The sequence below is a fragment of the Glycine max genome, chromosome 11 (genome assembly GCF_000004515.6).
Source record: "Glycine max cultivar Williams 82 chromosome 11, Glycine_max_v4.0, whole genome shotgun sequence".
NCBI lineage: Eukaryota > Viridiplantae > Streptophyta > Magnoliopsida > Fabales > Fabaceae > Glycine > Glycine max.
The window spans coordinates 10,605,826-10,677,279 of NC_038247.2; the positions used below are offsets into that span (position 1 = coordinate 10,605,826).

The 71,454-nt window shown below is 31.4% G+C and overlaps 6 protein-coding genes and 2 long non-coding RNA genes across 11 annotated transcripts; 4 read left to right on the plus strand and 4 right to left on the minus strand.

Annotated features, from left to right (window-relative positions):
- The first annotated feature begins 3,765 nt into the window (after nt 1-3,765).
- LOC100811093 (epsin-3) lies at nt 3,766-5,558 on the plus strand. Its single transcript, XM_003537946.5, has 4 exons — nt 3,766-4,079; nt 4,246-4,368; nt 4,489-4,650; nt 4,746-5,558. The coding sequence occupies exons 1-4, from the start codon at nt 3,937-3,939 to the stop codon at nt 5,326-5,328; spliced, it is 1,011 nt and encodes a 336-aa protein (XP_003537994.1). The 5' UTR covers nt 3,766-3,936; the 3' UTR covers nt 5,329-5,558.
- A 303-nt stretch (nt 5,559-5,861) lies between these two features.
- Nucleotides 5,862-11,686, minus strand: LOC100799032 (U-box domain-containing protein 33). The gene is made up of 7 exons (XM_006590923.4): nt 11,291-11,686; nt 10,957-11,075; nt 10,239-10,348; nt 9,395-9,905; nt 8,382-8,933; nt 6,541-7,263; nt 5,862-6,261 (listed from the first exon to the last, which is right to left on the minus strand). Exons 1-7 carry the CDS (start codon nt 11,451-11,453, stop codon nt 6,079-6,081), a joined length of 2,361 nt encoding a protein of 786 aa, XP_006590986.1. The 5' UTR covers nt 11,454-11,686; the 3' UTR covers nt 5,862-6,078.
- Nucleotides 11,687-14,166: 2,480 nt separating this feature from the next.
- On the minus strand, nt 14,167-17,926 carry LOC100811630 (actin). Of its 2 annotated transcripts, none has more exons than XM_003537947.5 (5): nt 17,580-17,926; nt 16,116-16,191; nt 15,608-16,001; nt 14,765-15,378; nt 14,167-14,436 (listed from the first exon to the last, which is right to left on the minus strand). In XM_003537947.5, the coding sequence occupies exons 2-5, from the start codon at nt 16,173-16,175 to the stop codon at nt 14,371-14,373; spliced, it is 1,134 nt and encodes a 377-aa protein (XP_003537995.1). In that variant the 5' UTR covers nt 16,176-16,191; nt 17,580-17,926; the 3' UTR covers nt 14,167-14,370. The 2 variants fall into 2 exon arrangements, with proteins under 2 accessions (XP_003537995.1, XP_006590987.1); XM_006590924.4 differs by lacking the exon at nt 17,580-17,926 and adding an exon at nt 16,333-16,821.
- A 2,248-nt stretch (nt 17,927-20,174) lies between these two features.
- Nucleotides 20,175-22,053, plus strand: LOC100799547 (uncharacterized). Of its 3 annotated transcripts, XR_003263396.2 has the most exons (3): nt 20,175-20,329; nt 20,594-20,744; nt 21,398-22,053. It is a non-coding gene; the product is annotated as an uncharacterized lncRNA (long non-coding RNA). The 3 variants fall into 3 exon arrangements; XR_416725.4 differs by lacking the exon at nt 20,175-20,329 and having other exon boundaries at nt 20,341-20,744; XR_005887141.1 differs by lacking the exon at nt 20,175-20,329 and having other exon boundaries at nt 20,341-20,744; nt 21,460-22,053.
- Nucleotides 22,054-30,028: 7,975 nt separating this feature from the next.
- Nucleotides 30,029-33,728, minus strand: LOC100800611 (putative E3 ubiquitin-protein ligase XBAT31). The gene is made up of 8 exons (XM_003539039.5): nt 33,109-33,728; nt 32,893-32,952; nt 32,700-32,771; nt 32,464-32,585; nt 32,205-32,345; nt 31,843-31,950; nt 31,159-31,414; nt 30,029-30,888 (listed from the first exon to the last, which is right to left on the minus strand). Exons 1-8 carry the CDS (start codon nt 33,286-33,288, stop codon nt 30,484-30,486), a joined length of 1,344 nt encoding a protein of 447 aa, XP_003539087.1. The 5' UTR covers nt 33,289-33,728; the 3' UTR covers nt 30,029-30,483.
- Nucleotides 33,729-44,961: 11,233 nt separating this feature from the next.
- Nucleotides 44,962-49,584, plus strand: LOC100812160 (U-box domain-containing protein 13). Its single transcript, XM_003537948.5, has 4 exons — nt 44,962-45,388; nt 46,796-46,912; nt 47,112-47,567; nt 48,159-49,584. Exons 1-4 carry the CDS (start codon nt 45,125-45,127, stop codon nt 49,305-49,307), a joined length of 1,986 nt encoding a protein of 661 aa, XP_003537996.1. The 5' UTR covers nt 44,962-45,124; the 3' UTR covers nt 49,308-49,584.
- Nucleotides 49,585-54,509: 4,925 nt separating this feature from the next.
- Nucleotides 54,510-56,355, minus strand: LOC100801154 (dof zinc finger protein DOF3.6). The gene is made up of 2 exons (XM_006590925.4): nt 55,957-56,355; nt 54,510-55,743 (listed from the first exon to the last, which is right to left on the minus strand). The coding sequence occupies exons 1-2, from the start codon at nt 56,005-56,007 to the stop codon at nt 54,850-54,852; spliced, it is 945 nt and encodes a 314-aa protein (XP_006590988.3). The 5' UTR covers nt 56,008-56,355; the 3' UTR covers nt 54,510-54,849.
- Nucleotides 56,356-63,030: 6,675 nt separating this feature from the next.
- On the plus strand, nt 63,031-65,777 carry LOC102661896 (uncharacterized). Its single transcript, XR_416729.4, has 4 exons — nt 63,031-63,230; nt 64,403-64,728; nt 65,083-65,176; nt 65,263-65,777. It is a non-coding gene; the product is annotated as an uncharacterized lncRNA (long non-coding RNA).
- Nucleotides 65,778-71,454: the final 5,677 nt, after the last annotated feature.

Here is a 71,454-nt window from a genome sequence, read left to right on the forward strand (position 1 = left end):
AAACTTTTATAAGTTATAATACTCCATCTAGGTTCAAATATAATATAAGTAAAAAATTATTTTATACAATGGACATAAATATAAATAAATTTAATTAATTTTATCTTATTCATTTAATCATAATTCTATTTTTAATTTTTTTATTCATAATATCAAATTCCATTAATGTTGATATTTTAGAAATTTTACTAAAATTAAATTATGAATTTATATATATATATATATATATATATATATAAAAGTTAATTTTAAATATATATGAGTTTACATGGTCTACTTTTTTAGTAGACCGGATTTTATAATTGAATATCATATCTCTATATTTTATTTTATTTTATTTTATTTTTAAATATTACTTAAATTTAAAAATATCAGTGCAATGCACAGAAAAGTTATTAATATATTCACCAATTCCAATAATTAAGTTATGACCTAGGATTATATAAAAAAAAAGTTATGCCCTTGGGATTGGAATTAAATTGCGGGTTGCTCCTAGTCAAAAAGCAATTGAAGTGATAATAAAACTTTTGTAATTTTGTCTCGTGGTTAAGGAATTTAAGGCCACGTCGAGTGGAGAGGGTCGAGGGGTAAGTAAGTATTTTGCATTTTTAAAGTGATTTAACCTTATAAATTATGACTAAAACATATTGAAAATATAATAATCCTCTTAGGATTTTTTTGTCATTTATTTTTTCTGATAGTACTAGTAAACGTTCGACTGTGTTTTATTAAATATAAATATTATCTATTTATATTCTTACTAAATAGATTCGTAAATTAAAATACAATCCATAAATACTAACTTCCTTTTTATATATAAACTAAAATAAAATAACTTTAGGGACACATTCAGCAAAAAGAAAAATTACTTTAGGGACAAAAGTAGTACTACTCTAAACTTAAATATAAGCAAAAGAAGAAAAAATCTTAGAGTATTTTCAATTTAACTGTGTTTATATAAACAATTTAATTTTTGTCAACTTTAACTTAATTAATTTTTTCTTCAATAAATATTTTTATTAAAAAATTGTTTAACTTATAAATATTTCATTTCTCTCTCTTATATTTAATATAGAATTAAGTAATTCACAATAATAATTGTTCATATAATCAATTCTTTCAAATTTTAACTAATTGAAAATCACATATGACATATTAAAATAATATTTTTTATTAAACAAATTTGATTGCATATGCTCTCAGCATCAAAAAAATATAAATTAGCATAAAAAGTTGCAGATGCTCTTATATGCATTAAGCTTAAGTATAACTAAGAAATGAGATGAATGAATTTATCTCATTTTTCTTCCATCAATCTAAACAAACAAGTGAGAAGAAAAGTTTATTTTTTTATTTTCTTTTATTTAACTTTAAAAAAAATAAAAATTTACTAATGTTCTGTTGTTTTTTTTTCCTCTTTTCATTTTCTTCCTACTCATTTTCTTTCCCATCCACACAAACTTAAACCAAATTTGTAACTACTAACAACCATTTAACTTAGAATAAAATGCACAGCAACAGGCATAGAGGGGCATCCATCAGATGCATCAAATGAATATCTGTCACTTTATAAGTATCATCAAATTCGAAGTCAGTAGTGATTCATATTCAGTCATGCTCTCCTCTTAGTGCTCTTTTGATTAATAACCAATCACAACTAATTCCTGCACAGATGGAGGAAGCAATCCATCTACATTAAATGTAGCAGTTGCTCATTCTCTCTTCCCAAGCGTAGAAGAAAGTCATTAATTCAATAAAGCTCTTTTCCCATTTGTTTTTTATCCAATAAAGTGCCACATGTAACCAAAAAGAGAAAATACTATAATCAAATTAGGGACTTAGGGTACTATAAAGTTCCACGTCATGTAGGTTTTGCGAGGCCGAGTAGAGACCATTATTCTCCAGCCCAAAACATTCACACCCGTAAAGTAGTTTGGGCTGATATTTTAATTCATCAACCTTAGGGCTATGTCTGGCTTACTTTCTCCTTCTCAATAATAGTATATGTCTATTCAAGTGTTTTAATTTATTTTAAAATATTTATCACTTAAAAAAAAATTAAAAATCATTAATCATATTTTTCTTATAATGTTTGGATTTATTGACATTTCACCTAAATACTTAGATGAATTCACAATTAAATTATAATTCTTTTTACAAAGTTTTTTTTTGAAAAAAAGTCATTTTGACAGCAATTTAGGCAATTATTTTTATTTCCAAAAAAAGTACATTACGTTTAATAATAGATAATATAAGACGGATGGAATACAATAACCAATTGCATAGTATTATAATGTAATTACGTAAGGCTCCACCAATTGGCGCTTAGTGCAAAGTGCAGATTATCTATCTCCTGACATTTGCTTAACTATATTTGTTTTTTTTTTTTTTGTGGATTCACAAGAAATTTCTCTATTTTGTTCCAAAACTAAAGATAATTTATAATGCTAGTCAATTCAACAACCTAAAAAATTCGTAGAAGATAGTCTTTGGGCTATAAAGTTAAGAGGAACGTGTCATACAATGCTGCTGCCACTAAGGAAATCATTGCTCAATCAATTTCGACGAAATTTCCAATGGCCTGATGGAAGCTCATAAAATACATTTGATTGACTGTGACTTCCACACTTCAACTGCTATGTCCAAAATACTCAATTCTCATCAAGTATGGTTGGACATAACTTTGGTTCAATCCCTTTACACAATAAAGTATGCTACAATATTGATGGAGGGTGTATTTGATAGATTGGGATGAAAAGGAAAGAAAGTGTGAAAAATGAAAATGAATGAAAAGAGAAAAAAAGATAAAGTATAAAAAAAAGAAAACGAAAGAGAGTGTAAAATAAAGTAATTTGATAGATATGAAACAAAGTATAAATGGGATAAAAAAATTTGAGTTAAAATAACTTGGTAAGTGAACAAAAAAAAAAGTTGAATAAGAAAGGATAATCAATTATGCATAATCAAGTAGGCATGTGTTGAAGTTGTGAGAAACTCACTTCCCTATCTCCCTTCTCCTCTTTTCTTTCTCCTTTGCCACTCTTCTCTCTCTTCTACAACAATTCATAAGGTCTCTTCTCTTTCTACTTTCACCTCATTTTATCTCATTTTTTGGTGAAAGTTTTACCCTCCAGATCCTTTTTTTTTTCTTTCAAAAATTGTCGTTCCAATTAACCCCTAACAAACACCCATATTGCAACATTCATTCTTAAATCACATCAATTCAATTGCATCAAACATTCACCCCTTTAAACCAAACACTCCCATTGACTGTTTGATAAAGTAGAATGAAAGTTTTGAATTAAAATGCAAGCATGAATTACAATTATAATTTTTTCATATTATAGAATGTGGACATGGTAATATGGTATTGGTGGTCCCTAATGTCATGCATGATTTTGACATACCAGTTTGGCTAACCTTCACCCACGTACTTACTGTCTCATGCCTAACCCTTCTGGAAGGAGGGAAAACTTGAACTCTGACTTATTCACAATAATCAAATTTAAAATTCAAACACCACCACCCGTCCCAAGTGATGACCCTCAAGATCTTGACTTATTCGCATACGCGTCTGCAATTTCAAATACTGGGGAAAAAAATAAAAATAAAACTAAACTAATTGCAACTTGACTATGCGTCATGTGCAAATCAAAATTCTCTATGCCAAAGTCCAAGCGTAAAAGTCACTCACTTTGCTTTCATAAATCACCGTACGGTTTAAATTGTATAGTATTTTTTCCCCACTCACAGACTATCAATGTTGCCACAGTGTCACGTCATTTGGTAATTAATGTGTTGATTTTTGTTACTATTTTAAAGGATTAGTTGTAACTTGTGACCTCAGCTTGCTTTACTTATTATCACAATCCAAACCAAAACCACTCTCTTCTCATTTTTTTTCTCTGTTGCATCCCAAATGGAATAAGTTCAGACATGTCCATAGCGTTGAACAAAACTAACAGCAGCAAAATGAGCACACCCTTGTTCCATGAATTCAAAAAGCAAGCTTCTTTCTTCTTCAAGGAGAAAATTAAGACTGCTAGATTAGCTCTAACAGATGTCACCCCTGCAGAACTGTAAGTCTAACTCTTTTATGGCATCATCATGAGATTTTGATTTGTTATTTTGTTGATCAGTGATCACCCTTCAATTTTGTTTCATAACCAAAACTAGTTCTTGGATTTCTAATATATATTTTATATTTTATTTTCCCTATGTATGGATGTGTTTTTCTATTTACAGGATGACAGAAGAGGCAACAAGTGGAAATCCATGGGCCCCAGATGCCAGAACTCTCAGATCAATTTCAAGGGATGCTTTTGAGCTAGACGATTATTGGAGGATTGTGGAGATTCTGCATAAAAGGTATTTCCAGGTCCCTTTGTTTTCCTTACCACGTTTCCCACTTTTGTGTCAATCAATCAATCATGTGTAGAATATAGATCAACCAATCAGGGATGAATGACATGTACAATTCTAAAACAGGTTTCTTAAATTTGAAAAGAAGAATTGGAGGATCTCTTACAATTCCCTGATCGTGCTTGAGCACTTGTTGACTCATGGACCAGAGAGTGTTGCGGAGGAATTTAAGAGTGACAAAGATGTCATTAGCCAAATGAAAGGTTTTCAGTATATTGATGACACTGGGTATGTTCTTATTTTTGCATCTCCTGCCTAAAAATCTATGGTTATTAATTTTCTCCTTCTTGACAAGACAATGGGTGCATTTTGAGTGTTTGCAGGTTTAATTGGGGCCTAACTGTGAGAAAGAAATCTGAGAGGATAATGAAACTGCTGGAAAAAGGGACTCTTCTCAAGGAAGAGAGAAAAAATGCTAGAAGGTTATCTAGAGGGATTGAAGGTTTCGGAAGTTTCTCTCATCGGTCAACTCCGGCACAAGGTGTTCTACGTGAGAAATCATTGCCAACCACACTTAAGAGATATGACTCAGACTTAAACAACCATGAAGATCAGGAAAACCATTCCTCTTGTTCAAACAATGTTGTGAATGTGGACACAGTGGCTGTCAAATCTCCTAGCCATCAAGGTGAAACTTTTAAGTCATTGGGTAGTGTGGAAGCCAAGGAATACCAGGATGATGATCTTGGCAACAATCAAATGCTTCCGAAATCTGAAACAAGTTCTAAAGAAAACATGGAGCCTAGCAAGGAGGAGTTCCATCTATGGAACTTGAATGGGGAGTCCAAAGCACTTTTGGATTGTGGTGAAGAGGATTCCAAGCTTGGAATCATCAGAACAGAAGATGATCACCCCTTCAGTTCAGCAGAAATGCATGCCACTGCCTCTTTGCTTTCGGCTTGCTAGAGACGGAAATACTAGTATACTACAAGGGTGTTGAAGCAATTTGAAGATTTAAATGAACCCACCAAGTTCAAGTTGTTAGCAAATATTGCATTTTCAATTCAGAAGAGCATAGTCTAAAGAACGTCTTATGGTACATGTATTCATATTTGATGGATATGGGCAACCATTATGTTACTGCTAGAATTTCCCCTCTATCACGGTTTGTTACTCAACAAAGAGAAATTTTGTCATTTTGGATTGTATTTCTGTATATTTAATCTGCGTAGAGATTCAACCTTCCGTGGCCACTTTAACGGCAATCACATGACCTGTTTTTAAGGCGCTCCAAGAAGTGTCTTAAAACGGGGGGGTTTAGACAATCATTGATTACTTTGGGAAAATGGCATCTTGTTTATTATGTGCTAAAAGGTTTGTTTAAGTAAGTTGTTCTAGACAATAAATAGATTAAAGCAATTTCCTAAGATTTTTCTATATCAGCAAATCATTCACTACAAGATTCAAAGTATTACAACTCATCTCCGTATAAAATTCTATTAGTTCTCAAGTTGTAATTTTGAATGTACAATAGGTCAGTCAGAACGTACAAGACTCATTCAGGATAGCATAAACAATAGAAATCAACTAATCCTCTATCATCAAACACTATGGTGATTGATTTGAGCTAGAAAGCAACAAAGAAAGGCAATGTAATCAAGCAAAAAAAATAGATATGTAGATATTTACAACATTCATAAATGAATTAATAAAACTTCAAGATTTGCAAAGCCAGCCTTGGATAGCAAGTCGAAGTGCATGATTGGGAGTGAGATTCAGGTGAGTCAATTTTAAATTAGTCATAGGAGAAGTTTCATGTCCATTTTCCAGCCATTCACTTATGGCCTTCCCTTCATAAGTAAATCCGTCTGCTGCAACTTGAGGATCATGCATTATTTCCTGAAGAATGAACCAAATAAACATGAGCCACATACATACAGTAACTGAGAAGAAAATTGGTTTCTCTTCAACTCATGCCCGTGCCCAAGTTTTTATAGCCCTCCCAAGAAATTAAGAATGCTTAGAGACAATCACTGTAGAGTTAAGCAAGTCTAGTAGCCCTGGTTAACATCATGGAACTGGTTGGTTCATCAACTATAGTATGCATTTCATTAAGTTATTGCATTAGTATTACTACTAAACCTAGTTATATAAATAACAACAAAAAGGGACAGTTACCTGAAAGATTGGACACAAGAAAAAAGATGGTACAGGTCGCTCTTCTAAAACAAGCAACTGCTTCAATTCTCTCACTAGAGAAGGTGTTAACTCTGGTCTGACTCTACTGTTCAGTTGGCAGCATTGCAATCCTAGTTCAGCCAATCGTGTTGCCATGGTGGAATTCCATTCTCCAGCTGAAGAATCCAAAATTGGATACAATTTTCCACAAGAAACTGCTCTCCGTACTTCACCCACTAATCCAACTGGAGTCCTACCAGTGAGGAGTTGCAAAATGATGATTCCAAAAGAGTATATGTCAGACTTAGGTGTCAGTACTCCAGTTCTCTGAAATTCAGGATCTGTATATGTAAAAGAACCCTTTGGCTCAGTGCTGAAGTGGAAGTTAGGAAGATAAACTGACTCCTCTTTCACCAGCCTGCTGAACCCAAATTCACATATCTTGCAACTAAGTGCAGAGTCCAGAAGGACAGTTTCAAGAGTCAGACCACCGTGGATAATAGTTTCAGGTTTTGAAGAATGCAAGAAGCAGAGAGCTGTAGCAATTTCGGCAATCCATTGTGCTCGGATGTTCCTAGTCAATGGCAGAAAACTGCTTTTTCGGAATAGATAATCTTGGAGACTTCCACTGGGCAAGTACTCATATACAAATGACCAGGCTTCAGGGCAAACACCAAGCAAAGTAACCAGATGAGGGTGTTGGAGACTACCAAGAATTTGAGCCTGATCACACAACACAAGCATAAACATTAGTTGGATCAAACAAACACACTATATGCTGGACAATCAAGTCAATAAAGAAAACAATAAAATATTTATAAAAAAAATAAGAGAAAAATTAATGGGGATGTCGCACACAAGATGCAAGCAAAATGGTTAAAATGGAAAAAGGCATCATGAGTTATTTGTGATCACAAATTATCTGCTAAGTTCAAAGGAAAGTCTTATTGTAATAATATACATCCAACTATACTTTATGGTAGTGCATGTTAGACTTTATAAGGACAACAAGAGAAAAAATGGGAATAACATAAATGAGAATGTTAAGATGGATGTGTGATCACACAATAAAGGACGAAATAAAAAAAATTATTTTGTACGAGCAGATATTGGTGAGGCATCAATTAAGAAAAAATTATAGAAAATTGGTAAAGGTGATTTGAACACGTGCAGAGAAGGTTATTTGAAGCATTGGCGGAGGAGAGCATATAGCACGATTTTTAGTCTTATAAAAAGGGGGAAAGAGAGACCCATGCAGACATTAGAGAAAAGTGTTAGGAGGGATCTCATGTTGAATAATCTCTGAGAATTTGGTTTTTAATCGAGTCCAATGATGTGTGATCCATATAGTTAACCTTGCGTTGCATAGTGGGATAAGTCTTTTGTTGTTGTTGCATGACCCAATTATTAGAAAAGCCTGATCTTCTTCATAAAGGTATTTAACATGGTAATAAGAGAAAATTACTGAGAAAAAAGTATAAATAGATCTTGAAGAAAATTTATGGTTATGTAAATTGCTTCAAGAGAAATCAAGAGAATCCACCTGACTAGATGGTATTTAATCTAGAAAAATCAAGAGAATCCAAAGTTATGTCAAGGATATACATTTCATAGAATTAGACTTGGATTTTCTAAAGTGTTTATATGACAAGCTAACATGGGACCTAACTTGATTACCTTCAAAGGATTGTTTAGGAGATTAAATGTGGTTGTCCCGGCTGTGAAATCAATTAAAAATTCAAAAGCCTCTAAATTATGTTTCTGCCACTGGTCCTCTCAAGCTCTAAAGAATTTAAGATAAACTATTTCAAAAGCAGAAAGGCTGTTATGGGAGAACTGACCTCTTGATGAAACTCTGATGATCCTTGCATGTTGTGTGGATGGAGCTTCCTTATAGCAACTGTTCTACCCAACATTTCCCCCTTATAAATAGAACCATATCCACCCTCCATAACTTTGAAACTCTCAGAAAAATTGCATGTGGCATTTTGAAGATCTGATAATGAAAATTCGGCAAGCTCAGGGAATTCTTCAGCAAACCCAATGACTCCATTGCAGTGATCTGCTCCAACTTGTCCGCAACTTTTCCACCGCTCAAGCCAGTGTAGGGCTTCCATTTTCTGCTGCCTGATTTGCTGCTTTTCATGCCACAGGTTTGAGATGGATGCTTGAATTAGTGATAGTTCATTTTCAGCTTCATCTCGCTTATGGTTGGTTTCATGTGCACAATTGCCTAGAAGGGAAATACTTCTCACAGTCCTTTCCAACTCCCTAGCAATTTCTTCTTTCTCATCCAAGAACATCTGTTGCTCCTGTATTGTAGCTCTTAGTGCATCCTCAGCCTCTTTTCTGAGCTTTACTTCATGTGCATGGGCAGACTCAAAAAAGTTGACCTGAAGAAAGTACATGTTACTTGTGTTGGAACAGAAGTCTTGAGAAAAAACAGCAAAAGACTACATTAAATATAATCACTAGTCATTAATTTTGAGATATGCTGTGAAATCACATAGCTTTGTGTCCATGAAATTTCTTAACAATAAATTTGGATACTTTAATTTATAGTAATTTGGGAAATTCAGTTCGTGTTGTTGCTTCCCAGTCTGTTCTAAGATTTTGACAAGAAAACATTTAAGTTTCAGAAAAATTATTTACAGAATCCAACTATTTTGCAGATGGCTTCTCTCTTGAATCTTCATGGAATACTTTATCGATGTTTCTTAGATATGTTAGAAAAGAAAGTATACTTGACCCCTCATGGCAAGCAAGAATTTCTTTGGCTTCTTTCCTTACAATAAGAACAAGGTGAATAAGCTTCTGTGCTATCAAAAGTCCAATTACATTAGGTTATGCATACCTTACTAATGGCTTCAATGGCTTTGACTTCCAACCTTTTGCTCTTCAACAGCTCTGCTAGGGCCTTGTCTGTTGCAGCCTTAGCTTCTCTCTTGGTTTCAATAAGTTGACTATCAATTGTTTCTTCCTCAAACTCTGAATGAGTATCTAAATACCAACCGGCCGAATGTTGGGGAGAACAATGACTATTACAACTGGATGATTTGGATGAAAAAGTAGCTTCTGCTTCAATGATTTCACTCTGAACCATACTTCTTGTAGTCTTTGTAGAATTTAATTGAAGACATTCTGAATGTAACAATTCTTTCGTACCATCATGAAAAGATCTGCAACTCAAACTCTCTGCAGTTGTAGTCTCAGGTTGGGCACGTGAAGACAAAGAACGAGGTGTTTCGGAAGCTTCTCTTGTCCAAATGTGCTTACCATTATAGACAAACCATATTTCACAGAATGGGGGAGCATTTTTGGCAGCATAATTTGCTTTGCTGGAATTCCTTTTGATTTTCATGCAACTGCATTTTTTCCATTGTTTTTATAAAGGGAAACATTTATTCATCCCTTTTATGAAAGAAAAGGTACAATAAAGGAAATGATTGAAGTAGATAGTATGGTTCAAAGTTATAAGAGCAGAGGAAGGCATAGATGTGTAAGTTTCTATAGAAATGACAGACATAGAGATAAGAGAAAAACATCAAATTTTCCAATCATAGGAACCTATCAACTAGAATGGAATAAACAAGTGAATAAGCCAAGTTCAATGCATACAAACTAGACAATTCTATATTGGCATAAACAAACATTCCCTCTGACTAACAGAATTTGTTGGCAGTCAATGCATTACTTACTTTTCTGGTATTGCTCCAATAACAAGCTTCCTGACATTATGCACAGTAACCAAGTCAACAATCCCTTTCTGGACTTGATCAGCTTCACCAATGACACTGCTTGCCTTAACCTGAAAAGAAATTGCTTTAACAAAGACCACAAATAATTGTCGTCTTCAAACAAATTGCATTGTAAAGAGTAGAAAATGAGATAGTTTCAACAAAAACAAATTTCAGTTATAATTCTTCACAAAGTTCACATATTCAGAAGGAAGAAAACATGAAAACAGAATGGTAACTAACGGGATTTTAAAAAATGTGGCTAAAAGCAGTATCATGTCACCCGCAAATCATATTTGCCTCCCCGGAGCAACACTCGGCAGGGTGGGAAAATATGGCCCCTGGAACGACATTTGTGGTTCCCACACACACATTTTCTAAAGCTTTACCAGAAAACATTTCCAAAGGCCGTAAATTTTTATTTTTTTTATAAAAAAAGTAACTTCTTTTCATAAATGAAATTAAGAAAAAAATAACAGATGAGCAAGCAGAAATCAGCATTAAAATTATAACCTACAATTTCCTATTCGTTGGGAAGGTGGGGGGGGGGGGGGGGTTTAAGGATTGAAGGGAGAAAGGGAGAGAGATTGTGGATTTTGAATCTCCCCACTAACATTCTAACAAAAACTAACATTTTGACGAATAAAACACACACACACGCAAAGACATGCATGCATACCTTAGCAGCACGGCAAAGGCTCAAGTACTTCTCCAAAAGCCTCTTGGTGTCTTCTTTTTCTTCTATTCTATAAGCAGACACCACTTCAGGACTAGCTTGGGATGCTGGCAATTTCCCCACTGCACAAGATTTCAACTTTAAATGAATCAACTCACGGGATAGGATGAAAATATCCCAATAAGCATATACTATATTTCAATTTTCAACCTTATGCTTGCCAAAATAGAAAAAAAAAAGAAGCTAAGTTGGCACAGCAAAAACTCAAAGGGAACCAAAAAACCAATCCAAATTCAAAAGAAGTGCACACACATGAACATAAAAGACCAGGACTTACACAGTGTGGGGATCATAGTAGAAGGTTGGTGAACATGAAGTAAGAAAATCTGTGGTTTGCTGAAATGGGTAAAACACCATTGAAGCAAAGTGGCGGCTTTCTTGAGGGACTTGCCAACTGCCACGTGGACCATCTCATGACATTCATACTCATCCATGGCCATGAGGTAGAAGATTGTTAGTTAGAGTTAGAGGGCATGATGGCGAGCAAGATGATGAGAGAGGTCCATTGTTGAAGGAAAAGTAATGGGAAAGGGAATTTTGAGGATTGAGTTAAGATGGATTTTTTTTCAGTGATATTTTTTCTCTTGAAACTCAAAAGTGAAAGGCTTGACTTTGACACTGACTCAGATGCCGTGTGGTGTCTCACTTCTGTCTTTACTGTGTGTTGTGTGGTCTGCAGGAAACAAAATTTAGTAGCTTTTGGTAGATCCATGTTGTAAGACTCGTAAAAAGTAACATTACAACAAAAGCTTTTGGTGTTGGACGTAAGAAAACATTTTAAGAAATGTTAATTTAAATGAATAGACAGTATTAATTTTTTAATTAGTATATTGAAGATAGTAATTAGAATTTGTGAAAAAACTTTTTATTTTTTACTTTCAATTAATGCTTTCGGTGAAAGCTATTACTTACTAGCATTATCTTCAAAGTTTTGAGTTCAAAATATCAAATGAATCTCTTTTGAAAAAAAAATATCAACTGAATGTTTAGATATGAATCAAAAATATTTAGTGAATGTTTGCATATGCTAAATTTTTTTGCAGGGTCGAGGATGAGGAAAAACTTTTTCTTCTAGTGTGCTTGATAAAATTATTAAAGTGGTGAAGAAATTAACGGAAAAAATGGCTTTCTAATTATAAGTTAAAATTTGAAATTTATATGATTAATTTTTAATAGATTTTTTTTTCATTTGATGTTATTCATTACCCCGACGGGGCATTCCATAGGGTGGATATTCTTATCTTCTTAGCAATTTAAAGTTGGAAATATTTGGTATGCTATTTAAAATAATAACTTTAGTTTGATTATGAAGGAGATGGAATATACTGATACCTAACCGGCAGAAATCTCCAAACGGTAGGTGATCGAAGAGACAGTGACCCCTGTTTGGTTCCGGTGAAATTAGAATGGGAGGGTGGATGGAAATAGGTTAAATTATTATTTTTAATTTAATTATAAATTTGTAAGAAAACATATATAAAAATAATCAACATCTAACTTGTAAACCTGACTCTTTATTTTTAAATTAACATATTTCTGTTTAATTAAATATTTTATTTTAATTTTAAATTATGTTGAACTTTAATGGTCTAAGAGCTTCTTTTGTCAATTAAGTGACTCAAATTTTAAAATTAAATAATTTTAGCTTCATTATAATTTTCTTTTACTTAAAATTCTCAAATTCTCATCTTTTACTAAAAATATCTGAAAATTTGAATCGATTAATTTGTTTTAATTTTTCTTATTCAAAACATAAAAACCAATATATTAAATTTTTTCAAAAAAAATCAATTTTTTTCTTCTTGTTCTAACTTTACACTTTATAATCCTTCATATTTATTAAATTTATATTAATTTTATGAGTTTTAAACTTTTAAAATTATTTTATATTCTAAATTCATAATAAAACCTCTAAATATTTATATAGAAAATAAAAAATAATGGTGAATTGAAAATAATAATTTAAGAATTTCGAATACAAAAACTTGATAGAGATTAAATTTGCTTAACTGTTAAATTCAAATTACTTGATTCTCTTCAATGCAAAAACATGTGGGAGACAAATGTAGCTAAAAAAGCTCAAAGACTAACATAAAGCTGAAAAAACAATCGGTAACTAAAAATAGTTAGCTAAAATTGTTAAGTTATAAAAAAAAAATGATACATTTTTAGTTTTTGGTAACATTATTTATTAAAGCAACTAATAAATATGAAATTATATAAATAAACATACCTACATAGTGTTTTCATATAAAATTAAATTTATTTTAAGCATAAAATATATTTTTTGTAACTATATTTTAGTTTTTAGTTAATTTTGAACTCTCATAATTTATTATTTAAAGATAAATGATTTTGGTTACATTTTGTTTAGATTTAATTAATATATTCTTTTCTTATTATAAATTCTATAATTTAAATATTTTAAAAATTTTAAAATAAATATGCAATTAAGTGGACAAAAAAAGGAGGAAGGAGAGAAGATAAAAAAAAAAAGAATAATGCAACTCTATCCTATGTTAAAAGGGTACAAAGTAAATTTTATAAATATTATAAGAATCAAAAGGAAATAAAATATAAAATATAAAAAAGAACTAGAAACAATACCCTAAAACACTATAAATTACTAAAATATGCTTGTTTTTTTTAGTAAATAAAATAAAATGAGGAATATAATCAAATACGTTTTTCATTTAGCTAAAAAAACTATAAAAAAAATACTTGTCATTTGTCAAACATACACACACACAAAAGAAAACATAGTCAAAGCAAAATAGGCCAAAATTGTGGTTAGATCAAATACTTTTAGAAGTGATTTTTAAGGTAAACTGCTTATATAAATGAGGAATTATAACAACACTCTTTTTAAGTTTTAATTTTACTATAAACTATTCACTGCAATTTAATGAAAATTAAAAGAATTTATAGTTCATACACTCGTACTTCTTATCTAATAAGTTTTACTCGTAAATTTATTTAGTTTTATATTAAAGAAATGTTACTGACCCTTCTCTTATATAAACACACCTTTAACAAGACATTGTTCGGCGAGTAAGCTTGGCCTATAACCACATTTGTATTTTTTAGTATATTGGCAAGGAACTACTCGTGGAATTCACTATTCAGGGACCAGATGAAGATGTGGGGACGAACTTTTAAGTTGAAAGGCGTTGATTTATAGTGATAACTAAAGATTAATCGTTAAACAATTACCAATAATAAAACAAAAACAAGTGAAAGAATTTACTCTGCCATCAACTCAGTTATCTGATTTAACAACACATTTTTTCATCATATAAAACGAGAACGCCGTATTTTAATTTCTTTCACCAAGCTACCCTGTAGGCTGTGCAGCATTTAGAAGCATTTCCTGTGTACAATTGAAGGACCAGCCTCATCGTACTCAGCCTTTGCAATCCACATCTGCATTTCAAACATGATGTCCTAATATTAGTATCCCAACACCACATGATGCAACTGGCAATATAGGGATAATTGATCTGGGAATCGAAACTAGAACTAAAAGAAAGAAAGGCACATGCATAATCTCTCGGTCATACAATTATCATCAGGTTTAAGTGTACAGTGAGAAAGTAAGGATATATATCTACGGTTGGTTTCAATTAAAATGTCTCGTAATCTTCAATAACTTTTGACTTGATGGCAGATAAACCTTTACATTCTTACTTTACACATTTGCTCAATTTAAAGAAATTAAATCCATGAATTAGAATCATAGCAAAACGTTTACCTGTTGGAAAGTGCTGAGAGAAGCCAAGATAGAGCCACCAATCCAGACACTGTACTTTCTCTCAGGTGGAGCAACCACCTTAATCTTCATGCTGCTTGGGGCCAAAGCTGAGATTTCCTTGCTCATTCTGTCAGCAATACCTGGGAACATGGTAGAACCACCACTGAGAACGATGTTTCCATACAAGTCCTTCCTAATATCGACATCACATTTCATGATTGAATTGTAAGTGGTTTCATGAATGCCAGCGGCTTCCATTCCGATCATGGATGGCTGGAAGAGAACTTCAGGACATCTGAAACGCTCAGCACCAATGGTGATGACCTGTCCATCCGGCAACTCATAGCTCTTCTCAACAGCAGAGCTGGTTTTTGATGTTTCAAGCTCTTGCTCATAATCAAGGGCAATATAAGCCAGCTTTTCCTTTACGTCCCTTACAATTTCACGCTCAGCTGTGGTAGTGAAGGAATAACCACGTTCTGTAAGGATTTTCATCAAGGCATCAGTGAGATCACGTCCTGCTAAGTCAAGACGGAGGATGGCATGAGGGAGAGCGTAGCCCTCGTAAATGGGGACGGTATGGCTCACACCATCTCCAGAGTCTAGAACGATACCTGTACAAATTAATTCAACAAGCATGAAAGAAACAGAGAAATCAGTTCTAAAACTTCTAGTTAGATTAGGAAGATATAGAGTTTTCAACCACAACTTAAGTATGATATTGTCACGGGAAAAACAATAAGAGCCTCCACAGAGCATTGAAAGTTTAAAATTAACCAGCTTAATAATTTTAGAGTGTAGCTTATAGATGGAACAGAATAATTTCTTGAAGTAATGACTAACCAGTTGTACGGCCACTGGCATACAAGGATAGAACAGCCTGGATGGCAACATACATGGCAGGGGTATTGAAGGTCTCAAACATAATTTGGGTCATTTTCTCCCGATTAGCCTTTGGGTTGAGAGGTGCTTCGGTGAGCAGAACTGGGTGCTCCTCAGGAGCGACACGGAGTTCATTGTAGAAGGTGTGATGCCAGATCTTCTCCATGTCATCCCAGTTACTCACAATACCATGCTCAATGGGATATTTGAGAGTTAATATACCTCTCTTGGACTGAGCTTCATCCCCGACATATGCATCTTTTTGGCCCATGCCAACCATCACTCCCGTGTGACGGGGACGACCAACAATGCTGGGAAACACAGCCCTTGGAGCATCATCCCCAGCAAATCCAGCCTAAACATTACAATACAGTAGACTCACGGTAAATCAATAGAAATTGAAAAGTACTAGCTAATCACTGTAGGAACAAAAATATTGGAAATAAAACCGTCCAGATATCTATCTTACTTTAACCATTCCTGTCCCATTATCACAGACGAGTGGTTGAATATCCTCACCGTCTGCCATTTTTTATTTTCAACAGCTGAAAAAATAAAAAATAAAATAAAAGAATCGCTCAGCACATTGAAAACAAAGACATTTCACATGCAGAGCCTAAACAAATGCAACATCTACTAAAGTGATCCTGGCTACAACAAAAGGTTTACAGAATTTAGGATATAACCTAAGGGTCTAAATCACCGGTATCATTCTCTTCCTTGATATCTTCACTTCGCCGGGTCATGTGAAAATAATTTATATTTATCTCTCTAGAATCTAGACACACCTTACATAGATCAGGAATTCGATCCCCTTGAGTTGATAATTGAACTTCATGAGGTGCAGTTCTAAATCTGACTGATAGGTTTAAAAATAACTTTCATACTTCAATTTGATACAAAAACAAATCTTTTGAAAGATTAGGATTTGTCTGGTTGAAAATGAAAGTGCAGAAGATCTCAATATGAGAGAACATTAAAAATTTGGAAAAATCTATTAAAAGGCAAATAAACTCTAAATTCTCACGTCATGCAAAATTTCAATATGAAAAGCTATAAACCAATTGTTGTTCATATCAGACCAGACTGCAAGTTTAACAATGAATTTAACACTAACGGTTATGATTAAGCATTGTATTTTAAATCGCTTTACACTCACTCAAAACTAAAACCAATTGTTTATTACTATACTTTTAATAAAATTTAATTTCTTTTCATATTCAATTTAACTAGAATTCGATAATACTGTAAAAGTTTATGATAAACACGTTAAACTTCATACATAACCTATTAACACAGAAGAAATTTTCATTTTATTCGATTAAAAGTGTAGTTATAATTCTTATATCGTTAGCACATTCAAGATTTAAAAAAAAAAAACGACGAGCATTCTTGACTGCGACCGCAACGCAACCGCGATTGCAGCTGGAATTTGTTCACGATTTTCTGCAATATCAAGAATCATCGCAATTTAAAAGCCTTGTTGACATTGATTCAGTTGAATTGAACAAGAAGCTTCAGCAGCTCATTTTTTCGATCTGATTATTAACGAGATTTTGTCTAGAGCGACAATCGTTTTCGACACTTTCAGATTTCAGCAGCTCATTTTTTCGATCTGATTATTAACGAGATTTTGTCTAGAGCGACAATCGTTTTCGACACTTTCAGATTTCAATATTTTTCAAACAGGTAATGATGTATGTTACGCGGCATAACAATAAATAACGCAACAAAATCCAATGATTCCATAATCAGAATTCCGATTGCATAAATTCGACGAAAAACTCGTGTCATTAAGAACATAAAACCATAATTCAACAATAAGTATCATCAGAACCAGTGAAGCAGACAACAAACAGCATAATGCGAGATAAACGGCAATGTCGCAATCGAAACGACGAACGAAAAAATAAGAAGAGAGAGAGAAAGCGACCTGAAGAAGGAGAAGGAGAAGGAGAAGGAGATGGCGGTTTGAAAGAAAGAGAGAAGAGAAGAGAAGCTTCTCCGCTTTTTGGGTTCAAAACTGAACAGAAGTAACGCCCTCCGTCGTGGACTTGCGTTTTTTAAATTCCGTTTTTGACCCTAATAACGCATCAACACCGTTCCTTCGATCTTGTGGCTATACCTGTTTGTTTTATTAAAATCAAACGTGCGGTGAAACTTCAAATATAGCCCACTTCCACGGCTTTTCATACCTTGCCCCAAATTTGGCGCTCCCATTATTTCCACCTCCTAATTCTATTCATCACACACTTTATTATGGGCCTAAATTTTCGTTTCCGAATTTGGTTGGAGTTGGACCCAATGGACTATATGTAGCCGATAAAATAGAATCGCAAAATTGTGCTCAGCACTCACCAGTGTTGTCCGCATAATAGCCTCTCTTTTTTGTTATTTATTGAGGAACACACGATAGCCTTAGTTGTGAAGAAGACGAAGAAAAACAAATATAAAAGGATACACAAAATATTGAAACTATAATTATGTTAGATAAATTACAGAGTTTTTTCATTTAATTTAAGTCAATTTTAGTTTATACTTTTGCATATTTAATTTGAGTATCTAATTTATTGTTATTGTCTTCAAATTGAATAAAGAGATGTGCAAGGGACATAAGCAAAAGCATATTTGGATTATTTTATTTTTTTTTCTATTACTAGCAGAATGTTCAAGATTTTTTTTTATGGACAGACATTTTTTAAACTGCGAAATGATAAATAAAAAAATACTCGTGGTCACACCTTGTCCATTAAAAACGGGAGAAAAAAAATGATATTGTGATTTTTCATTTTGTTACTTTAAGTTTTTTCTCTTAAAAATATGTGTATATCCAGTGCTTGGTTTTGTAGTTTTTTTATTAACCTTTAATTTGGACAAAGAATGAATTTTGTATATATCAATTTCTACACTATTATTTAATCATAAATTATAATGGATAATATAGTTGCTGATTTTTATAGTTACATTACAATCTAATCATATTAAAAGGTACTTTTCAGAAATAAAATAAATTTATTTTGAAATTATTAATAAGTTTACTAACTACAATTATAAAATTGTATATACTATATAGCATATGCACCTAAAAAGTGTAGCATAAAAAGCCCAAACTTATTTGGGCCAAACTCTTTGGGTTCAGTCTTAGGGTCACAGCAACCTAGCCAACCTTGCCCAGTCTTAACCACGTTAAATTAATTTACATAATAATAGTAAGATGGAATTGGAACTGAAAGAAAGAACCAACCACAAATGACAAAACAGAAAAGTAGCGAAACCTCGAAAGTTGACAGTCTTATCTCGTGCTGCATTTTATAAGAATTTTGATATTTATATTATGAGAACAATATAAATTATACAAAAAAAATATTAGTTATGAGAGGCACAAATTCACGTTGCAAATATTTATTGGAAACAAACAGTTTAGATTTTAACCCCACCATATATGGTCATTCTGTGGTACGTAACTAACTGATAGAATGCAGTAAAAAAAACAACTAACTGATGGAAAAGGAATTTATAGATTTATCGTACTAAGAATTTGATGCCAAATAATTTTTTGTTACAATATCAACTATAAAAAATGTAAAAATAAATAAATTTCTCAGTGATATTTTTTTGTATAAATTTGATAGTATTTAATTTTAATATCGACAAAGCACAATTTATTGTATTCAATATTCTATTATATTTAACATGAGTATATTATTTGATGTTACATGCAATCTATTAGCTGGTCTAACGCTAGTCCAATAAGCATACTAAATATAATAATAAGATGATAATCGTGATAACAGTAAAAAGAGAAGGAGTGAAAGTACAGAGAAGAGTTGAAGATTTGAAATATTTGTAAGGAGATATGGTTCATGATTGATAGGGATGATGGGTACATGATTTAAGATGGAATGCAAATAGCACCTATGAAAACACGATGAGAATAGATAAATCAGATCTGAGATGTAAAAACTTTTTACTAAAAAGTATCAGTATGTTTGGAAATATGTTGAGAACAAGCAATATATAACTATTAACTTCTAAAAATTACATTTAAAACAATAACAGTTAAATATGAAATTAAAATGTGATAAATGTTTGGATGGACATCCGCATTAAATTGCATTAATAAAATTGATTATAAATGAAAATAATTTTGTAAAATTAATTTTAAAATAACATAATTTATGTTTAAATATTTTTATTATAAAATCAAATTAAGAATAAAATTTAATATAAATATTTTATCCTACTTAAAACTATTCAAAGTAACATTAACATTGATTCAGGTTTTTTTTCACTAAATCACTTCAATCGGAAAGTATCAAATATATGGGTCAAAGTCATAATTAAATTTGATTAGTTCTAGACTCAAACTATAGAATCAAACAAGTTCGATGTGTATGTTTGGATTGACTCCTATACTATGCGTTTGAACAAATTTTCAAAGCATTAAAAGTTACCCTTTTCACGTATCTGATAATCAAACTTTCTTTCACGTTAAGATGTATTAAAAGTCACCCTTTTCACGTATCTGATAATCAAACTTTCTTTGTTTCGTCGGTCCGCAGCACAAAACGAAGAGAAAATGACGATTCCTACGTTGGAATCTGACATCTAAGGTGGCATCCTTACTGAAATATTAAAAAGCTACAGTACATGACAACAACTGAGCAAAACATGGCTCAACAGGTACCCTTTTATCTGCATGCCTTCACTTTTGGATTTTTCATCTCAAGTCATCACTCACCTATGCGTTCACTTTAGTGGTGGGTCTATTTTTCTCTCATAATTGCAAAGCTTGTGGGTCTGGTCTGCGTTTAATCTCTATAATCTATATCATGTTTCTTATTAATAGAATTCATTATTATTTATTTCATCTCGTGTCCGATACGAGGTTGGAGCTTTCTCCAACCCTTTTCTCATTTTCTTCCATCAATTTGATTGATTTTATAGCTAGGTTGAAGGATATGGCCACTGAATGTGAGGATTTGAATCATGGCCAGAAAATGCAACAGTTTGGGGTCAACGTCACTCATCAACCACGTTACTTTCTGGTTCCCGACCAACATGTTCCAGTGATTCTTCATCAAATTTAGACACACAGGTCGGTGAAAAGAAACGCAACTTTTTATTTATTTATTTTATTGTTTTCTTTTGAGGCTCTGATCGATATATACCTGCGCCCGCAGAACACCAATACCAATGATCCTGTTTTATGTCTCCGTACGTATCGATTACTGAGAGATGTCATGTGATGCACTGACATGACTAGAATAGAATATGCTTTCATTTTTCGTCTTTTTTAATTTGTCTATTGCTGCAAATGCATGCTTCTGTTATTCATATGCCTCTGTTAATCAGGTCGCTAATTTGGACTTTGCAATGTCCTTTGAGTTTCAGATTAATGATTTTCTGAATGAATAGTTTTTCAAGGATGTAACTACGATCACTAAACCTCTAATGCATGTTTGGCATTAATATAATTACGTACTTTTCAATAGAAGAATTATATAAACTTAAATAGATGTTCTTTTCTATAAATTAAAAAATACTTTTAGTCTTCAAAATTAAAAGTAACATTTTGTGATATTTATAAAAATTAATTGGATAGAAATTAAGTTTTAACATGACAATGTTAGAGAAAAATCCACTCCATCGATTCCCAAATTTTAATTGACAAAATTCAAATATGTTATCATATACGTGATCATATGATTAATTACTTGGGTGCTAATATATCCTGCTATTGTAATTCAGTCCATAGGTTCTTAATTCTTTTTACCAAGACAATAATAGTACCACGTTTGGGAGCCTTATAGGTGTTTCCAACATTTTAGAGCTATCTAGAAGATCGCTAAGAAGAGCAAAAATAAAAGGATTGAAGAGAAAGAGGTGCAAGAAGTCAAAGTCCAGGTCATGGACTCATGGTTATTATGTCTGTGCTGAAGTAGCTAGTAGTACTAGTAGTAACCCTGATGCTGAGAACAATCCTCCATCTCTTGGTCAATTTCTTGCACTAGAAAGAAGAAGCTGTTAATGAAAATAGAAAGAAGCAAATCCCTCTTAATGAGTGTTGCATTGACTCAAACTCAAACCATTGAAACACATTCATTAATTATTTGTGAATGGCACTATTGATCCATCTCAGTCCATCAGTGTTCAAGGCAGAGTCCTCCACAGAGAGAACGCATGCAGGGCATCAGGATACGACAACACGCATGGTTTGACTCACTTGCAGAAATATGTTTGTAATTGTATTATTATTTTTATGCACAAGATTCTCGTGGTTAACTAAAGACTTGCTGCGGATATATGTTTGTGTGGACAAGCTTCTAAGGGCATGCTTGATTTTGAGATGGGAGATTTGAGCTTTTAATGTTTGCTTTTCAATTTCAATGTTCTCATATCCTTCAGAATCTCAGCCAATGTACCCTCTTTCCTCCCCCTTCTCTTCACATAGTAGTTCCTAACCTGGTTTTCTTACCTTTTATCATTAAGGAAAATGAGTGAAAAAAATTCTATAAAAAATAGCTTTTACTTTTTACAGACATTTAAACTTATACATGCATGGCTAGTGGGTCTCCTTATTTAAAAAGATTAATATAAACAACAGATATGTAAATATTCAATCTGATGATACCCACATGCTGTCCTTAACATCATGTAATTTTTTTCTTCTGATGCATAAATTTAATTTTGGCATCACTAAACATAGCATATTTTTATTTAACTTCTCCAAAATCTAAAAGTTAAAAAGTTGATTTTAGCTTAAGAAAATAATTTTTTATATTTTATTTTGTTATTTTCTTTGCATATAAGTGTTTACTTGTTTATAGATAAATTTATAAAAAAAACTTATATTCCCCTAAACCGGTAGATGTGATATTTTTTTTATCAGTTGATAGATATGATATTTGAATAATAATATGTAGCCCCCGCCTCCCCAAAAACAAAAACTCAATATATGGTTTGGACATCAAAATTATGTTATTGATAGAAGTGTTCATGGGATGGGTTAACATGCGTCTATATCTCATGATTTTGATAAGATCAATTTAGTGAACCTCGAATCCAACCAAATCTTCTTTAAGCATAACTGATTTTTTTTTTCTCGAACGATAAGACGCACTAGTTAAGGAAATCTCTTCTCAAACGTCTTCAAGATTTCAACCTCAAATATTCCCAGTAAGGTTTGTATGAGTAATCATTTATTATCAAGATGATAAATGGTAAAATAGTTTTTTTAATGAATAAATTATATTTTCAAGAAAATTTTCTTAATATTAAAAAAATGAATTGTGTAAAAAAGAATATTAGAAATTGCGTCACTAAACTTTCTTAATACACTTTTATTATTGCCAACAAAGAGTCAAAGACTTCAAACCAAACTACTTCGATATCCTTAAGCAACAGTACCATATTTAGAACACAATTTATGCTCTTTTTCTAGCATTTGAACAGAAAAATGATGTAATTCAAACAAAACTCCTATAGTGGTAATTAAATTTCTAATACTGCTTTAAATGGCCAAGTACATAAAATATTTGTAGAACATTTCTCCGTAAAATTTTGTCAGCGTACATTAGAAGGAAGAACCTCATTACTGGTATCATGCTTGAAGCTTGGGACCCATGGACCGAAAATAGAATAGCATGAAATAAAAGCAGTATATTTGTCCGCGATAAGTCACCTCATTATAACAAATTTCCAAAACAGTGAAAATTTCAATGTCTAGAGAATGATGCTTTGCTGATGGCACAACGTACTTTTTGAAATTTTGGATATTGATTGATCGAATTGATTGCTGCATACGATCAACACATCGCACCTCCCCTTTTGAGAATTATTGGTTTTCCTACCTGTCACGTTGCCACCCAGATTCATTCATGTGAATATGCACCCGCTATGATTTGGATCCAAATGGGAAGATTGCGAGATTCAATTCTTAATTATTTAATTTTTTTTATAAGTAGTGGTAGCAAAATACCTATGGCGCATGTGATTGTGAACATGACCCATTCTTGTAGATATTCGTGCATTTAGCTTCAAAGCAGAAACCAATGCAAATGTCTAGATTAGATTATAGTACTCCTTACTATATCTTAATACTAAATGTTATGAATGCATTATTATTGTTTAAAACACATCGTATATTGAGAAACAAATCAGTAACAGAAGTTAAAATAACTTTGACTATACAAATGTCTGGCATTAAATTAAATTACAACTTCCCAGTAAATTGTGCTTACTTTATTCTGGAATAAGATAAGATTTTCTTAAGCATAACGTAATCCGAGGAAACTGAATTCACTCGAAAAATTTAGCTTGTTTTCATATAGTACTACCTTTTAACTACAAATCAGTCAATGCCTAGTCTCTCAAAATTTTGAGATATATTTAAAAGGTTAATCTTTCTTCTTTCTTAACATAAACATGGAGTATATTTTTTATGTACATAATCTGATTATCAAATCTTTAACCACGCGCTTCAAAAACAAAGTTATCTTGTCATTTATGTTACACCAAGTTTATAGACTTTTAAAGTTATTTATAAAAAAAAAAAGACATTATTATTTTATAGTATGTAATTTTCTCAATGAGAAAATTGACATCTTCATTATGGTCAAGGCCATGTATGACGCGACTTTTCATCCTTCTTTTCTGCTAACTGCTAGTAAGTGTCTCTTTCAGTCCAAAATTATTAGAACAGCACAGGAGTTGATGCCAATCAGAATTCACAGTTATTGCACCAATGATACTACTAATTCTGCCCCTCAACTTTTTATCTCGAGCCCAGTCAGTTGCAAGTGATCCTTGTTGGACATTTTAGTGTAATTAATCTCTTTATTATGTTAAAATAAGAGTGCACGCTTGTTTTAATGTAATAACGAGATGTTCGGTTTAGGCAAATTTTGGAAGTTACATGGAAGTCAAATTTTGGAAGTTACATGGAAGTTATTTTTCAAGAAAAGACAGTTTTTTAAAAAGATAAACTTCCATCAACCGCCAACCGTTTTTTTTTTTCAAAGGATAAAACTTCCATAACTTCCTTCAACCGCCAAAAACCACATGTTCTTTGATTATAAATAATCATCCTGGTTCAGAAAGCATAACATGTGAAAAACTCACAAGACCAAAACAAAACTCTTGAATTATAATCTTCTGATTTTATCCGATTGAACAATTTTGGTTGAACCCCGAAATTTGATTCAATCCGAAAGTGTTTATACACGACTTCAGATTTATCCAGGATTATCTCGATTTTCAAAATTAACCAACAAAAGATTGAATCAAATCTTTCGAGATGACGAACGATAGTTCGACGATGACAAGCAAGTTTGCAAAGTTGGACAAGTTTGAAGGGCAGGATTTCAGAAGATGGCAGAAGAAGATGCACTTTCTCTTGACAACATTGAATGTGGTGTATGTGCTGAGTACACCGATGCCGGTGTATATGGAAGGCGAAACTCTGGATCAAACAAGGAAGCGTTCGAAATGGGAGAACGACGATTACATTTGTCGTGGACACATTCTGAACGGTATGTCTGACTCTCTCTTTGATATTTATCAAAATGTTGAGTCTGCTAAGGAATTATGGGACTCTCTTGAATCCAAGTATATGGCAGAAGATGCCTCAAGTAACAAATTCTTAGTTAGTAATTTCTTTAATTACAAAATGATTGATTCGAGGCCTGTTATGGAGCAATATAATGAACTGCTGCGGATTTTGGGTCAGTTTACTCAACATGATTTGAAAATGGATGAATCCATTGCAGTTTCATCTATAATTGATAAACTGCCTTCTTCTTGGAAAGACTTCAAGCATACCTTGAAACATATGAAGGAAGAGTTGACTCTGGTTCAACTCGGTAGTCATTTCATGATTGAGGAGTCGCTGAGGGCTCAGGAAATTGACAAAGTCAATAATAAAACCGTAGCAGGTTCCTCTTCCGTTAATATGGTAGAGGAAAGTGGAACAGTTAAGCAAAATTACAATGCTAAAGGTAACAAACGAAAGTTTCAAGGAAATAAGAACAAAGGTCCAAACAAACAGACAAAATTGTCATGTTGGAAGTGTGGGAAACCTGGTCATTTAAAGAGGGATTGCCAGGTGTTCAAAGGAAAGAACAAGGCTGGTCCAAGTGGGTCTAATGATCCTGAAAAGCAACAAGGTCAGATTGTAGTGAATAATTTTAATTCGAATACGAATTCAAATTATGTATCACTAATATCTGATGCATTCTATGTGCAGGATGATGACGTTGCTTGGTGGTTTGATTCGGGAGCAACAAGCCATGTGTGCAAAGATCGTCGTTGGTTCAAGGAATTTAGACCAATCGATGATGGCTCTATTGTGAAGATGGGCAATGTTGCAACTGAACCAATCCTAGGATTAGGTTGTGTGAATTTAGTTTTTACTTCCGGAAAAAGTTTGTATTTGGATAATGTCTTATTTGTACCTAGTATTCGTAAGAACTTATTGTCTGGTATGGTTTTAAATAATTGTGGTTTCAAGCAAGTACTTGAAAGTGACAAGTACATCTTGTCAAGACATGGTTCGTTTGTTGGATTTGGTTATCGTTGTAATGGAATGTTTAAATTAAACATTGATGTTCCTTTTGTTCATGAATCTGTTTGTATGGCCTCGTGTAGTTCTATAACTAATATGACAAAATCAGAAATTTGGCATGCTAGATTAGGACATGTTCATTACAAAAGATTAAAAGATATGTCAAAAACAAGTATGATTCCTCCTTTTGATATGAACATTGAAAAATGCAAAACTTGCATGTTGACCAAGATCACTAGGAAACCTTTTAAGGATGTTAAAAGTGAGACTAAAGTCTTAGACCTTATTCATAGTGATTTGTGTGATTTGCATGCTACTCCATCATTAGGTCATAAAAAATATCTTGTTACTTTTATTGATGATGCATCAAGGTATTGTTATGTATATTTATTAAATACAAAAGATGAAGCTCTTGATAAATTTAAAATTTATAAGAAAGAGGTAGAACTTCATCAAAATGGGCTAATCAAAACTCTTCGTACGGATAGGGGAGGTGAGTATTATGATCCGGTTTATTTTCAATCTATTGGAATAATACATCAAACTACAGCTCCATATACACCACAACAGAATGGTGTAGCCGAAAGGAAGAATAGAACCTTGAAAGAAATGGTGAATTCCATGTTATCCTATTCGGGTTTAAGTGAAGGATTTTGGGGTGAGGCTATGTTGACAGCCTGTTACTTGTTGAACCGAATTCCTAACAAAAGGAATAAGGTTACCCCATATGAACTTTGGCACAAAAAGACACCAAATTTGAGTTATCTCAAAATTTGGGGATGTAGGGCTGTAGTCAGGCTTACAGAACCTAAAAGGAAAACCATAGGTGAAAGAGGTATAGATTGCATATTTATTAGATATGCTGAACATTCTAAAGTATATAGATTCTATGTGCTAGAATCTAATGATTCTGTTGCTGTGAACTCGGTTATAGAGTCACGGGATGCTATCTTTGATGAACAAAGGTTTACATCTATACCTAGGCCAAAGGACATGAATTCCATGTCGAAAGTCTCAGTTAATATTGAGGATATACCTTCAACTAGTACTGAAACTAGAAAGAGTACGAGAGTAAGAAAGGCTAAGTCATTTGGTGATGACTTTCAACTCTATTTGGTTGAAGGGTCAAGGAATGATATTGAATTTCAATATCAATATTGCCTTAATGTTGAGGAAGACCCAAAGACTTTTAGTGAAGCAATGGCTTCAAGGGATGCTGTATTCTGGAAAGAAGCAATCCAAAGTGAGATGGATTCCATCATGCAAAATAATACCTGGAAATTGGTTGACTTACCTCCTGGATGTAAGCCATTAGGATGTAAGATGATCTTTAGGAGAAAGATGAAAGTGGATGGTACTGTTGACAAGTACAAAGCCAGATTGGTTATCCAAGGTTTTAGGCAAAAGGAGGGTATTGATTTTTTCGATACATATGCTTCTGTTGCTAGGATATCCACTATTAGACTGTTGTTAGCACTTGCTGCTATCCACAATCTGATGATTCACCAAATGGATGTGAAAACTGCATTCTTAAATGGTGAATTGGATGAAGAGATATACATGAAACAACCTGAAGGGTTTGTTATGCCAGGAAATGAAAATAAGGTGTGTAAACTGATGAAATCTCTTTATGGCTTGAAACAAGCGCCTAAGCAATGGCATCAAAAATTTGATGAGGTTGTGTTGTCTAGTGGTTTTGTTATAAACCAAGCAGATAAATGTCTATACAACAAGTTTGATACTCATGGAAAAGGAGTTATCATTTGTCTGTATGTAGACGACATGTTGATCTTTGGTACCGACCAAGATCAAGTTGATGAAACTAAGGCATTTTTGTCTTCTAAGTTTGATATGAAAGATATGGGGGAGGCGGATGTGATCTTAGGAATAAAGATCAAACGTGGAAACAATGGTATTTCCATCTCTCAATCACATTATATTGAGAAGATATTGGAGAAATTTAATTTTAAAGATTGTTCTCCGGTAAGTACTCCCATTGATCCTAACCTGAAGCTATTACCTAATAAAGGTGTAGCAGTGTCTCAACTTGAATACTCAAGGGCGATAGGATCACTCATGTATGCAATGATTAGTACTAGGCCTGATATAGCTTATGCTGTTGCTAAACTCAGTAGGTTTACAAGTAATCCTAGTTCTCATCATTGGCAAGCTATGAATAGAGTATTCAAATACTTAAAGGGAACCATTGATTATGGTTTGACATATACTGGATTTCCTTCGGTTATTGAAGGTTACTCTGATGCAAGTTGGATAACCAATATGGAGGATTATTCATCCACAAGTGGTTGGGTATTCCTCCTTGGAGGAGGTGCTATCTCTTGGGCATCCAAGAAACAGACCTGCATTACAAATTCAACAATGGAATCTGAATTTGTAGCTTTAGCAGTAGCTGGTAAAGAAGCTGAGTGGCTAAGAAATCTGATCTATGAGATTCCATTGTGGCCCAAACCTATACCTCCCATGTCTATCAGGTGTGATAGTCAGGCAACTTTGGCTAAGGCATATAGTCAAGTGTATAATGGGAAGTCTAGACACTTGGGTGTTAGACACAACATGGTTCGGGAGTTAATCATGCATGGTGTGATATCAGTGGAGTTTGTTAGAACTCAGCATAATTTGACCGATCATTTAACCAAAGGGTTAAGTAGAGATCTCGTAAAAAGGTCGGCTGTGGGATTAGGATTAAAGTCCATCTGAAATCTCTTATGTTAAGATACCCAATTCCCATCTAATATGACATTAGGTGCTGAATTCAATGTGGAAAGCTTAACATGTAGAGATTGGAACACATCATCGAAAGTATCCCAAAAGGAATGTGTTCGGTTCTGTAAGTTAAGGAGGTTGAAGTATAACTTCTCAATGGTTCTTTTGAAAAATTGCATTTGCAGGTGCAAGAAAGAAAAGGACTACCTATATAAGCATGAAGTTTAGCCGCTTCAAGAAGCTGAGACTTGGCTTTGATATGCTTATGAAGGATAGGGACACAGGCTAGTAAAACTAGTGTCGAGCAAGAGTAATGTTATAAACTATTGTGCAGATTATCTTCATGTATTCATTATGAATAGAAAGGGTTCAATCCTTAGTGACACCCTGATATTCGAATATTTGAAACGTGTAATTTGCTAAGATGAAATTCAATCGTCACGATATTTCATCTATGCAGTAGTTTGTGGTATGTTATGACTTTGGTGATTTGATCGGTAATTACACTAAAATGGGGGAGGTTTGTTGGACATTTTAGTGTAATTAATCTCTTTATTATGTTAAAATAAGAGTGCACGCTTGTTTTAATGTAATAACGAGATGTTCGGTTTAGGCAAATTTTGGAAGTTACATGGAAGTCAAATTTTGGAAGTTACATGGAAGTTATTTTTCAAGAAAAGACAGTTTTTTAAAAAGATAAACTTCCATCAACCGCCAACCGTTTTTTTTTTTCAAAGGATAAAACTTCCATAACTTCCTTCAACCGCCAAAAACCACATGTTCTTTGATTATAAATAATCATCCTGGTTCAGAAAGCATAACATGTGAAAAACTCACAAGACCAAAACAAAACTCTTGAATTATAATCTTCTGATTTTATCCGATTGAACAATTTTGGTTGAACCCCGAAATTTGATTCAATCCGAAAGTGTTTATACACGACTTCAGATTTATCCAGGATTATCTCGATTTTCAAAATTAACCAACAATCCTGACACATGAATTTGTCCAGATTGTGTTATATTAATTGTAAGGTTACTCTTGTGCACAAATAAATTATTCAGCTTACGCAGACATAATCACATGGCAACCAATTAACAACAACCACAGGCCTTTCCCTTTCGTATTTTATTGCTCATTTTGGTATAAAGAAACAAACCAGAAGCAAATACACAATACATTTTCATATGATCTTAGACTCCTATATATTTTTTGAGAAAAAGAATTTCTCATTTCAATGACGACGCCCAAAACCATCGATGCAGGCGATGCTTCTTCTTTCCCAAATAATAGTAACAAAGTTACAATTTACAACATGACATGCATCTCTTTAATTCTTTCCCCAACCAAACTTGATAGTTGGTACCTACTACCCTGAACTCCAATCTTACTCACTTTGCTTAGTTTCCAATAATAAAATGAACCTCTTTTTCCCTTTACTTCTTATACTTTCGTTTTGCCTTGCTGATCAAGCAAATTGTTACCGTATCTTTCCAATATGCAATAATTATGGATAAGCGCAAGCACCACACCAAGAAACAGCATCGTATCACTGTTGTTTATCATCTTCCCACTCATTTTCAGCAGCAATTTTTCCAGAGCTGCGACCACCCATTTTTCCAAATGAGTTCACATTTGATAATCCCTTAATGCTGCTGCTACCACCCTCGTTTGAGTTTCGTGATTTCCTTGACTTGCTATGCTTGGAACAAGTGATATCAACACCATCTTGATCAATGTCATCAGGGCTTTCTTTTTTTACAACTACCAATCTTGCTATGGTGCTTCTGCAGAATGGACAAACTGGCGGGATAACACGTGAAGTACAAGGGTTAGGCTTGTTGTGACAACACAGGGCTAGTGTGCATTGTGCACACATCTGGTGACCACAGTCTTGGACTTCAATTGTACACACTTGCTCAAAGCAGATGCAGCATAATTCTGTCTCACTAACCTGAATTGTCAAAATTAAATTAGAATGCTTCTACATTTTACATAACAAAAATCATTATCTCAAGTGCTATAAGGATGAAAAACAAAACAAACATAATTTGTAAGGACCGAAAACAAAAAAACGCTAATTGCAAGGACTAGAAAGGTATTTAAGCCAAATCCAAATAATTAGACTTTCTGTATATATTTCCATAATTCAATCCAATTGCACATGTAAAAAAAGTATAGCAAACTCAATAAGTTGGTGTAAATATAAAGGGGTTCTAATTACCTCAGAGATATTGTCATCTACCCCATCAGAATGTGATGGAGATGGAAGAGAGTAATCACTCCCTTTCAATATGTTTTTCTCCCTTTCCCTGTTTGCATCCATCAGGGCCCGCTCTAATAACTCTTTGGCGTCTGGATTAAGCTCACTGATTATCTTCAAAGATGATGGCCATACAAGAGGCTCAGCAGACGAAAGATTCAGCAATGCTGCACATGCTCCATGTCTGTGTTTCAGAGCAACTACATACGGTATTCGCCTGCATAAACACAACATACAGCATGAAGGCAAATTCAGAAATTAATATAAGAATCTAAAACATTGCTAGTCAAATTATAGTAATTAAGACCTCGTGTTGTTAGATGAAGTAAGTTATTTCCTAAACTGAAAAGGTTGCACTTTCACAAGGAAATGGAAAACAAGAAGAATCCAATTAAAATACACAGTTAGTTAGTAAAGGTTTTTTCCACTACCAACCAATCCAAGATTTCCATATCATTTCGAATCATTGACTTTTATGCTAATTACTTTTTAGATGTTATGTTATTGTTGAGAGTTATCACTAAAAGTAAACTCAAATAATAAATAGGAATACAATAGGAGGCCCCACCAAAACAAGTAGTATCAAATTAAGAGTAAGATTAATCAATTTTGTTTGTATTGTAATTAAAAGGTAGTATACTGTACCCAGAAGCATCACGTTGAAGGCGATCTGCACCCCATGCCAATAGTTCCCGGATGCAATCCAAAGATCCCCCTTTGGCTGCAAGATGAAGAGGAGTGCTCCCAGGACATCTGCATATAGAAGAAAAATTCATTACTCCACAAAGCGAATGAATAATAAAAGATCAAATTCAACTATTCAAGACTGTCTCAATCACAACTTTGAAAGATAAGAGATTTAAGCTTAATTGAGTGGTTAAGAATTAAAAAAAAAAAAAGAAAAAGATCACAGGTTCAATCCTTGCTAATAAAAACTAACAATTAACATCAATTAACATTTGTCGATTAAAAAGAAAAAAGAAAAAACTTTGACAATAGATATGTACCCATATCTTCCAGTTGAAGCAGAAACAAGAGCTCCACTGTACAATAGAATATGTACACATTCAGGCCGTCTTTGACGAGCTGCTAAATGCAAAGGTGTTGCACCTCTACCATCTCTAATATTCACAAACCGAGCAAACCCCCTGCAATCAATTCAATTTATTTTCTTCTTTATGTTTTTTTATAAAAACCAACATAAGAAATCACCACATGAATCAATCAGTGGAGAAAATTTATGCAAAAACAGAAAAAAGGACCAACCAAGAAGCAGCCACTGGACTAGATTGAGCGGCAGAAAGAATTGCCTTAAGACAAGAAGAATGACCATAATAAGCTGCATAGTGCAAGCAGGTTCTTCCGTAACAAGCATCAAACATTAGTACCTGCAAAAAAAAAAACTAATTTTAAGAAAATTTATTCTATTGAAAGAATAAGAACTCGGAAAGTTATTGGAATAAACACCATTTGAAAATTTTCAAATTTAAAACTCCACATACATTTGCACCGGCTTCAAGGAGCTTTTCCACACAGGCGATCTTTCCGTGCATTGCAGCCAACATAAGCGGTGTCTGAATCGTTCAAAACACAACCAACATCAGTAAAAACAACATTTTTAATTGGAAGTTGGAACCAATTTTTTTATAAAAAAAAATAAAAATAAACTCCGACATTCAATTCAAACCAAGTTACCTGCTTTTGGCGATTCAACACATCTGGATTCACAGATCCATCCAAAAGCCAAGATAAAACCTGCAGCAATAGGCACAAAAACAGAAAAAAAAAAAAAAAAAAAAAAAAAAGAGAGACAGAGGTATTTTAGGCCACGAGAGACCCACCGAGCAATGAAAGTGAATACCCAATTGGGCAAAAGTGTGTGTGAGGAAATGGAAAAAGGCAAAAGGGTACCTGGATCTGGCCATTAGCAGCGGCAATATGAAGAGGAGAGTGGTGATCATAGACAGTGGTGTGGTTCATAAGAGAAGGGTGTGTTTGTAGCAAAGCTGCAACAGTGTCTAGGTCCCCATGCTGCACAGCACGGAATAGGCCATGCTCATGGCTCCCTCTGCAACTCAGCCCCTGACCCATCACTTTCTCTCTACCACCTCTTCTCCTCTCTTTGCGCCACCTTGATTGATTCCTCCACGTTTTCAATTCAAAGTTTGCACATTTATTGAGCTTTGAGTTTGAGCAAAATGGCAAGCTAGTTACTGAAGCTAGAGAGAGGAGAGTGGTAGCTGAGTGTGTCAGTGTTGAGCAGTTACTGAGACTGACTTGGGATGTGGCATCAGACAGATTCCCGCAAAAGGGTAGCCCCAAACTCTGAAGACTAATATCCACCTTTTGTTCTTTCAAATCCAACGTCTCATGTTCAAACTTGAAACGCACTCTTAGAAAACTCGTTAATGAGTCATGTCACGTTAGGATTTTGAATGAATGGGTTTGGGTTTATTGACTAGTAAAACGTGTCAAAAAGGAGACCTTGAAGTTCGGGGTTTCCAATTTGGCTATGCGCACTCCCCAATTGACCGGAACTCCTATGGTCGTGTTACTCCTTTCGTTCTGTTCTGATGGGAAAAATTCCACATTAGTCAATACAGTAACCTTCCTTCGTGGATCATTAATATGTTTAGTAAAACATTTCACAGTTACGAGTGCCACATCCATACAAAGATTCTAATGATCAAAATTTGAGAGATCTTTATAAATATCAATAGGAATACAATACATTATGTTAGATTAAATTATTAATAAAAAAAATAAAAAATATTTGAATCTATAATAGTTGACAAGCAATCCAGCAGAATTTAGAGAATAATTATAAATAATTAATTTGATGGCCTCTTTCAACCAAATATTTTTATTTGTTATGAGACCTTGTTTTCTCTTCAATGGAGAGACAAGAAAATTATTTGTTTAATTTAGTGTATTGGAAATCATAATTATGTCTCAGGTTTTAAATCTAGTAGGATTTTCATTATGAGTAAAACTGATTATTCTCATTATGGGTGAAATGGATTTTAGTTCAATAAATCTATATCTATTCTCTATTAATAGTGCTCATCAAATTAGATCATTTCTCCTAATCTCATAAAAAAAAGTCCACATTAATTAATTAAGAATTATAAAATTTCTAACATCTAATCTTTTCACACTGCTCCATGGCACAACCAGAAGACAAAATACAACAAATTAAAAAAAATATATTTAAATTGGTTTATTGACTGTATATCTCATTTTCAAATCTTAAGTTTTTTTTTTAAAAATTTGTTAATTTTTATCTTTTTTTCTCTTCTTCCTCTAATCACTAAATCAATCTTATAACTTTTAATTTTAAACTTTAAACAGAATGGGTCATGTGGGACAATTGTCCCCACAAGATTTTTTTTTTTTATTTGTACATGTGTAATGAAATGTTTTTTGGTCCCCCCAAAAAATAGTTATTTATTTCCATAAGATATCTTTTGTTAAAATAAATGTAAAAAATAAAATAAAATAAATTAATACTAATTTTACTAGATATCCTTTTAATTTTTAATAGCCCAACTGTTATTAGGCTTAAATACATTTTTTATTCTTACAATTTAGTATAATTTTCATTTTTGTCTCTATAAATTTATTTTTATTATTTTAGTCCTTATAAAATATATTTTTTTTGTTTTTCATCATTAAAGTGTTCTAGATAAAGTTTTAAACAATAAAAGAAATGTTTTAATAGTGAAAAAACATGTTATTTAAAGCACTTTAAAGATGAAAATCAAAATAAATATATTTTGCAAAGACTAAAACAGAAAAAATAAGTTTGCAAGGACAATAAAAAAAAAACACTAAATCAAAGAAACCTTATTATTACATAATGTATTTTGTAAAAGTATGTGATTTTTTATAGAAAAAATATTATAAATGATTTTTTGTTCCACTAAAGAAAATGTATGAATCTGTCACTCACCTTAAATGTACAGTTATATTAAATATATAGAAAAGTTTTAACTTTTGTTGCCAAAAAAATATTTGTAACAAAAAAATTTCTATTATTAATCAATTAAAAATAAATTTAAATATATCTTTTAAATAACTGTTATAACAGTTGACAATTTTATTACATATATATGTGTTTATAATTGAATAATAATGTAAAAACAATACATTATTAGTATATTTTAATTAAATTTTAAAATATATATTAAAATTTGCAGAGGCGGTAAAAAATAGAATTGAAAAAATTATAACTCTACAAAATCATGTATTTTATTTTAATCATTCTCATTTCTCAGAATGTTTCTCTGCTCGTGAATCGTGATATGTACATTATTTAGTGGGATAGAAAATCATATCGCTGGCTTTCTACTTCGGATTCGCACCATATACCACGTTGCATTCACATCAACTTAATATTATTTTTGTCCTAAATGTTGTTCTGATTTACTTATTACATATATAACAATTTTTAAATAAATCTAAAGCGTTAAGATTAAATCTATTTCGATTAAATTGTTAAGAGTAATTATAATAATTGTTTTGAACTGAGATTTGACTTTATTATAACAACGGCATTGCTTGAAGAAACAAATACCCTTGAGAGACAAATTATCATCAAGAATGAAACTTTGATTAGTCCATAACCCACTCTCCCGTCAAGCAACACAAGTTGTTTATACTTTAAGAATCAATTTTGAATAGATGAGATAACTAAGCAAATTTTACTTAAAAAAATTCACATAAAAAAACAAGCTTTTTCTATAACATTCTTAGCTTATTGTTGGAAAAAAAAAAAAAGCTAGGAAAATCAAACTTCAAAACAAGGTAGCGGTGCTTTAATTTTACTCCAACAAGAAGAATCAATCTCTGACGAAATCACTTTTTCACAATATTTTTATGTTTACTTTGTCTTTATCTACATTTATACCATATGAATGAGTTTGGTGAAGCACTCAAATACTGTTTTTTTTTTTTTATGAATACATTAGTAGCCAACACCACAAATTTAGAGTAAGAATCCAATTTTTTCTTTTGCTTTAATTAACTTATTTCAGGGTATCGTAGTAATATAATATCTAATTTTAAAGATAATAAAATTCATCTTCTCTCTCCTCCCCCACTCATGTTAAAGGGTTGTGAAGAATAAATGGCAATTGCAATTATGGAGCAAACAAGGTCCTATGATACTATTATTTGAATGTATCGACATATAACCGCCTGAGATGCATCCCTGGAAACGCCGACTAGCATGACAGCGGTGGCATAGTCGCTGATGAACATGGTTTTTGAAGGCTTCACGGCATCAGAATTCAATGGGGTGTGTGAATAGGGGAATTGAGAAATTAAAAGATATGGAAACATGGAAGAAGATAAAACGGAGAGATAGACAAGTTTTTTTAATTTTTTAAAAACAAGTATTAAATTACCCTGAGATGAATGAATTACCAAAAAAGAAGGAATTTTAGTCCAAAATTTATGTTTTTCAATAATGTACTGAACAAAATGTGTGATTATATTAAATTTTAATGTTTAACTACTAAATTAATTTTTTTTATAAAATTAAAATTTCTTATTAAATATAATATATTTAGTTTAAATTTTATGATAAATTTTAAAATTATTTGATATTCCATTAAATAAATTTAATTTAATGTGACCTCAATTTAATTTTTATTAAATGTGATTGGAAATTTTTATTGATAAAAATCAATAATTATATTTTTTTAGGTATTTACTGATTATGGACCGCTCTCTTGAGCCAATCAAGGTAATTATGGGATATTTATTTTTTAAAAATAGAAAAAGGTAAGATTAATTTAAGTTAAGGTAAATGTATTATTTGAAAATGTATAATTGGAAAATTAATGTAATTATTAAATACATATATAATTAAGGTAATTAATTAAAATTTATATATAATTTATAATTTATTTTTCATTAAAAGTGTATTTTTAAGTTATTAAATAATACAAATTTTATTGAAAAATATTATTAAATTATCTATAATTTATAATCTATTTTTTAATGATCGATATTGATATGAAATAATATAATGAAAAGTCATGATTAATTATTATCAAAGACTATGAATGTACACTAGGTGGACTTTTAATATGATTTATTTTATATTCAATGAACAACCAAATTTAAACTCATATCACTTTAAGGAACACAATTAACTATCATTTATGTCAATCCTTTTTTATTAATAATCTATTATTTAACTTTAAAAAGTTATCTAATTTGTATATATTATAGATTATAAATAGAGATACAGGTATAAAAGTAAAATAAAAAATTAGAAAGACTACATTATAAATTATAGATATTTTGCAAAATGATATCTTTCTTTTGTGAGGAGATCTCAGTAGAAGAGTTTTTTTTTTCTAAAAAAAAACAGTTATAAAATGGTGAGTGTCAATGACATGCTGAGGATATCAACGTATGTTTAACCTAGAGGATTTTTATATATATATATGTTACATTACACATCACGTTTTTCATCTTTCTTTTCTCTTTTTATACTGCTCTTTCCCACACTCATCTCATATCTCATGAAAAAGTGGGAAAATATCATTATTCAGACTTATTATTGGCAGCCCGTAAGAATGTTATCTTCTTCATCTTCTCAAGGCTTCTGAAAGGCATGCCATTGCAAATTTATTATGCCGTCCATATAATCAGCCCAAGAAGCCAGCCCACAATAGAAACATGAGCAGTACCGAATCGGGTAAAAAGCCTAAAACCAACGTCTCTTTCCTTTCGCTCTTAAAAAAAAAAAATTATACTCTGTTTGTTTCGAGATCCAATTTATAATATTTTTCATTAATTATTTTTAAACTTAAAGTACTCCTAATTTAAGAAAGAGAGAGACTGTATTCACAAACAATTAGAAAAGAGATAAATATTTAAAAGGATAGTTTTAAAAAAATGTTATCAATTTAAGACAAATTTATTACTACTAATTAAATTAACCATTTTTTTAATCTTAACGAATTAGATAATTAAGTCTTATATAGATAGGAACAAAGGAAGTATTAGATAATTGTGTCTCTTAAATATACTACCAATCAAAGTATCTAGGATCAAGTAATATATTGATAAAAAAACCTCATATATTAATAAAAATGTTGCATTAAAAAGGTCCACCATATTTAAAGTAAAAAAAAATAAAAAAAATTAGATCTGGCTTATCATTGGGAGAGTCTTACTTGAAGTATATAAGCACATGTTCATTTTGACAACTTAATTTGGGCTGGTTAATCGACTTTAGTAATCATTCAACGACATAAATAATGTGAGTTAAGCCTTTATTTTGAGAATTATTCAATGATTAAGTATATTTTTCTCAGTTTATTTTTTTCCTTTTTAAAAAATACAAAAGAGTTGGGTTGAGTAGTATAACATTACAAAAAAATTTAAAAATTAAAGTTGATCTTCTTTTTTAGACGAACAAATGATCAAAACCAATTGTTTATAGAAGGATTTTCTTGGGTACGTCATTTATTAATAACATTTTGGTACGTCATTTTTTGGTATAGAAGTTGATTAAAAAGTTTGTATTAAAAGATTTTTTAAAAAAAGTTACTTCAAATATTATTTAACAAAACAATCATTGTTGGCTTTAATGACATAATTTTTTTTTGTAAAGCACAAGTATGCTTAACTTTTTTCTGTCCACTTCAATTTTAAAATAAACTTAAATGTTTTATAAGTTTATCGCTAAACAAAAAAGTTAAAATAATACACATAGCATTAGGCAACTCCATGATTTTTTTTTTTTATGTGTGGTGTAAGTTGAATGATTTTGTTTTTCTTTGGAAAAAAATCAACTAAAAATGAATAGTTTTGTTTGAACCATGTGTTGCATATTTTATAATAGACCCTTTTATACGTTAATCTAACATATTATACTCTATCCACTAATATTATGAGAGTGTCTTTATGCTTTACTATTTATATACACCAAAAAATAACACACATAGAAAAAGCATAAAAAATGTGATAAAAGTCAGGTTGATAAAAAAAATATTATATTATTTATCATAAATAATTTGTCTTGGTAGTGATATAGAATAGTTTATTTTATTATGACCCGAAATAAAATCAATAACAAATATGTGCATGTTCAATAATCTTATATTTAATCAGTCATAGGTTTGATATTTTATTATTTTCTTGAAATGAGATTATAAGTCTTTTATAGATTTTTTTTTTGAATTTATAGTTTCCTCTACTTTACAAATTAGGACAGTTGAGATAATAAGTCTTTTGAAATTTTCTATACATTAGTATTAATTATATGCATTATATTTATATCAATTGGTAAAATAAAATGTGTATAAATAATCTAAAAATAGATGATAAAATTACTTTACATTAACGTGTGTCTTGGTTAATTAATGGAAATAATTAACTCCAATTTCAGATCCTATAGTTTTTAAATAACATTTTTTTTTATAATAAAACAAAGTACCTTTACAAGGGTAAGGGATTGGTTGTATTTGGTGTAGAGCATGCAGAAAGTATTTGTGTATTGTTCTTTTCTTGAAAAGAAAAAAAGTGTTACTTACAAGTTACTAGTTACACCGGGATGGAAACGTTGGAAGGTGGTGCTGCAAAATAAAATAAAAACTCCGAAGCTGACCTTATTAGCCACCCTGCTGGGACCCACAGTGGAAGATCATGATCCTATATATACGAATGGATGGCCCTGATTCATTTTGCATCTTCCAAACCGCATCATTATCGCTTACACACGTCGACCATGTGCCGCAATAATGTTTCGCTTCCTTGCATTGCATGCAATTGGAAAAATTATTAATTTTTAGGCTAAAATGTATTTTTTTTCTTTTATTTTTTTTGAATCTGCAAATTTAATTTTCTATTTTTAATTAAAAAATTTCATTTTTTACTTTTAATTTTTTTTTATAATTTTAGTTCTTAAATTGAGACATTTCATATCTCATTTTTAAAAAACATATAATTTTAGTTTTTTTTATCTAATTTCAAACATTGATTTATTTATTTTATAAATATTAATTAACATAATTTTATTTATTATTCACATGATAAATATTTTTTAAAATTATTTAATTGCAAAAAATATTAATTTTTTTAAAAAATACATAATCAAGTTTAAAATTAAAAAAGATGATTAAAATCGCATATTTTTTAAAAAGTGAAGGACAAATTATCTTAATTAAAAAATAAAAACGCTAAAACTTTGAATTTTTAAAAATTAAAGAATAAAATATTTTAATTAAAAATAAAAAAACTGAAATCATTAATTTAGAAAAATAGAATGAAAAATAATATATTTTAACTTAATTTTTATTATTTGTCTAGTGTAGGCATGTACTTCGTAAAAGAAGGATTAAATTATGAATCATTAACATTTTATTATTTTTTATTGTTGATATTAATAATTAAAATAATAATAATTTAACAGTTAAATTGATAAAATTAACATTTTATATAAAGCCATTAATCGCGTAAGTACATAATTTGAGCACGCACACGTATAAGGGATGGACTTATACACAAATAAGAGACATTTTAAATAAGAACTTTCGTTACATAAGAATGAAAAGAAAAAATTTAACCATGAGATAAAATATTTTTAGTTCTCATTCTTTATTTATTTATAAATATATATTTTTAAAAAAAACCTCGTATCCACATCTATATAAATAAACTAGACTTGAGAATAACTGAAGAAGTATTCATACTGTGTTTTTTTGTGTTGATAATTATAGTATTTATATAAATAATATTCTTCTATATGGTATTAATTGTAGTATTTATCATATACATATACATAAATAACTTTAATTATATTATTGAATACTAGATTTATTATATTTAATAAATATATATTTATAAAAAGCACGACTTTTCACATGAATCAATGTATTATTAAAAAAATTGTATCAAACAAAATTTATTTTTATAGAAAATATAATAACTATATATATATATATATATTAAAATATATGCTAAGTATAAAAGTTTTATAAATTTTATTGTTGCATAAAAAAAGTCCTATTTTTGGTATTACACTAATAACCTTTTTATAAAAATATATATTAAAGAAGTCAATTTCAAAGATTGATATGGTAAGTTGTTTGATCATGTCTTCTCTCTAAATTATATACAAATTTTAGTGTCTTCTTTTTTTTTTGTTCAATAAGAGTGAGGCCCCTTAAAAGTGTATTTGGCATTATTCTTTGGTATTGTACTCGAATACCTGTGAATTTGATCCCTTCCTCAAGTGGAGCCGAGTGAATTGGCGTTGCTGAGTTTGGCTGTCTACATTTTTTTGTAAATTTGTTATACCAAGAATATCTATTTTTTTTTTCTGTGTTGAATATCTATCTATTGATAATAAAAAGCTGATTCTTTTCGAGATGTAAAAGTTATTTGAGTGAGGCAGTAATTTTTTATTTAAGTGAGTATTACTTCTTTTATATATATATATAAATTTATAAAATTGATATAAGATTTAATTATGTTTACAGGTAAAAAATAATTTATTTAATGATAAAATATGTGTTAAATGCTAATCATATATAAAATTTTGATTACAAATAAAAATAATATTTAACTTAGTAGGGGCTAAATATAGCGTTATCTCTGAGTGTGACCCTACCCACCACATCCGCCATGGCTTAACTGGGTCCAAGTTCACGTGGTCCACTGTATGTACACATGACCACCGTTCATCTAACTGCTTTGACTTTTATTCCTAACTCAAGGATACCATTTCTTTTTCTTTGGCTTAGTGGGTCCCACACAGTTTGGCCATGTTCTGTTCAAACATTAACATATGCTGCATTAATTATAATTATAAGCAACTTATTTGGCCATGGGAGAGTTGGAATTATTATCCAGAACAGTTTTCATAAAGGCAACTCATAGCAAGGCAAGCTTTTTTTTCCTATTTTTTTTTGTTTATTATTGAATGAAATCTTATACAAGTCTTCTTAAATTATTTAGACTTATTTATTTATTAATAAAATTAATTTCATTAAATAATAAGAATAATAACTTCAGTTAAAAAATTAAATAATAAGAATATTTTTAAAAACTTTTTACCAGCATATTTCTTTTTAAAATTTAGAAGATTTTTTCCTCGTTTAGTTTACCATTTCTTACCATTTAATTTATAAGGCTGCAAATATTAAACTATTGTTGATAACTTAGTATGTGTTTTGAATTTAATATGGAACCCAATGAATTTTTATATGCCAAAAGAACTTATTTTTGCGGTCGTCTTTTTTTCTTGGACTTTTGTATGATTTGACTGAGCAACACTCGTACAATTCATAAATTACGTAATATATTGATTGTGTTTAATATTAATCGTACTGTACATAAGCTCTTTGTTTCAAGTCTCTCTCTTAAAAAAGAGCGCGCAGGTATTATTTTTTCAAAACTTCAACAAAAAAAATCATAGCTACTATTTTATGATTTCTAATGGGATGAAAAATAGTGATAAAAAAATGGTGAAAGAGAAGCTTAAAAATGATAGAAAGAAAGCAATAATACGTATGATGGAAAAAAATTATATAAAAAAATAGTTTTGAAAGTTACAGATTTTGTAACAAAGATATGAAATTTCTATAAAAGTATACAAGTTTATAAAAGGAGTATCATATTATTTGTAGAATGATTAGATGTATTATCAAATAACATCTAATTAAGCTGATTGATTGATGACATTGACTAGTTTCACAGCCTCATCCCTGCTGCAAGTGCAAGGTGATCGTGAAGCCAGCACTGTAGCTTTTGCCTCCGAGAACCATCGATTTAGAATGAGTTCATAATATTGAATATATATATATATATATATATATATATATATATATATATATATATTATAAAAGTACTTATAAAAGAAAGTAAAATGAATTGATCTTATATATTCACGTATAAACTAAAATGATACAAAAATGAGTTTAGTTTAACGTATAAACTAAAATCAACTTCTATAAAAGTTCTTTTTCATTACTTTTGCCAAAAATTAAAGTGCATAAATTAATCATAGTTTAGGCAAAAAAACTGATCAATATCTTTTATTTTATTATTTTTCAATAAATATTATGAATTTTTTTTTATCTAAATCCAAAAGTATTCATTTTATTAATTGGGGGTAGTGTTTTATTCCCTGTTTTGCTGTATTTGTATATAAAACTTTAAAAAACAGTTTGGAAAACATCGTAATAGCGTTAAAGTTTATTAACTAGCTTCTAGCTAGAGCTTATGCAATATATCACATAAAGTTCCTAACTGGCTATTAAAATAATACTAGGAATAAACAAGTTTTAAAGTGTGATGTTGATATCTATAATTTAAAACTTCTTACACATTAGTCTTACTAGCCTGTCCAAGTCTCGCGTGGGTACTTTTCTTTTTTTTAGGTGTTGCACAATGTGGGAGGGAAGTTTTCTACGTGGATACACTGTGCCTGTGGTTTTTAGGCCGTTAGATATAAAGTTAAATTTTTTAACTGTAGAAATCGTAAAATACAATGTATCAGTAAAGTATGAAATAACAAATATGTATTGTTCAGTAGTTTGTATAATTACACGCTCGATTGTATTTCTTCTCTGAATATGCTAAAAAATCTGTAAGTCCGTATGATGTTTGTCCTCCTCTATAGTAAGTTGAATCCAGAATCCAAAATACTTTGATTTGTGTGTGTTTGCATATCAACTTCCCTGTTTCACCACTCCAATTTTACAACAACTAAATTTTGTGTTTTAAGATTTTTAATTCAAATTGAAATAAAAAAACTAAACATAAATTGTTTTTCAAAAGTTTTAAGTTTCAAAACATTCTCGTTTGATGTAAAAAATATACGATGGGATCTTTACTTGGGTCATAATTAAATTTAGAGATCTGGATAGAGATTAAAGATGATGAAAATGTAAGTTATTTTAAAACTTTATATATTATGACTCACGTTTTCATCTACTTCTTTAGCATCGAATTGAAACTACAAATTTAGTTACAACCCAAGTTAAGATCCAATCGATTAATACCATTTTTAACACTGAACAAAAATGTTTTGAAACTAGAAACTTTTGAAAAACAATTTCTATTTGGCTTATGGTTTCAATTTAGATTAAAAATCTTAAAACACAAAAATTTTAAAACGTGAACAAGTAAAGTAGAATGATGAAACGAAAAAGGTGATATGCCATAAACACGCACAAATTAAGGTATGAACGAGGTCAAACAAGAGTTCTGAACTCAGCTTACCATAGAGGAGGATGAACTGTATGCGGACTTATGAATGTGAAATGTCACTTGTTTTATTGATAAGTAATTTATGTTTTTTTTATGTTAAGAACTTGACTAACAATTTTTAATCAATTTTTTTCTTCTCGTCGACAGTTATATATAAATTTAAAAATCGGGATTTTACTTAAAAAAGCAAGTCTATTTTAAAAACTTACAACTTTAATATAATGAGAGTGAATAATTCTTTTGCCATTCTCCAAAAGTAAAATTGACAGACAACAGTCACAAACAAAGGCAACAAGATTTGCTCTTGCCGTGTCGCCATCAAAGACTTGTTCACGTAGTTGTTGTATTTTACTGTCACTATTATACGTTACTTACCTTACGGTAATTCGTTAAACTGAATTAACAGAACTTCTAGTTCAGCGCCGCACTAGCCCAAGCCAAGCTGAAACGAGCCGAGCCAGTCCCATAGCAAAACTCGATCTCTTAGCTGACTCAGCTCCAGCAGCCGCCACAAAAAGAAAATTAGACAACCAAAAAGCATTACGCGTTTCTCTCTCTCTCTCTCTCTCTGTATCTATCTATCCTTCTCTTAAAACCGCAGTGTCTGAGACGAGCGAGCCACTATGACCCGCCGCGACTTCGATCTCCGGCAATCTAACTAAAACGGCGGCGTATAGCGGGATCTGCGAGCATGGAGGGTGAGAACGCGAGCAAGGTGATCGAATTGGTGAACGAGATAGCCAGCATCTCCGAGTACAGGCCTCCGGTGAAGAAGCAGTACTGCAACTTGGCGCGGAGGCTGAAGCTTCTGATCCCGATGTTCGAGGAGATTAGGGACATGAACAAAGACGCGCTTCCCGAGGACACTTCCAACGCCGTCCTCGCCTTCAAGGAAGCTCTCCAATCCGCTAGGGAACTCCTCAGATTCGGAAGCGAAGGCAGCAAGCTTTACTTGGTTTGTTTTTCTTACTCTTTATTGTTATTATTATTGTTTTCTGCTTTCTTTTGTACGACCGAAAGTAGTTTTTGCAATAACGATTTTAAAGCTACATTCTCTGGATTACTTTTAATTTTTTAAAGATTTTTTTGTATTTTTTTTTATAAATTTATTTTGGTTTTTGAACTGCTTTTGTTTTTTTTTTTGCCTCTTTTGTATGTTGATTGTTGATCGCGTTGAGGATATGATTTGTGGTATTTGGAAATTGTAAAGAAAAGAAAGCTTGGAGCTGGTTTAGTGTTTTTGTTTTTGATTGTATTTGCTGAAACTATAAGCCAGCCAAAGTTTTAAATTGCGGACAATTTCCAGTTGCGGATCGTTTTTTAAAGCCTTGCCTACAACTTCTCAAGACCTTGGACAATTTGTAGGTCTTGTTTCCTGATAGGTTTGTTGATGTGTGCCTGGCTGTACCTGGATGTGGATGTCAGCGAAAGAATCCTCTCCCTTTCACCTCTGATTGTTAACAAGCTTTAGATAGGAACTTGAATAAAGATTTTTTTTATGTTTTTTCTTCCTTTGCTTGAGACACTTTCCCAACTTCAGAAGGGAGATTTAAAGATATATATAGGCTTGCACGCGCACACATATACGAGAGGAAGGGAGATTTCTGAATGCAGTGTATTTCATACAGTTAAAAACTTTGGGGATTCCCTTTTCTAGCCAGCGGTACTTGTTGATCCAGTGTGCCAGACATTCTACCGTTGATGTTTGGTTCCTATGGTTGATGAGAAGCTAATATATAATATGGATTGTGAATAGCACCCTCTCTGTGAATGTGATTAAAACCTCTTTATTGAAATTACCATGGGATTTAAAAGTTGGATTTGTTTTACTTTGGGATGTTTTTAGCATTTTGGTAATTTTGCTACATGGTCCAAACGGTTTGGACAATTGTTATTTGGATAATGGATAACCTACATCTGTTGTGGGGAGCTTTGCAGAAAAAGTTAAAAGGTAAAATGTAGAGGTAGGCAAAGGGTATTTTTTATATTCTTTACAAATTTCTTACATCAATTATCATAAAAACATTGTCCGTGGTATCAAATTTATTATATATTGTGGGACTTTGAAATGGTCAAACTAATCCGGTTATATGCAACTATACGAAATTTAATGCAATTTGCAATATTAATTGTATGTCTACATGAGAATCTTAGTTTACTTACTTACAGTTTCATAGGGAGGCATTCATGTATGCTTGTTGTGACCTGTGGTTGCTCGCAGCTCTATTTTTCATGTGATTGGGACCTGTTAGAACTATGGTTGAATGATATGTTTGGAGAAAACATTATGGAAATATGCATCTGATAAAATGATTTCTGCTGCCTTACATGTTGATTCTGTTGTCTTTATTCCTGTTTTCAGGTCCTTGAGCGGGACGATATTATGAATAAGTTCTACGAGGTGACAGCTCAGTTGGAACAGTCATTGGGTGGTATTTCCCATGATAAACTTGATATATCAGATGAAGTTAAAGAGCAGGTATAAATATTTCAATTATATATAAACTATTGTATGCATGCAAGACAGTGATATTAGTCTGCCAAATCTGATCCGTTGAACGTTCCTTCCTCTAGTTAGCTATTGAGATTAGAATGGATACTCCACCATTGTGGCTCTTCTTTATCTCTAATTGTTTTGCTATTTACACAATCTTGCTTAATTCTCCCAATAATTTCAGGTTGAGTTGGTTCTTGCCCAGTTCAGAAGAGCTAAAGGGAGGGTTGATGAACCAGATGTCAGGTTGTATGAGGATATGTTGTCTGTTTACAACAGCAGCAGTGATGCAGCTACAGATCCATCTGTTCTAAGTCAATTAGCTGAAAAATTGCAATTGATGGGAATAGCTGATCTTACTCAAGAATCACTTGCTTTGCATGAGATGGTGGCATCAAGTGGTGGGGATCCAGGAGCACGCATTGAGAAAATGTCAATGTTATTGAAGAAGATAAAGGATTTCGTGCAAATAGAAAATCTAGTCAAGGATGATAATTTAGGAGGAAAAGGCATTTTCTCAAAAGTCTATGGACTTGGGACAAATGAAAAGAGTCATCAGGCTCCTGTTATCCCTGATGATTTTCGATGTCCGATTTCCCTGGAATTAATGAAGGACCCTGTCATTGTTTCAACAGGACAGGTATGTACATTATATGATGCTCCCTGACAGCTAAATTGCAAATACTGTGCAGTTGACCATTATCCTTCTTGACTTGGCAAATTGAAATATCAGATGATCCCTTTATGTGTGCTTGAAAGTAAAAATGCCTGCTAAAGGCACCATGTTCTAGCACAATTTTGTTAAGATATCTAATTTTTTTCTGGATAAGGATTGTCTAATTTTACTCATTAACATGACAGGGTCATTTTATGTGAAAGAAATATGTGAAAGCAAAATTAATGGTCCCTACTTTATTATAAAATCCTCTTAAAAATAACTTTATTTTAAAATTCTGAAGTTATTGAGCATCACATTACTTGGACGGATTGCAACATGTACAATTGCTTTGAATATTCATAGATTGTTGTGAAACATAAATCTTGGTTGAACTTGGAAACTTGGTATAGAAACTGAAGGCTATTCTATATTACACCCTTCTAATTGACCTATTGATCTATGTTTGTGAATGCTGATTTCTGTTCACACTATTGACATTTTACCGCTGCTTCTGAATTGTTTTGTTTATAATGTCACATTGCCCGCTCAAATACATCTTGTTCTCATCTGCAGACTTATGAGCGTACTTGTATTGAGAAGTGGTTGCAAGCAGGGCACGGGACCTGCCCCAAAACACAGCAGACTCTCACTAGTACTGTTCTCACACCTAACTATGTATTACGGAGCCTCATAGCACAATGGTGTGAAGCCAATGGCATAGAGCCACCAAAACGACCTAGCGATTCACAACCTAGTAAATCAGCATCAGCCTACTCTCCTGCTGAGCAAAGTAAGATTGAAAGTCTTCTCCAAAAGCTCACATCTGTGAGTCCTGAAGACCAGAGATCAGCTGCTGGCGAGATCCGCCTTCTTGCAAAGCGCAACGCAGATAACCGCGTTGCCATTGCTGAAGCTGGTGCAATACCTCTCCTTGTTGGTCTTTTGTCTGTGCCTGACTCCCGCACTCAAGAACATGCCGTGACAGCGCTCCTGAATCTTTCCATATATGAAAACAACAAAGGAAGTATTGTTTCTTCAGGAGCAGTTCCAGGTATAGTTCATGTGCTGAAGAAGGGAAGCATGGAGGCTCGGGAAAATGCAGCAGCAACACTTTTCAGCCTTTCAGTAATAGATGAAAACAAGGTTACAATTGGATCTTTAGGAGCCATACCACCACTAGTGACACTGCTAAGTGAGGGTAACCAAAGGGGTAAGAAAGATGCTGCAACAGCACTCTTCAATTTGTGCATTTATCAGGGCAACAAGGGAAAGGCAGTGAGGGCTGGCGTTATTCCCACGCTGATGCGACTACTGACTGAACCTAGCGGGGGAATGGTGGATGAAGCATTAGCTATTTTGGCAATATTGGCTAGCCATCCTGAAGGGAAGGCTACTATTAGAGCTTCAGAGGCAGTGCCGGTTTTAGTAGAGTTTATTGGGAATGGCTCACCAAGGAACAAAGAGAATGCAGCTGCCGTTTTAGTTCACCTCTGTTCTGGAGATCAACAATATCTTGCACAGGCACAAGAGCTGGGGGTGATGGGTCCACTGTTAGAATTGGCTCAAAATGGTACAGACAGAGGCAAAAGAAAGGCTGGACAATTGCTAGAACGTATGAGCAGGTTAGTTGAGCAACAGCAGGAAGTTCCAATACAAACTGAAACTCAAGCTCAGAACGAGGATACCCAACCACCTTTGATTACTAACCCCGATGATTCCTAAGATGTCTTATTATACTTTGTTCATTTTGTCTTTTTGTTCTCTTTAAAGTGTTGAAAGAAGCATCTGTTTGGAGGAAAGGGTGGAAGATCACCTTCCTACTCCATAAGTTATTTGTTTGTTTGTGTGATATTCAGCAGAGATGTAATGCAAAAAACTTGTGAAAGTGGGCAAGAAGAAATCGAAGCAAATGGGCAAGCTTGAAGTGGAAAATGTATAATTTGTAACATGCACTGTATTCTAATCATCCTCAGATTTTAATGAAGAGATGTTTTGTTTATTCGTACCGCATCACATGATGTTAGAGATGTTATAAAAGTATAAAGTCATTCATTTGTCTTTTTTTTATCTAGCAATTTATCATTTCGAAAATGTTAGTTCATAACGTCATATTAGAGTTATTATGTCAGCAAAAAAAGTATTAGAGTTATTATGATCAAGTGATTTGAAGTTGAATTATTGTCATTCCAACTCTAATATTGAATGATTAGTTGAAATAAAAGACAAGGTATGCAACGCATAAAACAGTTAATGACCAATGCAACATGGGGCACGATACAGGCCTGGATCGGAGAATTATCTTTTCGTTTTGCTTGTTGGTATTTGTGGAATGGACGTAATGATTGCTGTTTAACAGGGAAGAAAAAACTAAAACTAAGGTGAAGCCTGATGATGAAGAGCACAAGGTGATCGATCTTTTTCATGTTTTTATTTTGGTCAAAACTATTGGTGTCTGATTCAAGGATAACATCAATAAGGACTAAACTGAGTCAATTTTGTTTGGGAAGTAACCACTCAAGTAGTTTGAATTTTGGCGTCATTGGTATTTTGTGGAATGGACATAATAATGGCACAAGTTCCTTTTTCATAGTAAGTAGCAGCAGCAGTCGAACTTATTAGTTAATCACGCCAAATATTTCAATTTAATCAATTAACCTTTAAACTTTACACTTCTGATCAGTTCATAACTTATAAGATATCTGATTTGTTTAAGAAATATAAATGTTTTAGGTAGCTTCTGTATCAACATTGGTATATCCACGGCTTTTGTAGCTGAATTATGGGTGCTATTTTGGCCATTGAAACAGCTTGGCAAAAAGGTTGGTTACAATTTTGGCTTGAAAGTTGAAACGGACTTAACATTAGTTGTCCAATCCTTCTCCAAGCCTTCTCTTGTTTCCTGGAAGCTTAGAAATCGCTGGCTGAACAGTCTTATTTTTTTACCTCTCAAATGCATTTTTGTGTTTCTCACGTATGCAAGAGAGGTAAAGCTTTAACCCTTGTGCTGATAAGTTAGCTAATCATGGTCTTACAGTTAATTTCTTTACTTGGTGGGATTCAATAACATCCTTCTGTATGTATAGCTGATTATATGCACAATAGGTTAGACCTAATTACAGGTTTTGATCTTTTTTCGGTTCATGGGTCTTGGTACGGTCCTTCCATGCTTTTTCCTCACTTTGGTCTTTAATATATCTTGTACTTGTTGAGGATGTTTAAGAGGTGAGTGTGAATATAGTTTTGATGTATTCTCTTAATCATGATAGCAGCCAGTCTTTTCCAAAAAAATATATAAATGTTTTCGTCTTTTCTTTTTATTCTGAAATTATTAATATTTTACCAAATTTTTTGTCTCATTAATACTGGATGCAATAATTAATGGGACAAAATTAATGCAAATAATACTGGACGCTAACCATTTTCTTTTAAGAAAATAAAAGTTAAATGTATGACCTTTCACAAATAAGAAGTTAATTGGCTCATAATGTCATAAGAGTAATTAATAATACAAAGCCCTTTAATTTTCTAATAATTAATTTATTTCTTAAAAGGACAAGTCAAACCATCTTTTCCATAAAAGTCCCAACATTTTAAAAGGTCTCGAGTTTGTAGAAGCATTAAGTAGTACTAAAACGCCCCTAATCAAATGTGAGAAGGTTTTCACGGTATGATATGCGTATTCCATTATAGCTATAGTTCTGCAATTCACGCACTTAGATTTACTTGGATTATTACAAGTGCCCCAATAGATTTTTCGCTGCCATAGCATTTCTAGTTCTAATCTAAAAGATTCCACGCTTCATTTTGGCAATTTGCAGCTAAATATCTAGTTCTTAAATCCACCAAATTGATATATTCCTACCTTGCTAATTCGGTGTCGTTTTCCTGTGATTTGGTGCACCTTTCGGTTTTCGAGGGATTCGTCTTCAAGATCAAAATTTGATTCTCTCTGATTTTGTTTCTCCGAAAGTGATGGTGCCTGCCTGCTTGGTGCATTTCATTTAATATGTCTTGGTTTTCAATGTTATTTTCGTAATTCCATGCTAAAAAATATCTTCACTCACATTTTTTTTACAAGAGAGCTTCATTCACATTTTTGTAAATATGAAAAAACATTTATTTGGAGAGGTAAATCCTCAAAATGAATCTCACTATTTTGAAAAGTTAATTCTTAGTTCTTTGTTGAAGGATTGCTTGGTTAAAAAAAAAGCAATTTTGGTTAACAATATTAATTCACAAGCAAAATTTACCCCTACAAGAGCACATTTCAATAATGCATGCATCAAGATATTTAAGTATGAAAGGTTGATCGTGACATAGTATATACTTTCGTTTCAGTTTTAAATTCACTATTACTAAGGAATTGATTATATATATATATATATATAGAAAGATTTATCATGATATGGTATGTATACATTTGTTTTTTTAGCACAAATACATTATTAAATTATAATTAAAAAAATCTTAAAATACATGATAATGTAACTTATTAAGAAATCTATAGTAAAAATATAAGAAAGTATACGCTAATGCTTGTGATGAAATTTGCTAAATCACACGCTAAAGTTAGTAGCGGTCTCTGCCACTGATGGGTGGAGATGTCCCCACGTATATGTAAAAGGAAAAGGGAAGGGAAAGAAAACAGAAAAATAGAAGAAGGCAAAGGGGAAAAAGAATATAAGATCGAAGATGCAAATGATAGAAGGTAATGAATGAAGACGGGGAAAGTAAAGTAAGACAAAGGAAGCATATATGTTAGAGGCCCTTTAAATTTGAGGCTTGCCACCCATATAGATAACGTATGTTTTCAAAGGATCAATTATATATGCTTGTAAGCACTGTTCAAACACAATAAAAGTCACACTGAGTTGCAGTATCACACCATTCCATGAAGAGTGCATGAATTTCTGAGCCCCCGGCCCTCGTTTGTACCGTAGCATAGAAAACTCTGCAGATTTAACCCACACTGATTCGTTTTTCCTCTAAGTCTCGCAATATGTTTCTTCTTTGAGACCAACACACACCGACATTTTTGGAATCTGGGTGATCATTTACTACCTACGTCCAAAGACACGGAGAGAGCTTTTGTCTGTGTTAGTCTTCTGTTGCTTTTTTTTCGTTCTTAAAAGGTAACAATATCAATTGGTTCTTACAAAAGTTATCATCACCTCAATGATCGATGCCCTCTTTTTTTTTTTTTATTAGATAATTCATTCATTAATTCCTGGTGGGATGATTATAATAATAAAGTTTGTAATTATTAGCGTGGAAGATCTTTGTTCAATTTCGAATGGCAACATCGATCACTCCAAAGAGGCATATGGTATGGGGATAATGAGAAATGACCCCAACACGTAGAAAAAGGTCACACTTATTTTGACCGTAGAATCTCTTTTTCTTTTTCCTTTCGTATTCAATTGCGTAATTAAACATGGCCCAAAAGGAATTTCATAATTAACAATCAGTGTTTGTATCTTGCATCATTCTGCTGAAGAAGTTCTAGAACAGTCACTCAGCTCAGTTTGGTCGAATATAGAATTGCATGATTTTGAGTGAGATTTTGGCGTCTTCTTACCAATGGTTACATTTGGCTTCCACTTTCAACCTCAAAACAACAAACACACATGTGCGACGTCCTATCTTATGAATCTAATAGATAATTACAACATCTTATGTTTGACCCTTGACTCATGATGTCTAATGTTTTATTAAAATTTCTCCCTCTTCGCCCTTTCCCCTCAACTTTGCACACATTTCTTGTTTGTTATATGTAACCAAATTACTTGTTTGATTTCATTTCTTATTTCATGTCTTATTCACATATTATTTCTTAATCCGAAAACAGAAATAAATGTTTTCTATCCTTGCTCTAGAAATTGTATATATGTGAAAACAGAATTTCAAAACTCCAAAACAAAAAACTACTTTCACGTTAGTAAAATAAAAAAAAATAACATAACAATATCATGGTAATAAAGAAATACACAAAAATTAAATTAATGAAAGTTACATAAATGATGCATGAAAAGTTCTATTGTAATTATTTTGTATCTATCATCTATGGCATGTATCATCACGTTAATTATTAACATAAGAAGGATCTTAAAGGGAAAAAAAATTACCTATTTCTATTATATGCTAAAAGTAAGATATGAAGAGCTTTGTCGGAAGCAAAATTTACCACGATTGAGGAAAAGTAATTAAAGAGTAGCTCCAGTGCATTAAATAACTGTCGCACTCAAGTTTCCAAGAATTTCACATTCTAGAAAGAGTGAGGGTGAGTAGGAATACTTAACTCCAGCACTGGCTAAGGCTGGCTAAAGTACTCACAGTGACTAAAGAGAAAAGAAAAAGTTAAAAAAAAAAAAAAAAACTTAGTAAGGAGGAAAGAGTTGCTTACAATATGGTGTCAGACGCTAGCTTAGGTCTTTTCCTTGAATTATCCTATTGGTATATCATGTCATGTCCACTCCAAGATGCATGACAAACATTCGTATCACAAACGGCTAGTAACATGCAGCATGGGATATATATGCATGCTACTATGCTTTGCATTAAGAATGTTTCACAAATTGAGAAAAAAAAAAAACTTGTATAAAGTGCTAGCTCGAACATGAAATTTAAACAAACTTATCCCGAGATATACTACCTTGGCTAAAGCTAACGTGGAGTGGAGTGGCACATTCTTTAGTACTGTAAACAACATAGCTTTTCTTCTTTTCTGATATTTGTGCTAGATCGTGCTAGCCGAATCTGATAATCGTATGTAGGAAAAAACTAGTGTGTGTGTGTGTGTGTGATAGTGTTGAGTTAATTCTAGCTAGCGCTTATAAATATATAATAAACAAAAAAGTGTTAAGTAAATAAATTACTTAGAGAAGAAGTTTTGTACCGATCGACATGAGATCACAAGGTGTCAGATAGCAGAAACACAAAACATTACATGCACACACAGTTATACAATTAAAGCAAGCCCATGTATATAGTACATAAAATACTCGACTGGATGAAAAAAAAACAAAAAAAAAAAACATAAACACAAATCAATGACCGGAATTGCAATTACAAGAAGAGAAGACATCAATTCTACCATGTCTGCGTTAATTTCTGTCAACTGATGATAGTGAGAACTTGGAATGAAGTCAAGTCGAGGGTGTTCAGTATAACACATCCAAATCGTTTGAGAATTTCTCTGATCCATCAAGGACATAACAATTCCGGTGATGTGGTTATTGACCACATACACGTTATATGTTCAAAGTTACAAGAGATGAGTAGCAGAAAAAGAAGCAAGACCTGACATATCAGTCCATGAATAGTACTGGTTATTTTCTGAGACATTATTGAGTGTTGATCTTGACAAATTCAAAGCCCCACTTTCCTCCATTTTAACCGATGGCATCTGAGAAACCCTGGAATTCGTTGTTATGTCACCACCAAAACCAGAAGGTGTTTCGTTAATACCTTCATTTTGAAAAGGGTATGAACCAGCTGAAGTTGATTCAAAACCATTAAAGAAAGGAACCTGCTGATGCAAGCGCCACTGATCCATTCCTCCACCAGCAGAAGAATTACCAATCTGAAACCCCATGTTCTCGTTCTGTCCGTGAATCTCACGCAACCCAAGACCCATGTTTCCAACAGCATAACGATTAAGGTTCTGAAGAGAAGCCAAGAAGGGAAGGTTCTGTGGCTGTGGCAACTGATGACCAATCTGTTCATGAGTGGTTCCACCAGAGGGGACTATTGCACTTGTGGAACCAGAAAGTGTTTGTTGTTTCTCCGATGATGCTGGAGACTTAGAGCGACTACTCCTCTTGTTCTTCTTGTTCCTACGGCACCCTCCACCCACAGGAACGTTTCTTAGGGCACCCCCTCTTGTCCAATAGCGCCTACAAGTCTTGCAGAAGTGGCGTGGCTGAGAGAGGCTATAGTTGTTGAAGTAGCAAAATTTAGTGTTGGTGGAATCACAACGTGGACACTTGAGAGCTGCTTCTGGTGGTGGTAACTTAGCTAGCCTAGCTCGATCTGCCATGGAACCTGGCCTGATTGAACCCACAGAACCTCCCACATGAGATTGATGTGGTGGCAAAGGTGGAAGAAGCTGAGTGTTGTCACCACCATTATTATTTGCTTGAGGATGGTTATTTGGTTGCTGCAAAACACAGATCAAGAACAAAAGGAAAAGAGAGGAAAGAAAGAAAAAAAAAGTTAATTATATGATGGAAATTGGATACAAAATCTGGTATATTCAGGGAGATATTACAAGGAATAGGAATAAATTATCTTTTGCAATTATATACATTTTTAAAAACTTTATTTTTAGGGTTCAGAAGCTGTGGCTGAAAATTGAGGAAAAACTTATTACCTGCTGCCAATTGGGAGGATCTACAAAGACTGGAATAGAGGAGAAAACCATGGCGTTCAAATGCTTTTATGTTTTTTCTTTTTATAAAGTTTGATGGCTCTTTAGGGAGATGGTGGAGAATCCACACCAAGGGAATACCAGAGAGGAGAAAGAAAGGGAAAAAGGAGCTTAAAGGAGGAGGAGGGTGGAGGGAAGAAAGCAGGAAGAGGCTTTAATTTCTCTTTACTTTGCGCTTATTCCCTCATCTTCTTTTTGTTTTATTTATTTTTTAGGGTTTTGAGTAGTAGTGGACGAAGTTTCTTAACCTATAAGCTTCTTCTTTTTTTTTTTTTTAATGGCTTGGTCTGTAAATTTGTTCAGCAAAAGGGGATAATGGCTCCCATGCATGGGAGAGAAATTTTAATAAAGAAAGCTATATGCATGATTATACTGTATATATGGGTGTGCGTGGCAACATTGCTAATCGCTGTCTATTCATGGATGATGGTGGAATCAGCTTACATAATCAAATAAAAAGATTTTTAAGCTCAACTATCTAGCTGACAGATTGACATGTTCCCAAGCACATTATTAAATTAATACTCAAACAACCATAATGAAATAAAATAAAATAAAAATAAAAATTATGGACATCACACGTTGGAGTAAGTCTTATAATTCAGACACTTATGAAGCCTAAGTACTGATTAAAGAACCCTACGCTTTCAGTTCATGTACACATGTATTTTTTTTTTTTGGTAATTGATTACATAAATAAATATATATTTAAAAAATATGAAGAGTACTCCAATTCATATAATAAAAGGTTCAGAAAAACGAAGTATATTCAGAACTGAGTGATAAAGTTAAACTAAACGAACCGTGCACCGTAAAGGCGACCAACACCAATCCGAAAAAGTGAATCTATCCCCTACAATTATCAATGACTGGGGAAGTACTAGATGAGAAAAAAATGGAAAGAAGGTAAAATAATTCGTTCACTCATTTAAGAGGCTGACAGGCAAAATATAAATACATTTATAGCTTCAAATGCATATATGTCACAAAAGGGAGGTCTTTCAATCATTGAATAATGTTGGATTATTTCATTAAGCTTTGAAGTTTAATTTCCTGAAAATGAATTCTTCTGTTATTTCCTTTTTTTTCTATCAAATCATTTGCAAGATGAAAGAATTGAAATAAGAGAAAACATAAAGCTATCAATTAAAAAAAAGTAAAATAAGATTTTTGAAGCAAAAGTTTCAGTAATTTTTACATGCATGTACTTATGGTATTTTATTAAATGTTAATTTTGTTAATAAAGGAATCATTTTATAAATATATAATAGTCAAATAGAAACGCATTGTGTTTAGATATGTATCAATTTTCACTCCTATCATTTTGCGTCTGCTGATGAAACACACCCATTGAGTCACCCACTAATATGTCAGATTTTTTTTCGAAATACGATTTTCCAAAGGATGCGACAAGTGGAGTAATTAAAGAAAAGATGAGACAAGTAATTCAGAAAGAAAGCATGAAAGGGGAAAGAAAGTTTGCAAAATTGTCATATATATATATATATATATATATATATATATATATATATAATGTGTTGTATCATAAATATATAATTGGAGCTAGTCTTTATTAATTGCTAGCTTTACTTTTTTTATAAACTCAGCACCAGTAAATTGAAGGCTTAAAGTTGTGGTCAGATCCTTTTTGGGCACAGCAACAACACTTAAGAGTTGAATACATGAAATGCTTTGTTTATCCAACTTTATATATCAAGAATTAACGAATAACTTTCTAAGTCGCTAGACAAAACCTTCTAGTTGCCTCTTAGCTTTAATGGTTCAATAATTAATACTTCAAAATAGAGGGCTATTGATTAATTAACGTGTGTTCTTTTGTCTATTTATGCCTAGCTTTATCTTTGATGACCTCCTTTTTTCCCGATGCAGAGACCCTCAAATTTGGTAGAGTGAAAAAACAACATATTCTTTTTGTAAGTAGGCCGGAGTCGCACTCGGGAATGAGGAATTAAATGCAACCATGATGTCAATGTCGTTTCTTCATCGATAAGAAATTTTTTTATCTGCTATTAAGCTTCATCATGCGTTAATTCATGCCCTTTTTGGATAACTTAGCATGCACTGTTAATTAGAGGACTACTATTGTTCTGCAAGCTTTTCCAAAAATTATTCAAGAAGAGAGGGGGATCTATATATCCATGACAAGATTTTTGCCCGTTTCTTGTACACATTTTCATGGATTACCATGGAAGATTTAAAGAAAAACTTATTTAATTTCCCAGTGAATTTTCATCCTCAAGAAAAAATTTCGAAGATAAGTTTTCCTTACGAGTTTCAGAATAAAAAAAATAATATTTTTTCATAGTAATACTAATTAAATTTCCATAAATATTATTGTTTCTTAAAAACTATAATTGTTTTTGAACGAAAAACTGCAGTTAAATCCCTAAATAATTATTTGCAGCCAAATTCGAAAAAAATAACATTTCCTAGTAAATGTACATAAGATTTTTTTTTGTATATATATACTACCAAGTAATTTCATAAGGAATTTCTGCAATTCCTTTTGTTGTTGTTGTTGTTAGTTGGTTAATTTCAAATTCACAAGAAGTAGAAAAAAAATTACAGTTTAAGTCAAAATTCCCAGTATTTTTTGTGTAAAACTTACAAAACATCAATAATAATAGTAATCATTTAGAGCAAACTAGCTACAATTTTTTTTTTGCAGATTTCAATATATACAGTGTGATTTGTGAAATGGGTTTATAAAACATGTAAAGAGTATTAAAAGCCATAATATTTTTTTCGTATATTAAATGTATTTTAATTAAATGTTGTCAAATGTAGTCATGCTTAATATGATCATTAATTATCATTATCACTACTATCTTTATTAGGGATGATGGTGATGATCATATTACTTATGAGTTCTCCATGCCTTTGTTAGATTTACTTTTGTTGTGTGTTATAAATATGTGCCCCATTTGTCTTGGTTGAGTGTTTTGTTGAAGGACGAGTCAATAAAAAAAAAAAAGCACTACAAGAAATTCGCTCATCAGCGATGGAATTTTAGCGAGGGAAAATTTCAATCATTAATCACTTGCGAAATTGTAATAGATTTGCGACCGATTTTGTTTCCTCCCTTATACTCTCGTAAATTAGCAATGACTTGTTAAAGATAAATATTCCTTCCATATTCCCTCTCTCAAATATAATAAATTATTTAACGAGTGACTTATTCCATCATAGATCTATCGCCAACAAAAAAAATTGTAAATACAAAATTTAATGTTAGTGAGAGATTATTTGCCTTGCGTTTCCCTCGCAAATTTACGATAGAAATAACTCTCATTAATCTCTCGCAAACTAGGTTATTAGATTAGAGTTATCGTTAGTGAGGGTATATCTCATCACAAATTTGTGAATGATACTTTACCTCGCAAAGCGCAAAAAAAAAGTATTCTAGCTTAACAAAGGATAATTTACCTTAATAACTTTCTTTATTTACAGTTATTTTAAGATGATTTAATTTAGTCTTCTTACATCGCTTGCTAACTACATCCCCTTTTTGATAAATATACTCCAATGTTCCTTTTTAAATCTTAAATATCCATTATATCCTTTTTTTTTCTTAATCTATATAATAAAACAACATACAAGGGAAATTATCTCAATAATCTCCTTTATTTATTGACATCTATCTAAGACAAGTTAATATAGTCTTCTTATAGAAATGTGGTAATTGCATCTCCTTTTTTATAAGTACATTCAAGCCTTCCTTTTTAAATCTTAAATACCTATTATATCCTTTTTTCTTGATCTATCATGTAGAATGAAAATTACCTCAATAGCCTCCTTTATTTACTGACAGCCGGTGCTAACCTTCCTACATGAACTTGCTAATTGCACTCCCCTTTTGATAAGTACACTCTAACCTTCCTTTAAATCTTTAATGCCCATTATATCCTTTTTTCATTAAAGGAGTACACCCCTCTAACCCATTTTCCTTTCCAAAAATACTTAATGGGTTAGGAGACACCAATCAGTCCTGTCCAGGACAAAAAACATTATGAACAACAATTTTTTTTTTCTTTAAGTATTTAATACACTTACATATTATCTATATAATAAATATCTATGTAATAAAATAATGAATAAATTACCCGACTAATTTTTTACACCTATGAACAAAGAGAACCTATTTTGTACTTTCCTTTTTTTTTCATTATCCCCTTCTTTCATTTGTTCTCTCCTTTTCTTTTTCTTCCTTTTTTTCTTCTTTCTTTCATCTCTCTCTCACACACTCTCTCTTTCCTTTTTTATTTTACGTTATTTATTTATTTTTTATTTTTCTTTTTATTAATTTTTTTACAATATTTTTTTAAAAATTCTTTTCTTTTCTTTTTTATTTATATGCAATATTAGTATTAAATGATACAATTTTGACTGAATATTTAATAAATTCATATACAAAGTCTTATTCATTGTTTAGTTCTCTCTCATATTCTATTGTTTATTTTTTAAATAAATATTTATATAGATAAGTCATATTGGAAAAAATATAGGAATGAACATGATTTGTGTGAATGCAAGATTGATTGACTAGAATAACTTTACTCTATATAACAAATAATTATTTTATTATTTATCCTACTCATTTTTCTTAAAATGTTTTTTCTTTTTATGTTGTATTATTTCCTTTTTGTATTTTTTATATTCTACATTTTATTCTTAAAAAATTTTAATATTAAAAATTTATGTTTACCAAAATAATAACATTCAGTTAATATATTTTTATAAAATAATAGTTTGATTCTTTGTTATAGGGCAACCAAATTTAATTAATTTAAATTACTTTATCAATAATATCATAAATTAAAATAGTTTTAGTTATGATAGAGATAAAAAAATATGATTGATGATAGTTTAACACAATTACATAAAAAGGCAACAATAGTATATATATATATATATATATATATATATATATATATATATATTACTTTGGAATCCTAAAAAAATTACTTAGAAAATATTTTTATATAAATATATAGTTAATATATTAAAATTAATTTATTAAATTTTTTTTATTACAATTTTTTTAATTACTTACTCACTATATCATAAATTAAATTAGTTTTAATTTTTTTATTATAAAGACCACAATTATCATTTACGGGAAATATTTCTTTTCTATACCTTCGTGGGTAAACCATCAAAGCTCTTGTTATGCTTATTTAACATAGTTACATATCAAACCATCAACAATATTTATTTTTAATTTGAAATTATATAAAATAAATTTAAATATTTTCATGAATGAAGTTTTTGTTAATTAATATTTATATTGAAATAAAAAATATCATTCATGAAAATAAAATCCTACCCAGAATCATATTAGGTGCAATAAAATTATTTCTTTGAGTATTTTACACAAATACATGTAGAAAACTTGATAACATCATATAAACATAGTTGTCTATCCCAATAGTTAACACAATTGCACATAAAAAAACTCAATAATATTTATTTTTACTTTTAAATATTATAATATCATTTTTAACTAGAAATCATTTTTACATAAAATATATAATATTTTTTTAATTAATTTTTTAAATATATTTGTATTATAAGATATGTTTTTGCTATTTTATTACAAGATAATTATGATTAATTACCCAATAGTATCATAAATTATATTAGTTTTAATTTTTATGTAATATGTAGTAACAATAAAACGTATCTTTGTTACAAAATAGTTTTAAATTACTTACTAAATAGAAGACATAGCTCTAATAAGAAATAATCATGATCAACACAAATGACTTAATATATTTATTATAAAATACTATTTTATTAAATATATTTGATAAACATGATCATTTTTAAATAATTACATAATAAATATTTTAATATTATTTTATTAAATATATTTTTATTACAAAATATTACATACTGAATAATATCACAAATTAAATTAATTGTAATAATGTTGATTTTATTTTTTACATTAATGCGCAATAAATATATTGAAATAAAATTTATTAAGATGGAAACAAGTAGAAATATGAATAGTAGTTTCAATTTCAGTTTCATTTATGATTTAAAAAATAATGTAAAAAATAAATATAATTAAAATGAGACTAGAACCCAGGCTTCTTAGTTTGTCTAACATTACCTATTACCACTAAATCAATTGAATAACTTTATTATGATTTAGACACTATGTTATTTATACATTACAATAATTTATAATTCATTTTTTCTATTATTTATTTAATCATGTTTTTAGAAAATAATCCAATAACCGTAATAATAATAAAAGTATTTAATAAAATAATTATATAATTTATTATTTAACACAAATTTTCATTCTTTTTTCAAATTTACCACGTCTTTAATTTATATAATTTTTTAATATTACAGTATTTATGTTTCAAATTTATGAAAGTATAATGTTATCTATAACTATTATGAAAGGATATCCTTATTTGGTGTTCACTTTTTATGGATGCTTTTATCCTAGTGTAATTTTTTTTTCTTTTGATAACAATTTTTAAGTGCATTTATATGTATAAAATTATTTGAAAAACTAAGATGTCATTTGAATTTAATTTGATTGCACTGACATTTAAAGGTGAAGACATGTGTTTTCTTGTATGAATCCACCAAATGATAACATTGGTATGTAGTATTGGTATCCTCTAAAAAAGACACCACCATTCTTTGCTGTAACAAGCCTTTATCCTAGCGTCCATTGCCCCATTCCATTCTACAATGCTATGAACAGAAAGTTCCTATCGACAGAGACATCATTGTCATTCAAGAGCCAGAACACTAAGACAACTCATTATCATGCAAGATCCATCTGAAATACAAAATGATGCAAGGGAAGGAAACGATTTGGGAGGGAAATATAAATTAAATTTTAATTTGGAACAGGTAATTAAAATCTAAATAAGCAGCAACATTTTTTTAAGAAAAGTATACACAAACATATATATATATATATATATATATATATATATATATATATATATATATATTTAGATTTGTAGGAAAATTTTTCCTCTTTTTATTATTGATTACAGAGAAACTTTATCTAAATAAACCTCCAATTGACAACCTTCTCACATCCTCATGGCCTCCCCGCCGCCTACGCCACGCGCTTCGTCGTCGCCGGTGCCAACTTCGGCTGCGGCTCCTCCCGTGAGCACGCCCCCGTCAAACCTTCATCACCCTCTTCCTTCTCAGTTGTAAGTCTCTCTCTCCCCCTCTCCATGACTCATCTGTTTTTTTTCTTCTTTTTTTAATCTGTTGGGACAGGGGAAGATAGGGAGGTGTAGTGTAATCTGTTTGGTGGGGGGCTCGGTGGAAGTGGGGTTCTCGGTGCTGAACAAAGGGGGAGGGAGGGTATATATATATATATATATATATATATATATTTGCGTTAGGGAGTGTAATCTGTTAGGGTTCGTTTCTGCGTTTTGGGTATGCCTCATTTGTGGCGATTCACGCGTCAATTTACTGATTACCTGTGCTCTGAACCCTGTGGATACTGTGTATGACCTGACGCTATAGTATACCTTTCTGCAATCTCTTTTGTGCTGTTTTTATATCAGTTTCCATTGCAGAGTAGGAAAATTCTCTGCTTGTTTAGAAAAGCCCTCAATTTTACTTCTTTTGTTCCTTTTTTTCTATTATTATTTTTTAGGTATTGTGATAAGAAATAGATCTATCTTCTATATCATATTTGTTTATATGTTCAAATGGGTGGCTTTGATGTCAGCCTAAATGAGCATGTGTGTGTACCTGAGTGCTAGACGTATTAAATTTTCACAATATTAGATCATGACAGCACGTTGCTGTAATATTATCAGTTTGTTCTGTATCTATAACCTAACTTAATGACATAGAAGCCTTTAGAACAAAACATAGACATATCAAGATTAAAGCAGGCCTTTGCCAGTTGCTTTGCTAATATGATCGAGGGTAATGTTACTAGAAATCCGTCCAGTTCCCAGATTATATAGTAGGATTAAGGAGCTTTTGAAGAGGGATTGGCTAGTTGATATCATGCATAACTATAGAGAAGCAAGCAAATCTGTAGATAGTCTATTGTTCTTGCTCATGGTAGATTCAGGCAAAAAGATTAAAATCTGTTTATTCTAAACCAATTCCATGCTGCAGATGAGTGATATCAGTTCTAAACTAAAGGAAATTTCAATAATTTTATGATATAAAAAGATGGAGAAAATGAAAAAAAAAATATTAAAATGTTAACTTGATTGTAAATTGAATTTAATTGGAAAAAATATTGTCCTAGAATGAAGGAAAGCTTATTCAATAATTTTATGGTAAGTCATTATGAGTCTATTATTCTATCTATCTTTATATCTATCAATTTATTTGACTTTTATTTGTGTAGGAAAAATATAGATTCAAGACAAGTTATGATTGTAATACGGCAAGAACGATTTGGAATAAGATTTGCGTGGATCGATTTTCTGATGCTTTGGCTAGAGCAAGGGAAAAGGCAAAACAAGTTACTGTATCAGAGAATGTTGCTGATTATAAAGGCCACGGACCAAGAGGAATGAGAACTGAAATATGGGATGGCTTAGTAGGTATTTGGAATACACCAGGGTGGAAGAATAAGTCTATTAAAGCCAAAATGAATAGAGTTGCCTAGCCTGAAGCCAATGTGCATACAGGAGGGGATCTAGAAGCTTCGAGAAAACCTTGAAAAAGATGGTAATTAGCCTTTTCCATTCACATTCAGCAAATTTAACATTTAAATATGATATTTATTTTATGTTATGCTTTTTTATGCCATGATAATTGGTGGAAAGAATATTATTTATTTGTCAAGGTTTCATGATATCAATTATTGATACCTGAAAATGTTAATGTTCAAAGTTGTGTGATTAGTGTTATTTTGAGATGAAACATCAACAACTATATATAGTTTTATCTTTGCATTTACCAAGTTGGTATTGAAAATTTGTAATCTATTCACTGCATATGGTAGTAGTAGGGATTCATAAGCATTTACTTAGTAAGAGACTTAATCTACTTAGTAAGATTTTGCTTATTATGTTATCACAGGATGTAGAGTACAAGCTTCGTGTTACTTATAGTGAATTATACAACAAATTGCATAAGACAAAAGATGGGAATATGTCTCTAGCAAAACTTCATTGTAAGTATTTTTTTATTAATATTGTCTTTGTTTGTTCATTTGTTTGCTATTACTAACTTACTAAAATTTTATTAATTTGCTATAAGAAACCTATGAAAATGCCGTAACAGAGAAATATGGAGAAGGATAAATCATAACATCTTACAGCTGACTTTACAAGTGGTTGGTGAAAACAAAAAGGGTAGAATCCACAACATGGGTAATAGCTTGGAGCTTATGAGCGGTTCTCCACAGGGTTCATCTTCAACAACGGTAGGTCCATCTTCCACAAATCCTATACAATCCACAGAAGACATCACTGCAATATCTACACGGAAGTCTTACATGCAAGAGCAGATGCAAACACAACTGCAGATATAGACAAAATCATTGCAGACACACATGCAAACACTAATGGCGAACATGCAGCTACAGATATAGACACAAATGCAATTGCGAATACAAGCACAATTGGAGTTCTTATGAAAAGAGATATTGTCTGCCTTCACCACTATCAGACAAAGATAAATGATAATGCACTTAAGTTTGATGATTGAATTTCTCTTTTTATATGTGTTTTAAGACTCAACAATGGATGAAACTTGTTGACAATGTTTAGCTACTTTGTGTTGCATTTTAATTGTTATACACTTTGATGACAATATTTTATTTAGTTATCTTGAAAGAAGAAATTTAGAAATAGATTGAGTTGTTGACCATATTTAAATAATTTTTCTAATTGTTAATATTGAATAATCTTATCTTGAATATATAGGTCAATAATACTTTGAATGATCTTATATATATATATATATTAATTATTTTGAATAAACAGGTTAATAATTAAAAAAAAAAAACAATTGCGAGGGAATAGAAAGACATTAGTGAAGGAAATTATAAAGTAATAGAAAGAGATTAGTGAGACAAAGTAAACAAATTGCGAGGGAGTTTGCGAGGAAATATTCTCTTTCTAATTAGTGGCTTGAACATTGTAAGGAAACGTTTTCTTACAAATCCGTCCCTAAGTGACGAATTTGTGAGAAAAAATTTTCTGGCTAATGAGCTAAAATCCTGTGGTGGAGGACTTTTATCACATGATAATAATGTGGAAGTCTCCTATAATATAGAATTCAAGTGAATACAATTTTTGTTTTCAAGTTTGCTGGGTGAGATGTCATCTTGCTAGAAAAAATATATTCCAGCAGACACTTTGTTTTACTTTTCAAAACACTATCTAAATAAATTTAAAACAAAAAATAAAAAAATATTAAGGACCTAAAAGTTAACAAAAAATTATTAATTATCTAATAAAATTTTGTTAACTTTTTGTTGGTCCCTAATAATTTTATGGTGTAATTTGTAGGAAACATCAAGATTTTCTTACAGATTCATAAAAAAAAATATTTATGCAAAATTTAAAGTAAAAGTCGGGTGAAATTTCTTAAAAAAGAATCAATTGAAATGCACAAAACTTTGTAGGTAGGATGACGCCATTCAAGAGAAAAGAGTTTCTAAATTCAAAGAATACTAATAGACTACTTAATTTTGTTTCATTTAATAAAACCTTTTGAAACTTAAAACAGCACTTATAGAAAACTTAAATTCATTCAAACTTTCAACTTATTAAATATATGAGACTTTATTTTACTTTGAAATGCTGTTGTTTTGTACCCATGCAAGTTGAAAATTGAATTAAATGTGTAAGGTTAATTATAGTAAACTGGAAACAGTGAGTCTGCTAGCATGTGTTACACACCAAACAGAAACTGGAGTGATATTTCCTATTGTTATAAAAAAAATCATGTAAATCTGAGAGAATCCACAGACTATATAAAAACAAAAACGTTGACTCTTGCTTATGATTCTCCTGAGCCCTTCATACCCGATTCCCCTTTTAAATAAAAGATGGAATTTCTCTCTCTTTTAGTGCATGGAAATTTTATTCCATTAATGGTCAAAGTGAGTAAAATTAAATAAGGGAGTGATAGAATGATTAACGTTTGAGCTTGTACGTTTTTCTGTTCATGTTTCTGTTTTGGTATATATTTAGTTACAGTTTCCTTAATTTTCCTGTTTCTTTAGTATATATAGGGTGTATGAACACAGGTTTATAAAATTCACCAAATTTTATCATGTGGAAAAGTGCTCGAATAGTGTGACGTATCAAAGCGAGTTACGACAATCATTATTCGAAAGTATAAAGATTTATCTTGCATTCTACTTTTTGGGTTTCATTCCAGATTTGTTTGGGACCCTCTTTCTATACTTGCAATTCCAAAAAAATAAAATAAAATTAAAGTTTAACAAAACAATGAAAAACAAAAGAATATACAAGGGAAATCAGGATTTGTCTGTTTTCTTTTATGCACAGATAAAGATTTTTTTCTCTCTCTTTCACATATATGCTTTTTCTAAAAACTATTTAAGATATGATCTAATTCTTTCCGTAAAAAAAAAATTGACTCATAATTTATTACATTGTAAGTAATTAATCTCTTCAAGAACAAGCATATTCAAAATATGATTAAACATTAGATATGTAGAATACATTTTCTAAGAATTCAAGTCATAATTTATCATATTATAAGTGATTAATTCCTTTGAAAATAATCATATTTGAGATATGATGAAAGATTAAATATAAACATTTTTTTAGTAAGAATTCATATAATAATTTGTCAAATGGTAAGTGACTAATCTCTTTTACTAGATTTGATTCTGATCGTTACATGCAGATATAATATAGATATATGAAGAAAAGAAGTGGGAAAATGAGGATTGGGTACTGGTGTGGGGGCAAATAGTAATATATAGTGGAGTGGCAATGGGCAAACAAGTTTGTTGTGCTTGTGCATGGGATCAGTGGAGGGTGGGGTCAAAGATTGGCGCGTTATGTATCATAAATCATAATGCACTATTGCAAGGGAATCAACGTCAATCATTTTTATAATACCACTTTCCTTACATTTTCTCTAATACGGAATATATACTCTACGTGCTCAAATTGAATGGATGTGGACACTACACTACACAATGGAAATTGGAAAATGCCAAACAAACCCATTAGTCATTTGACAAATGTCCCCGTCATTTTGGGTACATTGAGATGAAATTAACTAATTAAGATGAGATAAACAAAAATTATATACTACTATGTGATAAGTGTTGAGATGAAAATATAAAAAAAAAATCAAAATAAAATAGTAGAGAAAAGCAGTGTTTATTAAGTATCTTTTTAGTCACTTCTTTCCATGCATCTTCCACGATATGGACATGGCTAGTACTAGTAGCCTTCAATCTTCTCCTCTTTCCTTTTTCTTTTATTTGTTTTCCATGCCCAACAACCATATAACAGAATTTTTATATCATTTTCTACTTCCAAAATGCAGTTCTTTTAACTTTTCTGATGTTGATTATTAGGTAAAGGATGTTATGGTTCCATTCGAAAGGGGGAGAGTATGTGATGAAGATGAATAAATTAAAAACAAAAAATTAAGGCCAGTTAGCTTGAACTTCTAATTAATATTCATGCTTCGTAAAACAATTTTTTTAAAAAAATATCCATTCTCTTTTCCTTTTTTTAGTAAGTGAAGAAAGAATATATTTAGGGAAAGTTCATGGTATTCCTAGAGTTTGCTAGGTTTGGAATTGTAGAATAGACATTAAGTTGGTTTTTCTTATATAAAATTTTACTTAAATCTTGAGTGTCTTTTAAATCAATACGTCATAAAGTGTTCTTAAGGGACAGCGACAGAAAGCAAGTTTAATTAGCATAGGATACTCTGCAAATAATCAAATTATTAAATCTCAACGTCGGAGTCAATTAAGCTCACAATCTTTTATAAGCTACGGATCAATCTTATCCCAGAGATTATGAACACAAACTAGTTTAGTTCATGCTAATTTAAAATATATTTGTTAAGTACTTTATATATAAAAATAAGTAATTATAGATAAATTTATATTTATTATAGGGAAATGGTTGGGATGATTAACTTAAGCTTTATAAGGCATGAGTCTATCCTATTTTTTACATCTAAGGTTTAAATTTGGCCTATATATTTGATATAAACCATTTTAAAGGCTTGACCACACCTTTTTAAAAATTTAACTTGGCATAAACATGTACTTTTAAAAGCTTGCCTAGCAGTAAGGACTCTTAGGATCAAAATGAAAAAAAAAAAAAAAAAAGCAAAACCTATTAAATATATTTTTTTAAAAAAATATTTCTTAATAGGTTAAAAAACTTAATCTTATATGTAATTCAGTGGATTTAAGCCTTTATGTAGACACGTACCTTATGAGTAATGCTATATTTCTCTATAATATCATTTTCTGTTAATCTCTTCTCGAACCCTTATAAGTATTAAATAAAAATAACACTAATATCTTAGAAACATATATATTAAAAAATATTTAATATTTTACTTATAAAGAAAATTAATAGAATATTTGTAAGGTGTTGTAAGAAGACTTAAAAATATTAAAAAGTTTGTATGAGAAAGTAATACTAATGCATTCCCACCATGCATAATTTTTAATGCGCTAGATTGTATTGTAATTTCTAATAAAAAATATTTATTAATATTTCTCAACCAATAACTTAAGAGCAATAGATAGAAGAATAAAAAACATTAATTTTGATACTGATAGAATTAGTAGAAATAAAGAGGAAAATCATAACCAACAATAATCCCGATAATGGATAAAGACAAAAACACCAATATATAAGCCAATGTATGAACTGATTGTCTAGTAATTGAGCTTCCAATATGAAAGCTTCGGCAATGTCAAAATAATTCCACAATGATTCCATCCACAATAAATAAGCACGCATACAGGCGTGTCAATTTGTATCAATAAATGGGGATTCTCACGGGAACAGTCTTATTCAGGGTCTTGCAAATAGGGAATTTTTTCCTGTGGGGACAGGAATGAGGATAAATATTTTCTCACGGGTACGGCAAGGACAGGAACGGAGATCATACCCCCTATCTGTGGGTTATTTGTCTGAAAAAATTATAAAATTATCCTTATATTTTAACAAACTCTAACAACTTAGTCCCTCAAAGCTCAAATGTTTAAACAACTCATTCACTTCACTTCTTTCCCTAGATCGTGCTGTCACCACTTGCCGCTGGTCATGTGAGAGTGTAAGTGCTGATTACTCTCTTCCTGTCAATGAATTTGTTTGTTACACATTGTTTTCATTGCTTTTTTTTTCCATAGTTTTACTTGATCATTTTGAAATTACATTTTATATTTGAAAGTTTTAATCTTCTATTTTCTTTGACTAATTGATTGTTTGGATTTGAATTTTCAGTTTAAATTCATGTTTACTTTCATGTTTTGATTATCTGAACTTTATTTATTTAAAAAATCAATTTTTTGTGTAAATTAATGGTCGTAGACGATATTATAAATTATGTCTGTGGACGGTTTGTTTCATTATATTAATGTTTTATTTTTTTTTTGTTTTGCATTTATCACATTTAGTGTTATTTTATCAATTATTATTTGTGGAGGTGTTTGTGATATTTTGTGCAGCTATTAGCATTTGTTGAATGCCCAATGTGAAATGGTGGTAAAGAATTCCCTTGTTATTGCCATAATCTACATGCAGAGGGGTTTGGTTTTTTTTTTTTTATGTTTTCTTGTTCCCCTCTCGCTACTGCTATGAGTAGATCCTTTAAAAATTGGTTTAGAGTTCTGGTATACTTTTTACTGCTATGTTTTTTTCTGATTCCAGAAGTGGGTTCATGCTTTTACTAATTCATGAATCCATTAAGCACATCTTTAGTCTTAAAATTTCAAGTGTTTCTTAAAGGCTTTAACTATAAAGCTTAAGGTTTTCTTAGGAAGGAAGGTTTCTTCGAACCTGACAACAGTAATAATGTACACTTGTATTTATAGTCCCTTCCCAATTTTGGAATGGAGATTAATCTCCTTGATTCATATTGATTTCAGACCACATATCTTGATCAACCACTAACTAAACAGATAAAAGTATGAATAAAGTTATTTGTATTGTTAGTCATCTACATTTTTTAAGCTTCTTTTAAATTTATTTGTATTAAAATTTAAAATAATATAATTTTTAAAAAAATTTAGGGGCCTGTGAGGACTGCAGGGACCCACGGGACCGAGAAAGGAGAATACTCTCCCTTCTGTTGACATCCCTACGCAGCATATCAATGCTTTGATGGTTGAAACTAATAATGCTTACTATTATGTTCATAACAGACAACAAGTGTGGATATATAGTAATCACCCGCTATTCATCTCCTTGAATAGAATCT

Excerpts from the sequence above, each read along its gene's own strand:
- LOC100811093 (XM_003537946.5), top strand. The coding sequence starts at position 3,937 with ATGTCCATAGCGTTGAACAAAACTAACAGCAGCAAAATGAGCACACCC. Across the intron at positions 4,369-4,488 it reads GTGGAGATTCTGCATAAAAG|GTTTCTTAAATTTGAAAAGA; the intron begins GTATTTCCAGGT and ends ATTCTAAAACAG. Across the intron at positions 4,651-4,745 it reads CAGTATATTGATGACACTGG|GTTTAATTGGGGCCTAACTG; the intron begins GTATGTTCTTAT and ends GAGTGTTTGCAG.
- LOC100812160 (XM_003537948.5), top strand. The coding sequence starts at position 45,125 with ATGGAGGGTGAGAACGCGAGCAAGGTGATCGAATTGGTGAACGAGATA. Across the intron at positions 46,913-47,111 it reads CAGATGAAGTTAAAGAGCAG|GTTGAGTTGGTTCTTGCCCA; the intron begins GTATAAATATTT and ends CAATAATTTCAG. Across the intron at positions 47,568-48,158 it reads TCATTGTTTCAACAGGACAG|ACTTATGAGCGTACTTGTAT; the intron begins GTATGTACATTA and ends TCTCATCTGCAG.
- LOC100801154 (XM_006590925.4), bottom strand. The coding sequence starts at position 56,007 with ATGGTTTTCTCCTCTATTCCAGTCTTTGTAGATCCTCCCAATTGGCAG. Across the intron at positions 55,744-55,956 it reads ATCCTCCCAATTGGCAGCAG|CAACCAAATAACCATCCTCA; the intron begins GTAATAAGTTTT and ends TGTGTTTTGCAG.
- LOC100811630 (XM_003537947.5), bottom strand. The coding sequence starts at position 16,175 with ATGGCAGACGGTGAGGATATTCAACCACTCGTCTGTGATAATGGGACA. Across the intron at positions 16,002-16,115 it reads ATGGGACAGGAATGGTTAAA|GCTGGATTTGCTGGGGATGA; the intron begins GTAAGATAGATA and ends TGTAATGTTTAG. Across the intron at positions 15,379-15,607 it reads TGCCAGTGGCCGTACAACTG|GTATCGTTCTAGACTCTGGA; the intron begins GTTAGTCATTAC and ends TAATTTGTACAG.
- LOC100800611 (XM_003539039.5), bottom strand. The coding sequence starts at position 33,288 with ATGGGTCAGGGGCTGAGTTGCAGAGGGAGCCATGAGCATGGCCTATTC. Across the intron at positions 32,953-33,108 it reads CTGCTAATGGCCAGATCCAG|GTTTTATCTTGGCTTTTGGA; the intron begins GTACCCTTTTGC and ends CTATTGCTGCAG. Across the intron at positions 30,889-31,158 it reads TAGATGACAATATCTCTGAG|GTTAGTGAGACAGAATTATG; the intron begins GTAATTAGAACC and ends TTGACAATTCAG.
- LOC100799032 (XM_006590923.4), bottom strand. The coding sequence starts at position 11,453 with ATGGCCATGGATGAGTATGAATGTCATGAGATGGTCCACGTGGCAGTT. Across the intron at positions 11,076-11,290 it reads TACTATGATCCCCACACTGT|TGGGGAAATTGCCAGCATCC; the intron begins GTAAGTCCTGGT and ends AATCTTGTGCAG. Across the intron at positions 9,906-10,238 it reads ATTGGAGCAATACCAGAAAA|TTGCATGAAAATCAAAAGGA; the intron begins GTAAGTAATGCA and ends GAAAAAATGCAG.